Here is a 72,089-nt window from a genome sequence, read left to right on the forward strand (position 1 = left end):
AATAGGAACAAGAGAGGGATGACTGCTTTCACCACTCTTATTCAATATAGTACTGGAAGTCCTAACCACAGCAATCAGACAAGAAGAAGAAATAAAAGGCATCCAAATTGGAAAGAAAGAAGTAAAGCTGTCATTATTTGCTGATGACATGATATTATACATAGAAAACCCTAAAGATTCCATAAAAAAACTACTTGATTTAATAAATAAATTTGGCAATGTAGCAGGATACAAAATTAACACCCAGGAATTTATGGCATTTTTATATACCAACTAGAGGCTCAGCACACGAAATTGTGTGTGGGTAGGGTCCCTAGGCCTAGCCTATGATCAGGGTCATCTTCCGCCTGCTGGCCAGTCCCCAGTCCCACCCTGCTGCCACTCACTCCAGTCCCCCATGGTTCCCCATTTGCCATCCTACAATCGGAGCTTGCAGGTTAGGGGGGAGGGACTGAGAGATGGTCAATGCACCTCATAGTGACTGGTTGAGTGGTTGTCCTGGTCATTAGGCCATTATGGTCACTGTATTTTTATTATATAGGATAATGAACTCCGAGAAACAGATGCTGAAAAACAATCCCATTTACCATTGCAACAATAACAAAAACTTAAGATACCTAGGAAAAGAGGAGGAGAAAATGGCGGAGGCTTAGACGGACGTGTTGGTGCTTCGTCCCGGACCAGATAGGGGCGAGCAGCTGAAACGGGTAACAATCAGCCAGATCAAGCTGGGGAGGTTCAGCTGAGAGACAGTCTGCAGCCAGGAAAGACAGAAAACTCCTAAAAAATGCGGATGGTTAGAGATTGAGGCTGAAACCTCCCTCTGGGCGCCAGCGCAGCGGCGAGACCGCGCCATCTCAGGCAGCGTTTACCAGCATCCAGAGATCGGCTACTAACCCGGAGGCAACGATTCGCAAACAGCGCGACTGCAAGAGCCAAGGGGAGACCTGCACCCCTCCACGGAAAGGTTAGACTTACCTCAAAGGTGCGGTTCGCAGTTCAGGTTGGAGCGAGGAACGCGCACGCGGCCGCAGGGGGAAATCTGTGTCCGCCAAAATCCGCGCTCTCCAAAATCCGTGCCTATAGAGGCCAGCGTGTCTCGCAAGGGGGGAGGGCTCCCGCAGGGCTGCTGCCAGAAGGTAACACTATAAATGAGCCCATAGTTGGACTGGACAAAAGGGCTGCCTCAGAGTTTCCCTGATAGCCGGCTACTTGTTGTTGCCAGGGGCTTGAGCGCGCGCAGACACTCCGCGCGGTTCTGGAGGGTGGAACCCTGCGAGTTCGAACAGCTTCCCAGGCTCTAGTTTACATACTTCCTCTTACTTCTGTGAGTTTGATTGTTGAGCCCAGTGCATGTGAGTGCCCAGTTGGGGTCACTAGCAGAGCTTGTAGGGGAAGATTGATTTTGGGGAGCCTGGGAAACAGAGCTGGGAGTGGCGCCGGGGGAACCACCTCTGGGCGGAGCTGGTTCAGGTACAATAGAGAACTGGTTGAAGAGAACGTATAGCCTCGGAGGTCAACCCAGACACACTGCCACCCAGAGGCAGAGCCACGAACTGACTCCTCTATAAATACAGATAAGGCATTAAGGACTGTGGCTTGCAACAAGGAGGAACAGTGTATCAGAGGGAGAGTCAACATTCTCCTGAATTCCGGGCATGCCAATAAGAAGAGTAGAAGATCTGAAGCACCTGCATTAATGCACATTTTTATTTTTATTTTTTTAAATTACTTTTTCTCCTTTTAACTAAGAAAACATTTTTCTTTTTTTTTTCTTTTTTTCTTTTTTTTTTCTTTTTTCTTTTTCTCCATCACCCGATTTTGCCCTTTCAGCTACTACATTTTTATTTTTAACTAGTATTATTACCGCTACCATTTTACCAGTTTTTAAAGCATCATCTTATCTTGTCTTTATTTTATTTTGGGACTAATGTTCTCCATTCTATTTTCATCGTTCCTTTAGCAACATTTTTCTCTACCTCAATTTGCCTCTGTGCTAAACAATCTTCCCCACTTTTTCCCTTTTGCTGTCCTGTTTCTCTTACCCTACTCCAGCTTTAGATCTTCCCTATTCTTTTTACCCTCTGTCAAAATTTAACCCTGCTTAAATATCCTATGTCCAATCCCCTGTTCTAAATCCTTATACACCTTTCCCTTATCTTCCTTCACTATCCATTTTTTTTCTCTCTCTTCTTCTTCTTTTCTCTCTCTATTGTTTTATCGTTGTTTGCCTGATTGACGAGTATATTGTTTTTCTTTTTTTTTTTTTTCTTTTTTTGATCGTTTGTGAGGTTAGACTGCTTATTCTTTTTATTTTCCTGCCCCTCCCTCTCCCCCCCGCCCCCCCCGGTTATTTCTGCGCTTCTCTGTCCCCTTGCGTCGCTTGATATTATTGGTTGTTTGTAGTTTGTATTCATCTCCAGGATTCTGTTGCTGCAATTTGTTGTTATTAGTGGCGGACCTATAGGAGTTTTCTCCTCACATAAATAGTCTCTCCCCCTTTTACACTTCACTCTCTTTTCTCTCTTACTTTTTTTCTTCTTCTTTTTTTTTCTTTTTTTTCTTTTTTTTTCTTTTTTTCCTCCTCTTTTTCCCCTCCCTTTTCCAATCTCATTTTTGCACTCCTTTTTTTTCTTTCTTTCTTTTTTCTCTTCTACCTTTTTCTCTTCTTTCCCCCTTATCTCCCAACTCTCTTAGCTCGGGTGGCCACCTTTATTTGGGGTTAGTAATATCGTAAATACAATACTGTTCAGTGCCTGGTACGTTGTGCCTTGTTGTGTTGTATTTTGTGCCTCTAAATCAACGCAACAGATTCAAGCAACAGCGGCCTCCTGATCACCACACGCTCTGCCTGGGGAACAGTTGCTGCGTCTGAAGCCTCCCTCCACCAGCCAGAAGAGCCACCACAACTGTGAACAGCACCCATCAGAGGCCCTGCTATCAACAGAGGAGCCACTGCTACCACAACCGCCCAAGGAGCAACCACAGACCGAGGAGCCACTGCCACCCAGGGAGCAGCCACTGCCACCCAGGGTCCAACCACTGAACGATTCAACAACTAGTAATGTCAGTGAGATCAAACATGGGTAGACAAAGAAACCCCCAAAGGAAAGAAAAGGAGGACTCGCCAGAAAAGCAGCTAAGTGAGACAGAGATATGCAACATGACGGAAAAAGAATTCAGAATAAGGTTCCTAGAGTACATGCACCGGATGTTCAAGAAGCAAGAAGAAACAGATGAAAAACTCAACTACGTATGCAAGAAGCTAGAAGAAACAGATGAAAAAATCAACAACTTAAGTAAGTCCCAAGAAGAAATGAAGAGCGACTTAGCTGCAATAAAAAACACCATTGAAAGTATCAACAGTAGACTGGGAGAAGCGGAGGACCGAATCAGTGAATTAGAAGACAAGGAAGCAAAACACACTCAAACTGTACTGCAAATGGAGAAAAAAATTAAAAGACAGGAGGAGAGCCTAAGGGAACTTTGGGACAACATGAAACGAAGCAACATACGAATAATAGGGGTGCCAGAACAACAGAAAGATGAACATGGATTAGAAAACCTATTCGAAGAAATAATATCAGAAAACTTCCCTGAGGTGGGGAAGAAAAAAGTCACACAAGCCCAGAGAGTCCCAAACAAGGTGAACCCGAAAAGACCCACACCAAGACACATCATAATTACCATGGCAAATGTTCAGGATAAAGAGAGAATCTTACAGGCTGCAAGAGAGAGACGGAAAGTAACATACAAGGGATCTCCCATTAGATTATCAAATGATTTCTCAACAGAAACACATCAGGCCAGAAAAGAATGGACGGAAATCTACAAAGTGATGCAAAGCAAAGGACTGAATCCAAGAATACTCTATCCAGCAAGGCTATCATTCAAAATTGAAGGGGAAATAAGAAGCTTCACAGACAAAAAAGGGCTAAGGGAGTTTATCACCACCAAGCCAGCCATGCAAGAAATGCTAAAGGGACTGGTGTAAAAAGAAGAAATATCAAGCTCAGAAAGAAAACAGCCACTCACACACACACAAAAAGAAATGGCTACAAACAAGTACCTTTCAATAATAACTTTAAATGTAAATGGACTAAATGCTCCAACCAAAAGACATCGAGTGGCTGAATGGATAAAAAAACATGACCCATACATCTGCTGTCTACAAGAGACCCACCTCATTGGAAAGGACTCACACAGACTGAAAGTGAAGGGATGGAAAAATATCTTTCACGCAAATGGAAAGGAAAAGAAAGCTGGGGTAGCAATACTTATATCTGACAAAATACATCTCAAAGTGAAGGCCATAACCAGAGATAAGGAAGGCCACTTCATAATACTAAAGGGATCAATACAACAAGAAGATATAACCCTGGTAAACATATATGCACCCAATGCAGGAGCACCCACATACATAAGAAAACTTCTGGAAGATATCAGGGGAGATATCGACAATAACACAATCATAGTAGGGGACTTTAATACACCATTGACATCACTGGATAAATCCGCTAGACAAACAATCAGCAAAGAAACAGCAATCCTAAATGACTCACTAGATCAGATGGACTTAATTGACATCTTCAGAACACTACACCCCACAGCTGCGGAATATACATTCCTCTCAGGTGCTCATGGGACATATTCAAAAATAGACCACATATTGGGTCACAAGCAAAGTCTCCACAAATTCAAGAAGATTGAGATCATAAAAAGCATCTTCTCAGACCACGATGGCATAATGTTAGAAATAAACTACAATAAAAACAACCCAAAATACTCAAACACTTGGAAGCTGAATAGCATGTTATTAAATATTGATTGGGTTACCGATGACATCAAAGAAGAAATTAAAAACATCCTGGACACTAATGACAATGAAAACACAACAATCCAAAACCTCTGGGACACAATGAAAGCAGTCCTGAGAGGGAAGTTTATAGCTCTACAGGCCTATCTCAAAAAACAAGAAAAAATGGTAGTTAATCATCTAACTCTACAACTCAAAGAATTAGAAAGAGAGCAACAAGAAAACCCCAGAGTGAGCAGAAGGAAGGAGATAATAAAGATTAGAGCAGAAATCAATGACATAGAGACCAAAAAAACAATACAGAAAATCAATGAAACCAAGAGCTGGTTCTTTGAAAGGATAAACAAGATTGACAAACCCCTCGCCAGGCTCACCAAGAAGCAAAGAGAAAGGTCCCAAATAAACCAAATCAGAAATGATAGAGGCGAAATAACAACAGACCCCACAGAAATACAAATGATTGTTAAACAATACTACGGGCAACTCTACTCCAACAAACTAGACAACCTGGAGGAAATGGACAAATTCCTAGAAAAATACAACATTCCAAAACTCAATCAGGAAGAATCTAAAAACCTCAATAGGCCAATAACTATGGAAGAAATTGAAGCAGTCATCAGAAAGCTTCCAGCAAACAAAAGCCCAGGGCCAGACGGCTTCACAGGGGAGTTCTACCAAACATTCAAGGAAGAACTAAAACCTACCCTCCTCAGACTACTACAAAAAATTCAAGAGGAAGGAACACTTCCAAGCTCATTCTATGAAGCCAGCATCACCCTAATACCAAAACCAGGTAAAGACATCACAATGAAAGAGAATTACAGGCCAATATCCCTCATGAACATAGATGCCAAAATCCTCAACAAAATCTTAGCAAATCGGATCCAGCAGTACATCAGAAGGATCATACACCATGACCAAGTAGGATTTATCCCAGAGATGCAAGGATGGTACAACATCCGTAAATCAATAAATGTGATACATCACATAAACAAATTGAAAGAAAAAAACCACATGGTCATATCAATTGATGCAGAAAAAGCATTCGACAAAATCCAACACCCATTTTTGATAAAAACTCTCAGAAAGGTGGGAATAGAAGGATCATACCTCAACATAATAAAAGCCATATATGACAGGCCCACAGCCAACATCATACTCAATGGACAAAAACTAACACCATTTCCACTAAGAACAGGAACAAGACAGGGATGCCCACTCTCACCACTCCTGTTCAACATAGTACTGGAAGTATTAGCCATTGCAATTAGGCAAGAAGAAGAAATAAAAGGCATCCAAATTGGAAAAGAGGAAGTAAAACTGTCCTTATTTGCAGATGACATGATATTATACATACAAAACCCTAGAGACTCCATCAAAAAGCTACTAGACTTAATACATGAATTTGGCAATGTAGCAGGATACAAAATTAACCCCAAGAAATCTGAGGCATTTCTATACACCAATAGTGAACTTTCAGAAAGAGAGATTAGAAAAACAATCCCATTTACCATCGCACCAAAAAAATTAAGATACCTAGGAATAAACTTAACTAAAGAGGTTAAAGACCTCTACTCAGAAAACTACAGGACGTTGAAAAAAGAGATAGAGGAAGACATAAAGAGATGGAAGAACATACCATGTTCTTGGATTGGTAGAATCAACATCATTAAAATGTCCATACTACCCAAAGCAATCTATAAATTCAACGCACTTCCCATTAAAATACCAATGGCCTTCTTCAAAGATCTAGAACGAACTCTCCAAAAATTCATCTGGAATAAAAAAAGACCCCGAATAGCTGCAGCGATCCTGAGAAAGAACAAAGTAGGTGGGATATCAATGCCAGATATCAAGCTGTATTACAAAGCCACTGTTCTCAAAACTGCCTGGTACTGGCACAAGAACAGACATATAGATCAGTGGAATAGAATAGAGAGTCCAGAAATTAGCCCGAACCAATATGCTCAATTAATTTTTGACAAAGGAGGCAAGAACATACAATGGAGCCAAGATAGTCTCTTCAATAAATGGTGTTGGGAAAATTGGACAGATATATGCAAGAAAATGAAACTAGACCACCAACTTACACCATACACAAGAATAAACTCAAAATGGATAAAGGACTTAAATGTACGACAGGAAACCATAAAAATTCTAGAAGAATACAAAGGCAACAAAATCTCAGACTTATGCCAAAACAATTTCTTCACTGATACAGCTCCTAGGGCAGTTGAAACTAAAGAGAAACTGAACAAATGGGACTACATCAAAATAAAAAGCTTCTGCACAGCAAAAGAAACCATCAACAAAACAACAAGAAAACCCACCTCTTGGGAAAACATATTTGCCAACGTCATATCTGATAAGGGCTTAATCTCCAAAATTTATAGGGAACTCATACAACTTAACAAAAAGAAGATAAACAATCCAATCAAAAAATGGGCAAAGGATCTAAATAGACACCTTTCAAAAGAGGACATTCAGAAAGCCAAGAGACATATGAAAACATGCTCAAAGTCACTAATCATCCGAGAGATGCGAATCAAAACAACAATGAGGTACCATCTCACACCTGTCAGAATGGCCACCATCAACAAATCAACAAACGACAAGTGCTGGAGAGGATGTGGAGAAAAAGGAACACTTGTGCACTGCTGGTGGGAATGCAGACTGGTGCAGCCACTATGGAAGGCAGTATGGAGGTTCCTCAAAAAATTGGAAATGGAACTCCCATTTGACCCTGTGATCCCACTACTAGGAATATATCCCAAGAAACCAGAAACACCAATCAGAAAGGATATATGCACCCAGATGTTCATAGCAGCACAATTCACCATAGCTAAGATCTGGAAACAGCCTAAGTGCCCATCAGTAGATGAATGGATTAGAAAACTGTGGTACATCTACACGATGGAATACTATGCTGCTGTTAAAAAGAAGGAACTCCTACCATTTGCAACATCATGGATGGAACTGGAGAGCATTATGCTAAGTGAAACAAGCCAGTCAATGAAGGAAAAGTACCACATGATCTCACTCATTCATGGATAATAAAGACCATTACAAACTTTTGAACAATGATGGATACAGAGGCAGAGCTGCCTCAAACTGATTGTCAAACTGCAGTGGGAAGGCCAGAGAGAGTTGGGGGGCAGGAGGGAGGGGAGTAAGAGTTCAACCGAAGGACTTGTATGCATGCATATAAGCATAACTAATGGACATAAGACACTGGGGGGTAAGGGAGGGTAGGGGTTTGTCAAGGGCGGGGGGGAAAAAAGGACACTTATGTAATACCCTTTGTAATACTTTAAGCGAAAAATAAATAAAAAAAAAAATAAATAAATTAATTAATAAATAAAAAAAAAAAAAAAAAAAAAGATACCTAGGAAAAACTTAACTAAGGAGGTAAAAGGCCTGGACTCAGAAAACTACAGGATGTTGAAAAAAGAGATAGAGGAAAACATAAACAGATGGAAGAAGATATCATGTTCATGGATTGGTAGAATCAACATCATTAAAATGTCCATACTACCAAAAGCAATCTATAGATTCAATGCAATCACCATTAAAATACCAATGGCATATTTCACAGACCTAGAATAAACTCTCTAAAACTTTATATGGAATAAAAAAAGACCCTGAATATCTACAGCAACACTGAGAGAAAAGAACAAAGTTGGAGGGATCAAAATACCAGATATCATGCTATATTACAAAGCCACTGTTCTCAACACATCCTGGTACTGGAGCAAGAACAGATATATAGATCAATGGAACAGAACAGAGAACCCAGAAATTGACCCAAACCATTATGCCCAATTAATATTTGACAAAGGAGGCAAGAGTCAAGACAGTCTCTTCAATAAATGGTGTTGGGAAAATTGGACAGATACATGCAAAAAAATGAAACTAGACCAACAACTTATACCATACACAAAAATAAACTCAAAATGGATAAAAGAATTTAATGTATGATAGGAAGCCATAAAAATCTTAGAAGAATCCATAAGCAGCAAAACGTCAGACATTTGCCATAGCAATATCTTTACTGATAGAGTTCCTAGGACAATAGAAACTAAGGAGAAAATAAACAAAAGGGACTACATCAAAATAAAAAGCTTCTGGACAGTAAAAGAAACAATCAGCAAAACAACAAGAAAGCCCACTGCATGGGAGAACATATTTGCTAATGTGACATCTGATATGGGTCTAATCTCCCAAATTAATAAGGAACTCATACAACTTAACAAAAGGAAGTTAAACAATCCAATAAAAAAATGGGCAAAGGACCTGAATAGATACTTCTCAAAAGCAGACATATAGAATGCCAAGAGGCATATGAAAAAATGCTCAGTCACTAATCATCCGAGAGATGCAAATCAAAACAAAAATGAGGTACTACCACACACCTGTCAGAATAGCTATTATCAACAAATCAACAAACTACAAGTTCTGGTGAGGATGTGGAGAAAAGGGAACCCTCATACACTCCTGATGGGAATGCAGATTGGTGCAGCCACTGTGGAAAACAGTATGGAGTTTCCTCAAAAAATTAAAAGTGGAACTCCCATTTGACCCAGTAATACCATTTCTAAGAATGTATCCCAAGAAACCAGAAACACCAATCAGAAAGGATCTATGCACCCCTATGTTCATAGCAGCACAATTTACAATAGCTAAGATTTGGAAACAGCCTAAGTGCCTATCAGCAGATGAGTGTATTAAAAAACAGTGGTACATCTACCCAATGGAATACTATCCTAATATATAAAAAGCCAGGGGTTGTAATGACCAAAACAACCAGATGGATGAGTGAACAGCAGGCTAGGGAGCTAAGGGAGTGGGACGAATGGTCACCATGAGGGGACCCCCCGCCTGGATCTGGGGCATGGCCAGCCTTCAAACCACGGGCAGCCCTTAGCCCAGGCCGGCCAGTGCCCCAGAGGGGACCCCCGCCACAATCGAGGGCATGGCCTGCCTTTAAACCATCAGCAGCCGCTAGCCCGGGGAGGCCTCCTAGCCGAGGACACCTGAGTCTGTTCTGGACCTAAAACCGCGCTCTTCCTGTGAGCGACTCGGAAGCCTCCAGTGTCTAACTGCCAGTCTCTGGGAGGTGGGAGTGCGTCCACTGTCCACCACAAAGCAGGACCATCAAACTGTTCACAGTCTCAGTGCAGGCATGGTTTGTGGCTGACGGGGTGGAGGCCAGACCAAAACAAACCAGCAGAAACACCCTGCCCACCTTGGCGGGTGCAGCTGCAGTCCATGCGGGCCTGGGCAGTGTAGAAACGCTACCTTCTCCCAGGTCCTGAGCTGGCACCACCGCCACCTTGCTCACCCTCAAGCCCCCTGAGTCCTGACAGTGAAGTGTGTAGGGCATCCTGCAGGAGTTGTGCCGTTCTGGGTGCTTTTGCCCAAAGACACCCTTTGGGATGAATTCAGAGCCACATATCACTTCCCATGAGACTAGAAGAACCATGTAAAAGGAATTCAACAAAAGCTTCCCACATCTCTGTTCATTCTTTTGAATCCATAAAACGACCATAAAAAAAGCATTCGGGCCACCTAAGAGAGAATGCACTTCCTGGCCAGAGCATGCAGGATTCTTTTGCCCAACAGGTTAAAGGAAGCAGAGAGCTGGCACAGTGGCAATGGCCCTGGTGCCTATGAGGAGACCGCGGGAATGGGGTTGCAGAAATTCCATAAGCCTCTTGCCACCTTCTCCTTCGCAAACCACACCATCCAGATCCAACAGGACTGGAGGCAACTGGGAGTCGCAGCCATGGTTTGGGATGTGGTAGCAAATCCTGGAGGGCCTCTGAAAACATCTGCAATTGATTATAAGACTGGTCTTTATTTAAAAAGAAATAGAAGAACAGCTTTGTTGAGATATAATTCATATACTGTACATGTCACCTAAAGTGTACAATGAACTGGTTTTTTAAAGTAAATTAAGATTGGTACCACCATCACCATGCTCAATTTTTAAATACTTTCACGACCCCATCCCCTTCAAAAAAAACTTCTACCCATTAGAATCACTTTCCTGATCATCTTCCCCAAAAATAGATTGCATTTTAAGGGTGGGTAAAGGAAAGTTGAGGGAAGTTAAAATATTGCACAAAAGATATTGTAAAATGACAAAGCCCAAAGTGAAGATCATGTGTTTTCTTTTTTCAAAAATATTTTTTTATTAATTTCAGAGAGAAAGGGAGGAGAGAGAGATAGAAACATCAATGATAAGAATCACTGATCAGCTGCCTCCTGCAGGCCCCCTACTGGGGATCAAGCCCGCAACCCAGGCATGTGCTCCTGACAAGAATCAAACCTGGGACCCTTCAGTCCACAGGCCGATGCTCTCTCCATTAAGCTAAACCGGCCAGAGCCATGTGTTTTCTTTAAGTTCTGCCTGGTTGTAATGGTCCCCAAATCTATACTAATAAAAGGGTAATATGCTAATTAGAGTGGAAGTCTTCCAGACGTCCTTCCAGAAAAAGCCGTAGCGGCTGTGAGTGCCGAGGCTCAGGCAGCCATGGACAGGTGCAAAGGGCTGAGGCTGAAGCCAGCGTGGCAGCAGCAGTGGGGTAATGAGGGCGGTGCCTTTCCCTGATGCGCCAGGTCGCCTTCTGCAGAGGGAGGCCAGACTGGGGGCTGAGGCAGAGGCAGTTAGGGGTGATCAAGCTGGCAGGGGGGGCAAGTTAAGGTTGATCAGGCCGGCAGGGGGGCAAGGTAGGGATGGTCAGGCCAGCAGGTAGAGGGGTTAGGGGTGATCAGACAGGCAGGCAGAGGGGTTAAGGGTAATCAGGTAGGCAGGCAGGCAAGTGGTTAGGAGCCAGCAGTCCTGGATTGCGAGAGGGATGGGGTCCCAGACTGGAGAGGGTGCAAGCTGGGCTGAGGAACGCCCCCCCCCCCACTCCGTGCACGAATTTCATGCACTGGGCCTCTAGTGTTGCTATAAAAATGAAATAACTCCTACCATTTGCAGCAACATGGATGGACCTGGAGAGCATTTTGCTAAGCGAAATAAGCCAGTCGGAGAAAGATATATCACATGATCTACTCATTTGTGGAATATAATGAACAATATAAACTGATGAACAAAAATTGATCCAGAGACATAGAAACTGAATAGATCATCAAACCTCTGAGGGAAGGCAGGAGTGGGTGGGAGGGTGGGGTAAGAGATCAACCAAAGGACTTGTATGCTTGTATATAAGCATAACCAATGGACACAGACAGTAGGGGCATGAGGGCCTGTGCTAGGGGGCGGGAGTGGGTGGGAGTGGACGGGGAGAGGTCAATGGGGGGAAAAAGGAGACATATGTGTAATACTTTCAACAACAATAAAGAATTAAAGAAAATTAAGGAGAAAACTGTGAGTCAACAAAGAATGAGGAAAATATTTTTTAAAAAATATATTTTATTGATTTTTTTTACAGAGTGGAAGGGAGAGGGATAGAGAGTTAGAAACATCGACGAGAGAGAAACATCAACAAGCTGCCTCCTGCACACCCCCCACCGGGGATGTGCCCACAACCAAGGTACATGCCCTTGACTGGAATCGAACCCGGGACCCCTGAGTCCGCAGGCCAACGCTCTATCCACTGAGCCAAACCGGTTCTGGCGCGGAAAATATTTTGACATAGAAATGGCATATGAAAAAGACTAGATATGAAAGCAGAGGGAAAATACCGGTTCACATTTCTGGAGTCTTAAGTGTAGTGGGATGGGGAAATAGTTACAGATGATGAACTATGAGCTTCAGTTTTTTTGGAGGAAATGTGGTGAAGAGTTTGTGTTCTTCCCATGTATAATTTTTCATATCATGAAAGATGTAATACCTCAAATACTTAAATACAGCTTTCCATATTCCTTTTGAAAACTGTTCATTTTTAGTGACATTTTGTGTTGGCATTTCAGTATATGTGTCTACATCTGGCAAAGTTTTTGTAATATCAAAATATTTAATTTCCTCAAAATAGTAATTATCTACTGTTGCTATCTTTCCTTTAACTTTATGTATTTTTTTGAGGAAAGGGTATAACAGTTAAAAGTTTTGGTTCCTAGCAATTTGATATTGACACAAATCTTATAATTTTTAAGCTTTAGTACTTCAGATGTTTTCCCATAATTATGAGATTTATATCCCCTTTTATGAAAAAAACATTTATTTGAGTGCAAGTTAACCATTTTGCTTTATTTAACATAGAACTGGTTTTGTTTTCCCTGAGGGTATAGGCCCTATACTCCTATACTATAGGGGAATAAGTTTTTGCTGGTTGGTTGACCCTTCTCTGTTTTTAGTGCTTAAAACAGTAGCTGTTTCAAAGAAAGTACCCAATACATATTTGTTAAGTGAATCACTGAATAAATCATTTGAAAGTTTGGATTGGATGAAACAATGGCCACTATTATGTACTCTCTTGCTGGAAAAAGCAAATCTCTACTAGCCTATGTATTTCTCTTTTTATATTTCTAATTTGGAGATATACTTCTGTTTTATTTTATTTTATTTTGGTATTCCTAATTTGGAGGCAAAATCAAGATTTAAATTTAAAGAAAATAAACTGATAAAAAAACAGATCCAGAGACATAGAAACATGCAACAGACTGCCCTGTATGGGGATGGTGGTGCAGGATGAGATTAAACAAATAACTTATATGCATATATGCATAGACCATGGACAAACAATAGTGTGGAGGAGGCTTGGGGACCCTGGGGAGCGGGAGGAAGCGGGGTGAAAGGGGTCAACAGTGTGTGTGTGGGAAGGGGACATCTGTAATAATTTCAACAATAAAGATAAAGAAGCTATTAGTATGCCTGTGTATAGAAGGATCTTAAAGGAGTTTGTGAGGAAGATGTCACTAGATCAGGATGAATAAGTGTTTTGAATAAGTGAACATGAGTAAGTGCATTATATAGGTGTTTATTTGGCTTCACATTCTCTTATTTTTTAGAAAATATCACAATTCTTTTGACTGAGTTATTGAAGGCTTGTTTTACTTGCTTGTTTCTCAAGGTGTAAATGAAAGGGTTGAGCAGTGGAGCGATGAAAGTAGTGAGTACTGTCACACCCTTGTTAATAGCCACTGACTCCTTTGCTGAAGGTTTGATATAGATGAAGATGCAGCTGCCATAGCTGATGGAGACCACAATCATGTGGGAAGAACAGGTGGAAAAGGCCTTTTTCCTTTGCTGAACAGAAGGGAATCTCAAAATTGTCTTGATGATATAAATGTAGGACAGTACTACACACATGAGTGTCATTAGAAGGGTCAGCACAGCACAAATCATGACAGTCTGTTCCATGAACCAAGTATTTGAACAGGAAATTTTCAGGAGGGGAGCTGCGTCACAGATAAAATGATCAATGACATTAGAATCACAGAATTCCAGATTTAGGCCTAGACTCAGTGGGGGGATTATAATGAATAGACCAGCCACCCAACAACAGAAGACAAGTCTTCTGCAGACTGTGCTGCTCATGATGGTCACATAATGCAGGGGCCTGCAGATGGCCACGTAGCGGTCATAGGACATGGCCGCCAGGAGGAAAAATTCAGTTACACCGAAGAGGTCGGTAAAAAACACTTGGCCGGCACAGGCATTGTAGGTAATGAGCTTATCACCTGTGGCTATGCTATACAAGTATCTGGGAATGCAAGCGGATGTGAACGAGATCTCCAAGAAGGAGAAATTTTGTAGGAAATAGTACATGGCTGTTTTAAGATGCGAATCCAGTAGGATGAGGGAGATGATAATCAGGTTCCCAGTAATGCTCAGCATGTAGGTGAGAAAGAAAAAGACAAAAATCAGAACCTGCAGCTGAAGGTCACTTGTCAGGCCCAGCAGAATGAATGTTGTTACAGTACGGTTTCCCATTGCTGATTCTTGACTTCAGTTATATCTGCATGTAGCATTGAGACATCTTATTATAGATTATTTAAAAAGTATGAAACCTATCATATTCAGGTCTTAAAAGTTCATTATTTAAAAATATGTACAGTTTAAATGCTGCTTCATAAAGGGCTACTTTTCATGCCTATGGGTCTGTCCTTATATAGGAGCAAAATGTCTTGACACTTTTAAAAAAATTGTTTTATTGCCTAAAGTATTACAAAGAGTATTACATATGTCTCCTTTTTCTTTTCTCCCCTTGACCTTCCCCTAGCCTCCCATACCCCCCAGTGTCTTGTGTCCATTAGTTATGCTTATATGCATGCATACAAGTCCTTTAGTTGATCTCTTACCCACCCCCTCAACCCTCCCCGGCCTTCCTGCTGTAGTTTGACAGTCTGTTCGATGTTGCTCTGCCTCTGTATCTATTTTTGTTCATCAGTTTATAATGGTCTTAATTATCCATAAATGAGTGAGATCATGTGGTATTTACTTTCATTGACTGGCTTATTTCACTTAGCATAATGCTCTCCAGTTCCATTCATGCTGTTGCAAATGGTAAGAATTCCTTCTTTTTTACAGCAGCATAGTATTCCATCGTGTTGATGTAGCACAGTTTTCTAATCCATTCATCTGCTGATGGGCACTTAGGCTGTTTCTGACACTTTGTTTTAAAAATATTAATATATGTCAAATAACCTTCGTTCTCCATGCAGTTTTTGTAGTCACTTGAAGTCTCTGTTCCATTTCTATGATTAAAGAAATTTGTCTTCTATTTTTGTTTATGGCATACTTGTGTGTTTCTCTCCTGAACACCTCTAAACTCTACCATGACTACTCATACACATATACACACACATTTTTTTCAGCTCTTCTCCAGACTGCTTCCTTCTATATTTTCTCTGTCCCTAAGTAATCCCTTATAATTCACAATGGTGCAGGATACAAACTATGTTAATGCACAATATATTTATACTTATGCACAGTATGCATTTATACTTTTATGAAGTGCTCTGATAAACTTCAAAGATATTACAGAAAATGGTGTATTTCTCTGACCCTTTTATCTGTTAGTGTTTTCTTCATATCTTTTCACTTCTTACCATACTGATATTTTCCTCAATTCCTATGTTTTGAAATATTGTCTTTCATGTGATTATTACTAAATCAGTATTTTTATTTTTTAATAGTCCTTCCTGATTTTCAGATGCAACCTGACATATCTATTTGAACATACATATGGACTTCAAATCCATTGTCGCAAATAAAACCGATGATCTTCTCTATCCCTCTTCCTCCTCTTCCTCTTAATATTTCCTAACAATAAAAATAATAGACTATTATTTATCAAGCCCATTTTATGTGACAAGTATTTTAGTAAACATTTCTCACAGAACATATGTTCTGTCTTCAGCTCACCTGAATAACTTCTATTCTTCCATTGGTTTTCAACTTCCTCTTAAATCCTCTGGAAAGTTTCCTGCAGGTCTGATAGCTCTTAGCTGTAATCCTTGTCACTGGGTTCCCATGGAAAACAATGCTTGCTACTATTTTAACAATAAGAAGAAATACTAATTTGTGGGGATCATTAAATGTGTCTTTTTCAGATACAACGAACATAGCCTCAGATATGTTGTCAACTGTCCAATAAGTGTTTCTAAATGAATTTCCCTATGTATGTTCTCCAGACACTTAGGAAGCTATTTTCCTTTCTGTTTGGACTTATAATTCAAAGCATTTTGATATTAACTTTGGGGCACATAATGCAATACACAGATGATGTATCAGAGAATTATACACTCAAAACCTATATAATTTTATTAACCAATGTCACTCCAATACAGGTTATTTTAAAAAGAGCTCATTTTGTCCTGAAATGGCTAAGGAACTTGAGGCTAGCTATGTAACCAGAATGTTCACTTTTTAAATCTTAAAAATGTGGAATTTTGATTAAATAATTATTGGATTTCAAATTTTTTTCTATGTGAGAATCTGTTGCTGAATGTTTCCTTTTGCTTTAGAAGAGGATCAACTTTCCTGCTTTTGTTTATCACCTTCAGCGGATGAAGAGAAACTGTTCTCTGCTCTTCCAGCAAAATTCTGTTGATGCAATTTTTGCATTGAGAGCACCTATGTGGAAGACAATAAATCCAGAGGACACGGTCTGTTTTGATTCTGAGTTTGTGTTAATAACTTTTTCACAGATTGTTTTAAGGCAATGACAATTACATTAGTAGGACTGAAATATTTTTATTTTAAAATAAGTCTCCAGGTTAGAATTTCGCTACAACAGTGAATTATGAAAAGTTTCCCTGGAGATCCCAATTTATTTGTCTGTAGACTCACTTTATTGTGAATACTAATGTGTTGCTCTACCGATGTGAGACAGTGTCAGTTCTGATGATCTAGTAGAGAATATAGTTAAGGCCTCAGGGATACAGTACCAACACAAGGAAGAAGAACTAAACTAGGCTAATGGTTTTCCTGACGGAACACACTAAGGGAACTGAAGATACGTTCAATGACTGACTGTATTAGACCAAATTGAGATAGGAGAAAGATTTCTGCTGGCCATCTACTATCTTTCTTCAACCCTCTTTCTAATCCCTCAGGCATCATTTTACTGAGTAATCTTTCAGCCCTGTCATTCTTTTGGGAGTCAAAGGATTATGCCTATACAATTAGATGAATATACACTGAGTGGCCAGGTTATTATGACCACCCTATCAGTACAATGAAGTGAATTAGTTATGCAGATAATAATAATAATAAAACCTCCAGAGTATTTGCTTAAGAAGTTTTCAATATTCAGTATTTTTGGAAGTGTCAATGAAATACTGATGGGGTGGTCATAATAATCTGGCCACTCAGTGTAAATCTTATTTTTAAATGTGAGGTTGATGATATAGATAATATATTTCTGGATAGATATCAAATTTTAATCCTTTTATATATTTTTGTGCATAAAAATCTCCAAGTAAATGGCAAAGAAACTGCATTCTAAAACAATAAAAACATGTATGCTTCACCAATATAGAAATTATCATTTACATTTCCAATTTTAAAACAAAAGGTGAGTTATGTTTTCCCAAGCATGATGAAACTCATGATAAAAAACACAAAAAACTAAATATAATTATAATGATAAAATTTTATCTCACTTACTATTATGATTGTCAATCATAATTTCTGTTGGTTGTTGAAGCTCATGAAATCTTAAAACTCATAAATTGAAAATGGTAGCTGGGATGAAAATTTTCATATGAACTTCTGGTCACTTTTGCTTACAAATCCACCGTTACAGTCACAGAAGTTCTAAGACGCGTAGACCTCTCGGAAGAATCCATCTTTAACCAGTTACATGGATATCCTTCTTGTATTATTTTAAACCTCCTAAAAATATAAAAAATATCAGATAATAATAACAATCAGAAATGAGGATTGTTTAATGTCAGAAATCTTCTCCAGTTTTAGGGAAGTTGTTATTATGGGCTATTATGGGCTCAGGGCTGTGAGCACACATTTACTATATCTAGTTTGGCATTGTCTTTATTTCATAAATTCAACTAAATGAATAAACAAAGAGTCCCTGGTGACCCTGGAACAAAGCCACTAATGAATCCTCTGAGGAATAAAATAAGGGTAAAAAAGTATGTTAACTATGGCTTCTTCAGCGACAGTGTCCTTGGAGAGTGGAGGCTGCAGCAGCAAATAAAGGCCAATAGGACAACCGAAGACCCTGGTTATAAAATGCAACTTCAGCTCCTTTTTGCTATTACCTAACATAAGCTGAGACATACCGTATGGAAGTATCATAAAGACATCACACTTATCATTTACTGGTTTGTTATATGAATAACATCGCACTTGGGAAGTTTTACTAAAATAAGAAAAAGGACATATGTGTAAAATATAACCCACAGTGCTTAATTATATTATCAAACATTCAGACTTTTCTCTTCAGATATATCAATATATCTATAGATACTATTTAAAAATAACAACATAATTTGTATAACTGCCTATATATATCAATATTCTCAAACTTCTAGACATGTCACCATATTTATGTTCAATATCTTGATGTTCTATCAGACTAAAATTTAATCTACTATATATCCATGTTATTAAAAAATTTGCATGCTCTTATGGTGAATTAATTTATGACAAAGGAGCCAAAATATACAATACGGAAGCATAATCTCTTCAATAAATGGTCTTGGGTAAACCGGATTGCCACAGGCAGAAGAATGTAACATGAATAAATACAAAATGCCTGATATATATAGTGAAATATTATTTAGCCTTCAGAAAGAAAGAAATCCTGACATTTGTGACAACAAAGATGGAATTATGCTGCAAGATAAGTCAGAAAAAGATAAATACTGCATATCGCTTTTATTTTTTGAATATCAAGCTTTTAATTTTATTTTTTCTTCACAGTTTATTTCCTCTATGCCCTCTTCTACCTTTTCCCCTCCCCCCATAACCACCACATTGTTATCCATGTCCATGAGTTCTCTTCCCCCCCCCCTCCCGCCCCCAATTCACACCTCACTACTCCCAGAGCTATCTGACTGCTCTCTATTTATATGTGGAATATAAAGAAAAAGTAAAAGTCAAAAACAGATAGTAGAAAATTGGTTTCCAGGAACGAGGGAGTGGGAGAAACAGGGAGGGGTTGGTAAAATAATACAAACCTTCAGATATAAGTAAGTTCTGAGAATCTAATATATAATATGGTGACTATAGTTGATACACTGTTTTATAAAATTAAAATAAGGATAGACAGTCTCTTCAATAAATGGTGTTGGGAAAACTGGATTGACACAGGCACAAAATGCAACATGTGAATATTCAGCCCTCAGAAAGAATGAAATCCTGCCATTTGTGACAAAAAAGATGGAACTTGTGGGCATTATGCTAAGTAAGATAAGTAAGACACAGAGAGATAAATACCCCATATTACTTTTATTTTTATAATATCAAGCTTTTAATTTAATTAATTTAATATTTCCATCACCAATAATTCCACTGTACCCTCTTTTAGCTTCACATCCCCTGACAATCACCACACTTTTTTCTAATCTTCTCTGCCTCTTTCCTCCCCACAGCTGTCTGCCTGCTCCCTATTTATGTTATGTAGAATATAAATAAAAAGTAAAAGTAAAAAACAGGTAGTAGAAAAAATTAGTTTCCAGGAACAAGGGATTGGAAGAAATACGGAGGGGTTGGTAAAGTATTACAATCCTTCAGCTGCAAGATAAAATAATCTAATTATAACGTGGTGACTATAGTTGATAACACTTTATTGTAAAATTAAAATTTGCTAAGACAGTAGATAGTAACATTCTCTATATAGTAATGGATGTATTAATTAAGAAGATGGAAAGCGTCCTTTCACAATGTACACATATAGCAAATCATTATGATGTACACTTTAAATATTTCATAATTTTGATTTTCAATTATACCTCAGTAAAACTGAAAAGAATAATTTAAAATGAAAAAGAAATGCTCCTGAAATGTGTTACCATGGATTAACTAATGACTAAACAAAGTCTTCTTTATGTCCAGTTTTTTTGGAGAAGGTCATTGAGAGGATGGGACTGTCAATTGATGGTGAGCTGGTCCCTGGGCAAATGGAGGCTCCTCCCCTGCTCCCCTGTCCTTGGAATGAGCCTCCTGACCATCATTTAAAGGACACAGATTTGAGAGAGCAATGTGTTGTTGAGGCCATCTGGATGGCACATGTGACTGAACCCAGCTAAGGCCTCTATATAAACTTTTAAGGTTTTAGTGGGCAGGTGTGTATATCTCCTCTTGTGGCCCCCCAAGACAAGCCTTGTATGTATATTCTGTTGCTCATAAACCTTCTACTTACTAATCTGAAGTGGTCTTAGGTTTCTCTTTTCCCTCCATGTATGGGGTCTGTTTCAGATTTCATAGTGGAAGCTCTTGAGGTTGCAAACAATATTTTACTATTAAAAATTCATACATTTTTGATATTAATCTCTTGTCAGAGCTGTAGCTTGCAAATACCTTCTCCCATTTGGTCAGTTGTCTGTTTGTTTTGTTGGTGGTGTCTTTTGCTGTGCATAAGCTTTTTAACTGGATGTAGTCCCATTCATTTATTTTTGCCCTTACTTCCCTTGCCTTTGGGGTCAAATCCATGAAATCCTAAGACTAAGGTCCATAATTTTAGTACCTATGTTTTCTCCTATGTAAGTTATTGATTGTTTTAGGTCTTATATTTAGGTCTTTGATCCATTTGGAGTTAATTTTTATACAAGGGAATAAACAGTTTTCTGGTTTCATTCTTTTGCATGTGGTTTTCTAAATTTCCCAGCACCAATTATGAAAGAAGCTTTCTTTCCTCCATTGTATGTTTTTTGCTCCTTTGCTGAAAATTATATGCCTATGTACATGTGGGTTTATTTCTGGGCTCTCAATTCTGTTCTGTTGATTTGTGTGTGTGTTGTTCTGCCAAACTATGCTGTTTTGATTATTGTTGCTTTGCAGTATAATTTGAAGTGAGGTAGTGTGATACTTCCAGCTCTGTTCTTTTTTTTCTTAGGGTTTCTTTGACCATTTGAAGTCTTTGGTGGTTCCTTACAAATCTGATGATTTTTTTATAACACAATCCAATTAAAAAATGGGTAGAGGTCCTGAACAGACACTTTGCCCAAGAAGACATACAAATGTCTAACAGATATATGAAAAGAGGCTTAACTTCACTAGCTAATTGGGAAGTGCAAATCAAAACTACAATGAAATAGCACCTCATATCTCTTAGAATAGCTATTATCAACAAGACAAACAATAACAAGTTTTGGAGAAGTTTTGGACATAAAGGAACCCTCACTCACTGCTGTTGGGAATGTAAACTGGTACAGCTACTATGGAAAACAGTTTAGTGGTTCCTCCAAACTCATAAACATAGACAACAGTATGGTGGTTACCAGAGGGGAAAGGTGGTGGGAGGAGGAAAAAGTGGGTAAACGGAGTCAAATATATGGTGACAGAAGAAAACCAGACTTCAGGGGTAGGCATACAATGCAATATACAGATGATGTATTATAGAATTGTACACTTGAAACTTATGCATTGCTGTTAACCATTGTCTCCTGAATCAATTTAATTGAAAAGAAAACAGTTTGGTAATTCCTCAAAAAATTTAGAATAGCCAGGTCAGTGTGACTCAGTGGTTGAGTGTCAATTTATGAACCAGGAAGCCACAGTTTGATTCCAGTCAAGGCACATACCTGGATAGGGGGCATGCAGGAGGCAGCCAATCAATGATTCTCTCATCATTGATGTTTCTATCTCTCTCTCCCTCTCTCTTCCTCTCTGAAATCAATATAAAAATATATTAAAAATTATTAAGAATAGAGTTACCATATGATTTAGCAACCTCTCTTCTGGGCATCTACCAGAAAGATTTGAAAGCATTTACTTGCAAAGATATATGCATCTCTATGTTCATTGCAGCATTATTCACAGTGGCCCAGACATGGGAACTACCAGTTTCCTTGGATAGATGATTGGATAAAGAAGATGTGGTACATATATACAATAGAATACTGCTCAGCTATAAGAAAATATGAGGCACTATTGCCACTTGCAACCACATAGATGGACCTTGAGAATATCATGCTAAACAAAATAAAGTCAGACAAAATCTAGTATCATATGATCTCACTCATATGTGGGATATAAAAATGAAAGCAACAAATGAACAAACAAGACAAACAAAAACTCATAGACAAAGACAACAATATTGTGGTTTCCTATTGGTGAAACAAATTACCACAAATTTAGTGGCTTAAAACAACACAAATGTGTTCTCTTATGTAGGTTCCAAGTATACAATTCTAATAGGGGCTAAGTGGTCATTACATGGTGATGGAAGAAGATTTGAATTTGGGTGGTGGGCACACAATGCAATATACAGATGGTGTATCAGAATTGTATACTGAAAACTGTATAATTTTATTAATGTCAACCCTGTACATTTAATTAAACGAATCTAGCTGAAGTCAATCTGGATGTGTTTACATAACTGTTTGGAATAAATACTTCTATTTATTTCTTGATATTTTGTAGATTTTTTATTGCTGAAACAAATTACCACAAACTTAGTGGCTTAAAACAACACAGATGTGTTCTCTTATAGTTCTGGAAGTCAGAAGTCTAAAACCAAGTTATGCACAGGGTGCATTTTTCCTGGAGGCTTTAGGAGAAAAACTGGTGTGTGTGTGTGTGTGTGTGTGTGTGTGTGTGTTTTGTTGCTTTTTTCAGCTTCTAGAGGCTGCATGCATTCTTTGGCTCCTAGCCCCTTACTTGTATTATTCCAACCTTTTGTTTTCATTGTCACATCTCCTACTACTGGTTTGATATTTCTGCTTCCTTGAGATTTCATTGGACACTCTTGGATAATCCAGGATAATCTAATTTCCCCCCTCATTTTAAGATACATAACTTTATGACATCTATGAAGTCCCTTTTGCCATGTAAGATAATATTCACAGGTTCAGTAATTAGGACATCTTTGGGGTTGTGGTTATTCAGCATACTGCCTGTGAGTAGAATTATTTGAGAGACAGAGTCAAGTTGTACAGCTACTGGTAGGTAGAGGTTGTTCTAGTCCTGGTGCTGGTTGAGCAGGAGGGAACAATTCACAGAGTATAGAATAGTTTGTATCCTATCTCTAAATATTTTGTCTGATCAAATTTTTATTTTCAATAGAGACTAAATGAAACTTCTCAATTGGCCAATATATTTCCTAGAGTTACCAAAAAAGGTAATTTATTCAATATAATGATATACATATTATAGTAGTTGTTTCAAATAAACATGAGTTTTGAGAAATCATGTCAGGACTTATTCAGTGTCTCATCAGGTAGATTTAATGAGCTTCATTTGGGAGGGAGAAGAATAGGACATGGCATTGACCTGATACCAAGCTTATCCTTAGAAAAAGGCCTTTATCCTCCACCCCCCTTTTTTGAGTGGCTGAGTTCCCTATGCCATGGTGTTGCTTCCTCCTTTGTTCATAGTGTGTTAGTATTGCTTCTTCTATTCATTGTACATTTGGGAAGCTTTCAGGTATTTCATTGCTCAAGTGAGAGTGATTAATGTAAATTCAATCATCTGATAATTTAACTTCTAAATAATTAATCCTACTAAAATAGAACAGATAGTGCAATTGTGGGATGGGTTGCAATCACAAAGGTTATAATGCAGGAATTTCTGCAAAGAATTATATGAAAAGCTGGAGAAATCATTTATAATAAAACCCAGATATGTGAAAATCAAAATTAATGGTCTTGACCGAATGAAAGCTTATATAATTTGGTAGAAAGAGTTAGAATGTGCCAAAGACCTCCCTCAGAACCTACATCATATTGACCAAAGGAAACTAATTCATTGAATGACCTTGATGCGCTATTAGAATAGAGCATATAAATAAGAGTTGATTGAAGGAAGGACTGTGGCTAAAGGTGGCCGGATATTTAATATGAATTTCTGCATCTGTTACAAGTACTTGGTCATGGCTAGTGCCATTTTTAATATCATTGCCCTGATTTCACTGGCCTTCGTGGGGACATTCATAATTATTACATTCATGAATTCAGTTTTATATACCAATTAGAGACAATTTCACTTCTAACTACCTTCTTAGAGAGAGTGTACATACGCTTTTGACTTTAAGCCTTTGTTGAAATCTTTCTGCTCCTCATTGTTCTATATTAAAGTATGTTTCTTTTTGTAAAGATTATCCTATATAATAAAGGCTAATATGCAAATTGACCCCTCAATCAGGAGCTCGTCCAGGAGTTCTACTGGGAGTTCAACCAGGGGGCAGGGCTTGCTGGCCAACTACCTGTGGCCTCTCACCCCAACTGGCCCTGCCCCAACCACCCCTCACCCCCTGATTGGGGTGGACCTGCTGGACTCCACCCATGCACAAATTTGTGCACCGGGCCTTTAGTATTAATATAAATTATTTTCAAATATAAATATTTTCAATTCTTATACATTTTGGATGCTTATATTAAAATGGCCTGCTGTATTTAAATAATTATTTTCTCTTAAAATTACAGAAAAAATTTTCCCATTTCATAAATTAATACACTTACTTGGCATAGGTAATTTTTTAAGGTGTCCTTTGAGGACATTCTAATGTTAAAACGTGCATCACACTATAACAAACACAGGTCTAGAGTCATGTACAAATGAATTTGCTCCATGATATTACTTCTTACTAGCAATAACTTTGCTGAGCTTTGATTTACCTATCTTTGAAGTGAAGATAAAATAAATTTTAAGTTAATTATTACACATAATAAAAAGTAATAGGTTTGTAGTGATTTTTTGTGTTAGCTGCTGCAATCTTATCATCATGAAATAAAGCTGAAATCTTTAACAGCATTAATACTCAAGATTTAAATATCTCATCTTTAATATTGAACCCATTTTCCCCAAACCATTCTCTGGTTATTGTTTAAAGTAAGAAATAGAGTAACTTAGAATGGTGCCTGAAATAAAAAATGCACTCAAAGGTTGAAGTTGGAATAAATGCTGGCACAATGACTAAATCCAAAATATTAAGGTGAATTCCTTGTTTCTGTTGGCTTTGTATTGTTTGTTGTCTTATTAAGGCTTGGTTACATGTGAAGTTATTCTTTTGTTTCTTGGAAATGCATTATGTTTTCTTATTGAGAAATGTAATCCAATAAAGCTTCCTTGTGAGGAAGGAAAGGATTAAAAGTGTAAAGATACAGCTATAAAAACTTGATTCTTCCACATTAGCAAGTGCCTTTATTTTTTAAAGAACAATGTAATTCTTTTGATGAAGTCACTGACAGCTTGTTTTACTTGCTTGTTTCTCAAGGTGTAAATGAAGGGGTTCAGCATAGGAGCGATGGAAGCCGTGAGAACTGCCACGCCCTTATTAATTACCACTGATTCCTTTGATGAAGGTTTAACATAGATGAAAATACAGCTTCCATAGGTAATGGAAATGACAATCATGTGGGAAGAACAGGTAGAAAATGCCTTTTTTCTTTGCTGGGCAGAAGGGAATTGTAAAATAGTCTTGATGATGCACATATAGGATAGAATTATACATACCAGGGTCACGATAAAGGTCAACACAGCACACACTATGATCACCTGCTCGATGAGCCATGTTTCTGAGCACGAGATCTTTAGGAGGGGGAATACATCACAGACAAAATGATCAATAACATTAGAGTCACAGAATTCCAGATTTAGACCCAGGCTAAGTGGTGGGATCATGATCAACAAGCCAGCTGTCCAGCACCAAAGGATGAGTCTTCTACAGACTCTATTGTTCATGATGGTCACATAATGCAGGGGTTTGCAGATGGCTACATATCGGTCATAGGACATGGTGGCAAGAAGAAAAAATTCTGTAGCACCAAAGAGGTCTGTAAAAAATATTTGAATGACACAACTGTCATACGTGATTGTCTTGTCACCTGCTGATAAGTTGTACAAATATTTGGGAATACAAGCAGATGTAAATGAGATTTCCAAGAAGGAAAAATTTTGTAGAAAAAAGTACATCGCAGTTTTAAGGTGAGAATCTATGAAGGTTAGGGAGATGATTGTCAGATTCCCAGTCACACTCAGCATGTAGGTGAGAAATAGAAAGATGAAAATCACAGTCTTCAGGTGTGGGTTGTCAGTCAGTCCCAGCAGGACAAAAGTTGTTACTGTGTGGTTTCTCATCATTGATTCCTGATTTCTATTCAATCTGCATTTATAATTCAGAGATACTTGGTATGAGGAGAGTGATGTTGACATCACATTGCAAGAATTAGTTGCTCAACAACCGATTCAAAACCATCTGACATGAACTTTAAAAACTTTTGGTTATAAATATTATCTCTATTATTATTAGGTTCCACAGTGTATGTTTTGATAATTTCAAGAAATATTTTTAAAAATCAGATTACTTTATGTATACCACATTTCAAAAAATCATGAATTATGAGTCCTTTTCCACTTTTTATTCCTAATTTATGTTTTATTTTTATCTGCACATTGGTTTGGAATTACTCATATAGTTATATTTTACTGCTAACCAAAGTTTAATCCTAAAGCCAAATCTTACACTTCAATGTTTTTCATTGTAGTTGAATATTGATAAAGTGCGAATATAATACAAATAGTTTGGGGCTTACTAAACAGGCTTTCCAACCCATTGCTTAATATTTTGTTTAACATTATTGTAATTTTTTAAAACTCATGTTTTAATCTCTAAACAACGTTTTCATCATTCATTTATTCTCATCTCTCCCTTTCTTTTAGACTTTCTTTTTAAGATTTATAGTCATTGTCTATGCGCAGAACATGGTATTCTGGTGAGAAATATATTGTTTAGAATGTTAAGAAATGTTGGGTGTGACATTCACAGGATTACATGACATCATCACCACTGTTTTTTTTTTAATCTTTCATCTGTTTATCTAAGATATATACATTCCAACATCTTGGTACCAATGTTACTAAGTACAAAAAAAGTCAGGTATAAATACTAGTCACATTCTCCACTTTAAAGGCTGTTTTAAGAAATTAAATTTATATGTGTCTGAAATTTAGAAAAGTGCTTAGTTCATAATAACTAATAAATATATTCTCACTATTTCCATGTCCTGGTTCTCAGTTATTTTCCTTTTGTTACTCACCAACCATTCATTTTTCACCGTATTGTAATCACACTTTTGCTGCCACCATTCTAATATGATTTTTGCTAAAGTTGATCAAATACCTATTTTTTTTTTGTATAAAATAGTTATAGGCTTCTAGGTGGAATGAGTACTTTTGACCACACTATTCATAACATTCTCTCATAATTTATCTTTTTTCTCTCTTCAGATGGTAAGAATGATGAATTTTCATTTCTTTATTGTTGACACTATTACAGATGTCTCCTATTCCCCCTTCCCCACCTTTTCCCACCTTCACTCAGCACCCCTACTCCTCCCTCAGGCCATAACCACACTGTTGTCTGTGTCCATGGGTTACGTTAAGCATATATGTTCTTTGGCTATAATTGATCTTAACATGCACCTTTTCCTCCTACTTTTAAATTTCTAATTTCTGGATATTTTTCTTCTTTTGTGCCTCTATTATGTTCATATTTTCAGTCTCTTCTTTTAGTTCCTTTAATTTCACAAGTACAGTTAGTGGTTAGCCTCTTGAATGCCTAATTGCTTGATCGCCAAAAATAATTGCTCTTCAGAATGTCAGGAATGTAGCCAAATATACCTCAAACATAAGAACGTCCACAGTTCCCTCCTGTTTCTTTCCTGGAGTTTCTTATAATTAATCTAGTAAATTTGGCTGTGCATCAGAGTAATCACTTTACATGGTTTGCCTATCTGGAGGAATTTTTTCTTCACTTATCTCTGTTCCCAAACCCCAGTTCCTCTTGAGTTGCAAATGCTTGGTCATTGTTTTTTTGTTTCTTTCTGGAGTTTAATGAAACTCTGAAATAGAAGTTGGGTGTCTTCCAGAGCAATCAATTCTTACTCCAATTTTAGTACTACCCTGCGATGTACATTGTTTTGAGATTTAACTGGTGCTTTTTAACTAGAACAGAACATATAAGTAACACAGTTCCATATATATTCAATGCCTAAAATAATTACTGGCAAAAATTTAAGTAAAATTTTCCACCTGAAACTATATTATTCATATTTCAGGTGAATTTACTTACTTAATTTGCTATAAGTTGAGTCTAACATTTAGACTTCTTTTTGAAGTTTTTTTTTTTCCTGGCTAGTTTAGTAATTCTTATGAAAAATCACTACTCAGATCAAATCCATTACCTTTATTCCTGAAAAAAGCGACAATTGTCGTCTCCTCCTTGCCTTTTCTGCCAATCAGAGGAATAGCTGTATATTCATTGACACTGCTTTTGCTTTCCTGATGCATCTCTCAGTAGTGTGTTAAAACCGGAAGTTGAGGACTTTGACATTCTAAATTTGTGGCTGTATGTTGTCTACAGTTTTTTTTCTCAACTAGCACAAACTAAATACTGTATCAGCTTTTAAAATATTTAAAAAATTGAGTCAAAAGAAAAAACTGCCTACAATTTGTGCTGGAGCCACTGATTGGTTGATTATGTGAAAAGTTTTGCTATATTATTTTATGATATTCCCTCCATATGGAGCAGGGAAAATGTCAACTTTGACCGTGTGTGTAAGCTCTGGAGTTAAGTCTCAGGAATGGAAGTCACTATCACAGAGAAGGGGCATGGATCTGCTCATGGTTTGCCTCAGCCCTAGGATGCTCCCGTGGGATGTCGCTCCACACCTGAAATTTACAACAGATCATCCTGAGAGGCACTGAAGGATCCTCCCTCCCTTTGCTTCTCTGAGGCAACTAATGCAGCCCAACGGACTTTGAATAATATTTAGTTATAATATCACTTTTTCTTCTAGTCACTAAAACTGTTCCCCCCCCCCCCCATGAGAACTCTGATATTGTAATGCAGATGCCGAGTAATGTTTTATTTAGATTATTATTGCCTGATTATTGTTTCTATTATAGTTAAAGAACTTAAGATTTTTTATTTCTAACGAGATGATGCAATGTGAGCCAATTTGTCAATCGATTTTTTTTCCTGTTGGGGGAGTACTGCTTCTTCATGTCCCTCAAGTTATATTACCTTTAGATGATGTTCTACTTGTTGTGGCATAAGAATGGTCACACCATTTATGGAATGTGATGAACAAAATAAACTGACGAACAAGATAGAAACAGAGGCATGGATACATGGAACAGACTGAGCTTTTGGAGGGAAGGGGGAAAGGGGGGACTGGATGAAAGAAGGTTAAGGGATTAGTCAAAGAACATATATGTATAACCTATAGGCACAGACTACAGTGTGGTGATGGCCAGAGGGAAGGCGGGGCAGGGCCTGGGTGGAGATGGGCAAAGGGGAGAAAATGAGGACATCTGTAATAGCGTCAACAATAAAAATAAAGTTAAAAACTGGTCACACCAATAAATAAAAATTATCCAAGAATATTCTTTCTAAAAATAACATTTCATTAATAGCCATATTAAAACTCACATCTTTCAGTTTTATACAGCAAGAGAAAATCCATGTCTTAGAGATAAATATGACCCAATCTCAACCAGAGAGAATGTAACTGAAAAGATAGAAAATAGCATATTTATACTTCTAGCAGTTAGTCATAGCCTCTTTTGATGAGAAGTTTAACTACCATTGTTATTCTTACAGATAGAAATTTGAAAATGAATGTAATGTTGAAAACTTGCATGAGAGTTTCAGCTCACTACTGACTGAATCCAGGCCCACAGTTACAGAAGGCTGGGATGACTTGCGTTCCCATCTTCAATCAGTTGCAAACATTTCTTCAAGACAGATGTGCTGCCATAAGCCCTGAAAATATTTTCTTTTAGTCTTGGTCAGTAAAGAGAAATGCCGGTACAGAGAAAGCTCCAGTCGTTTTGGAGAGTTTGAACTATCTTCTCTTGGAGAGCGGTCTTTCCAATTTCAAGCGTAATATTTGTTTATTTGCCAAATCTGCCACAAAGTTGTTTAACAAAAGGGCCCTTGGTGACCAAGTTCAAAAATCACTAATGAATCATTTGTGTAATAAACTTTGGGGAAAAGAGAAATCAAACAACACAGTCTTCAGAGACAGGTGAAAGCAACAGAATCATTTAAATGAGACTGGTAGGAAAACAATACGAATCTAATAAAAAATTAGTTCTGTTTTTTAAAATTAATCTTTGTCATGTACAGTAATTAAAAGGTCATAGATATTCATTTTTTCCTTTACTAATATTTATGAAATGAGTATATTCTTAAGACATGTGATAAAATAAGGAAAAATAGAAAAATGCTAGGCATAAGTACATGGAAAATAACTAAAAAAAAGATAACAAATGCTAATATTTTGGAGCATAACCTTCCATAAATTTCCTCCTGCAAATATGTCCATATATATGACATATCATATTTGCAAATGTGTGAACATTAATTAAAAACATATACAATTGAGATATATAGTTTGCCACATGCTATTTTATTTGTTTAGTTTTAATTAAATTGATTGGGGTGACATTAATAAGATTATGTAGATTTTGAGTGTATAATTCTTTGATACATTGTAAATTGCATTATACTTAGATATTTATGAATCTATTTTTAACTTAATAATTATTGCCATGTATCATTTTAATTCCATTTAATTTCAGTGTGCCCTATTAAGTGTAGCATCAGAGTTTAAGTCAAACTTTGAATATGTGCTCTTTACAATGTTTCAGAATTTTAAAATATGTAGTTATAGAGTTATCCACCACGTTAGTCCCTTCTTTTCTACTTTTCACAATTATAAAAAGATCTAAGAGAAAGATACTTGCACAATTCATATTTTTTTGGAATATTGTCAGAATAATCATTAGCAAAATTTCTTCAGTGAGTTGGATGACTAATAAAGTAATTAAGATATTCTTTCAAATTAAGAATATCAGAGTGCTTTTGGATATACATTTATATTATTAATTAGCATTTTTCCCTTTATAGAATATGAGGAATATTACCTCATTTTAATCAAGAACTGATCAAGATCAAGTTTGGGTTTCAGATATTATTTTGAGGTATAATTTACATAGAATAAAATGTACTCATTTTAATTGTACAGTTTGATGAATTTTGACAATTGTATATGTCTCCCAAACCAGAATCTCAATAAAGACAAATAATTCAATCTTTCCCCACCATTTTTTTATGTCCTTTCTTATCATTTACCTTATCTTCAGCACCAGGCAATTAGCCATCTACTTTCTGTAATTATAGGTTCAGTAATACAAAGTGTATTGGGTTTTTAGAGTTTTATATAGTTGAATTATACCATACGTATGTTTTTGAGCCTGGCATCATTTTTTAAAAATTTATTGGGATGACATTGGTTCATAAGATTATAAGTGTACAATTCTATGATACATCATCTGTATATTGCATTGTGTGCCCACCACCCAAAATCAGATTTTCTTCCTGTTTTATATCCTGATTATGAATGAAATCATATGATTCTTAACTTTCTCTGTCTGACATAGTTTTCTTAGCATGATATTCTCAAGATCCATCCATGTTGTGGCAAATGGCATATTTTTTCTCTGTGTGGCTGAATAATATTCCATTGTATCCTGTGTAACATTTACATGTTCAAAGGGCTTTTAGTTTTTGCATTTCTAATTTATTTATATTGAATTAGTGTTAACAAAATAAATTATAACATATCTGTTTTCCTTGGTAACAGAGGTTTGATATTCTATCATTGTGTAGATGGAAATCTATTTGAAAAGAAAAAAATGTATATAAGTGGGATTGTACCACCAATGTTTCTTTCCCTCCCTCCCTCCCTCCCTCCCTCCCTCCCTCCCTCCCTTCCTTCCTTCCTTCCTTCCTTCCTTCCTTCCTTCCTTCATTATTTTTAAAATTCTCACCCAAGGATATTTTTCCATTGATTTTTAGAGAGAGTGGAAGAGAGAGGGAAAGACAGAGAAACAGTGCTGTGAGAGAAATACATCGATTGGTTGCCTCTTACACATGCCCCAATGAGGGCCTAGGAAGGGAGGGGTCTGCAACCAAATTATGTGCCCTTAACTGAAATCAAACCCAAGACCCTACAGTCCACAGGCTGATGATCTATCAACTGAGCCAAACCGGCTAGGGCTTATTTATTTATTTATTTATTTAATACTTAATTTCTATTTTTATTTTTTTTACTAAGACAATTCAGTCTATCCAGCTATCTAATTTCTCTGCTTCTATAGAAACCTGAGCTCTTGACTATTGCTAGGAAAAAATTACAAAACCTCATGATTGGTGCCATAGTTAATACATATTTCCTAGTCACTCATTTATTCAAGACCCTGGGCCAGGTACTGGGAATTTAATACAAAGGATATCGAAATACACTTCCTGTTCTTGAAGTACATCACTTAGTGTTCAAAGGTCAAGTGCAGAGAGAAGATGAAGGTACTATTCAGATAGCAGATAATGTCATTCAAAAAAATCATCCAAGATTACTAGAAAACAGGGAGGTAAAAGACACAATATATTTAAAATAGCTAAGTTACATGAAGAACATCAAGAGATCCACTGAGATAATTTTCCATTTATCACTTGTATCTGTTAGGATTTGCTGGGTAAGAAACCACTCCCCAAACTTTAGTAGCTTAAAGCAACCCAATTTTGTGGTTGGCTGGGCAGTTCTTTTGGTGCTGGCTGCTTTAATTGGTGATTGATGGCATAGGATGGCTTCCCTTACATATCTGGAGCCTCACTTAACTCACATGTATTTGGGTGACATTGGTTAATAAGGTTATATAGGCTTCAAGTGTACATTTCTATGATACATCATCTATATATTGCATTGTGTGTTCACCACCCAAAGTCAAATCATGTTACATCACCATATACTTGGCCTTCTTACCCTTTACTACTTCCCCAGTCCCCTCCCCTCTGGTAACCACCAAACTGTTGCCTGTGTCTATGAGTTTCTGTTTTATATCCCACATATGAGGGAAATCATGTGGTTCTTAGCTTTTTCTGATTGACTTATTTTTCTTAGCATAATATTCTCAAGGTCCATCCATGTTATTGCAAATGGCAGTATTTAATCTTTCTCGTGGCTGAGTAGTATTCCATTGTATATATGTATGGCAACATCTTTTCCCAATCATCTATTGAAGGACACTTTGGTTGTTTTCAATGAATAATGCTTGATTTTTTTTCCTTTTGTCTTTCTGATTGTATCTCCTAGTTTCTGCTTCAGTTAACCTGCATTAAAATTTGCCTTGCTTTAATATTCTATGTGCTTAGTGACTACAAATAAATAAATAAATAAATGTTTTTACCATACCTAAATAATATACACATACACATATATACATGCTCATATTAAAATGTTCCAACCAAGAACATTGATTGCTATTTTTTGTTTTAATCACATTTTATACTTTTTGAATAGATATACTTTATTTGTACACTGTAATTTTTGTTAAACTTATTCTCTTGGTAATTAATTTTTAAAAAAATATATTTTTATTGATTTCAGAGAGGAAGGGAGAGGGAGAGATAGAAACATCGTTGATGAGTGAGAATCATTGATGGGCTGTCTCCTGCACACCCCCCACTGTGGATTGAGCCTGCATCCCGGGCATGTGCCCTTGACCAGAATTGAACCTGGGACCTTTCAGTTCTCAGGACGATGCTCTATCCACTGAGCCAAACTGGCTAGGGCAGTAATTAAGTTTTTTAAAAAATATATTTTATTGATTTTTTACAGAGAGGAAGGGAGAGGGATAGAGAGTTAGAAACATTGATGAGAGAGAAACATCAATCAGCTGCCTCTTGCACACCCCCTACTGGGGATGTGCCCGCAAACAAGGTACATGCCCTTGACCAGAATCAAACCTGGGACCCTTCAGTCCGCAGACCGACACTCTATCCATTGAGCCAAACCGGCTAGGGCAGTAATTAAGTTTTTATGACTGTGACTAAAATAATATTTGCTGTTGTTTATTGTTATTATAGTCCACTGATTTTAAAATACTTTTTAATTTTTTCAATTAGAACATCAAATTCCCTTATTAATTCAACTAATTTTCTATTAGAGTTTCTTGAATTTTCAAGATATGTAAATATGTCCTCTGGATAAAAAACAGATATGCCAAATTTCATCACTTTGAAGACAGCATGAATTGTAGGAAATACAATTAAGCTGTGTATCACTATTAAAAACAACAACAATTGCTGGTGAGGATGGGGAGAAAAGGAAACCCTTGTGCACTGCTGGTGGGAATGCTGATTGGTGTAGCCACTATGAAAAAAAGTATGGAGTTTCCTCAAAATTTAAAAATGGAACGTCCGTTTGACCCAGCCATCCCACTTCTGGGGATATGTCCTAAAAAGCCGGAAACACTAATCAGAAAGAATTTATGCACCCATATGTTCATAGCAGTGTTATTTACAATAGCTAAGATTTGGAAACAACTCAAATACCAATCAGTAGATGAATGGATAAAAAATCTTGGGACATTTACACAATGGGATACTAGGCAGCTGCAAAAAGAGGGATCTCTTACCCTTTGGAACAGCATGGACGGACCTGGAGACTATTATGTAAAGTGAAGTAAGCCAATCTGAGAAAGACAAATACCACATGATCTCACTTATTTATAGAATCTAATGAACAAAATGGACTGACCAGCAAAATAATACCTGAAGCATGGAGGCATGGAACAGACTGACATACCTTGATGTGGGGATGGGTAGATAAGAAGAGATAAACTAAGGATTTATGTACTTATACTAGCATGGTTTTCTAATTCAAACTGTCGTTGCATGGGCAGTTATTATGTCATTTCAAATGCTCTACTAATCCTGAGACTTTAAACCTAAACCTTTGTGATCCATAATGCAATCTCCTATCCCCATCCCCAGACTATAATCTTCTGAGCACCCACAAGTCATTTTAGTCATTATTGCTCTACTAAGAGTTGAATAATTCTGATATCTCCTATTTATGAGTTTGCAATGATTTTAGCTATTGATTCCAATGAATATTTATTAAATTTTATGCAGTATTTCTGTGTTCATGGTAGTAATATTTTCCTCTGTTTTCTCAATATTAGATGCGCTATAAATCTTTCACATGTATTTTAACTTGGGACTTTTCATCTGTTTTAGACATTATACACAAAATTACTCTTTTACATGTGTTTAGGTATCACTATTGTGTGCATTTTGAGTAGAACAACAAAGCATTTTACCCTATACTTTCCCAAGGAATGACTTTTATATATATTTAAATTGTATTTGGAAGTTAATTTATTTAAAAAATTTTAAATAAATTGACATAGAAAACTGTCAGATATTAGTTTGAAAAAATGAAGATACCAAAATGGCTTGAACAGGGCTCAATGGAAGTTTGGTTGAAGAAATGTTGAGAAAATTAATGTAACTCATGTATATATTGTTAAAAAACAAACAAGATTGTAAACTTCAAAAATACAATGTATCCTTGTTTCTGAGATGACTGAAAATATTATTTCCTTTTATTAGAAGAGAGCAAAACAATTCTTTTGATGGAATCCTTGAAGGCTTTCTTAACTTGATTGTTTCTCAGTGTATAAATAAATGGGTTTAACATAGGTGAAATAGAAGAAATGAGCAGTGAAACTACTTTATTAATGGTCACTTGCTCCTTTGCTGTAGGATTCATATAGATGAAAATGCATGTGCCATAGGTGATGGAAACCACAATCATGTGGGAAGAACAGGTGGAAAAGGCCTTTTTCCTTTGCTGAACAGAAGGGAATCTCAAAATTGTCTTGATAATGGAAGCATATGACAGAACAACACAAGTAAGAGTGATATTCAGGGTCAGGACAGCACAGATTATGACTGTCTGTTCGATGAGCCATGTGTCTGAGCATGAGATTTTCACTAAGGGAACTCCATCACAGAAAAAATGATCAAGCATGTTAGAGTCACAAAATTTTAGAGTTAAAGCCAGTCTAAGTGGTGGGACTATGATACATAAACCAGACACCCAGCAGCTAATGATAAGAGTCTGGCAGACCTTGGTGCTCATGATGGTCGTATAATGCAGGGGCTTGCAGATGGCCACATAGCGGTCATAGGACATGGCCGCCAGAAGGAAAAATTCTGTTACTCCACAGAGGTCAGTAAAAAACACTTGGATGAAACAATTGTTGTAGGTAATGACCTTGTCACCTGCTGCAATACTATACATGTACCTGGGAATACAGGCAGATGTGAATGTGATCTCCAAAAAGGAGAAATTTTTTAAGAAAAAGTACATAGGTGTTTTTAGGTGAGAATCCACAGACGTTAGTGTGATGATGGTCAGGTTTCCAGTTACACTAAGCATGTAGGTGAGGAATAGAAAGATAAAAATCAGAACCTGTAGCTGAGGGTCATCTGTCAGTCCCAGCAGAATGAATGTTGTCACTGTACCATTTCTCATCATGGACTTGTGACTTCTTCCAATCTGCGTGTGATATTCAGAGAAATTTTCCGATAGATTATAGCTTATTTTAACCGCTCTAAAATTTAACTCTTATGACCAACCTTAAGCACTGTGGCTTCCCCTATTCCCCATTACACACTCCGTCTTATTTTCCCCTTGAATATGTGCATTACCTTTACTGACTATGTGTGTTACCCTTGTTGCCCACACAAATGATGACTGTGTTCTCTTCCCTCCCTCATCTTCCAGTCAATGAATTATCTTCAGTGATACTGCACTAAGAAGGGCCTCAAATGTGCCTACCATGCAATCAATATGTCAAATATTGACATTTTCTGACATCAATTAATAAAATATGTTCTCCTTCTGTATATAGTTTATGAGAGTATCCCCTTGTTTATCTTGCCATATGAAAGTATCCACTTTATTGTTTAACTTATTGTGTTCTGTTCCTATTGATGTTATAGTGACCACTGAGTTCACAAAGCTTCTGATATAGAGAAAGATCACTTACTGAGGGTCATGGTTTACTCAAAAGTCAGAATCCTTTCAGGAAATTTAGTCAGTAAATTTCATATCAAATTGAAATGTTCAGGTTTTGAACATTATTCGATGCTGAAAATAAGTTTTCTTCATGATATTGCAATTTATTTTATAATAGAAGTCAATAAACAGACTGACCAGAACATGTAACTAACTGATTTCTGTTTATTCCATCTTCCAAACAAATGTCCAAAATGAACACAGGAATCTGTAATGAGACGCTGTGACTTCAGTCGTTTTGTTATTCCTTTTGGGGTGGGAAGAGGAATGCACAGGGCATGCTTGTATATTTCTATATAAAGATACTTCATTATTTTTAATTTGAGGTTGAATAGTCTATACAAAGTTACCCAGAACATTTCTCTAATTAAGCAAGATACAGTTTTATTTATGTATTTTATGAATAAAACCTACCAGACATTGACATTTTTTCACAGGAGGGAAATTCACTCTCAAAAATGAATTTCATAAACATATCTTAAACACATTAAGAGTACATAAACAATCACAGAAATCCATTTTCTTGTCAGAGGAAATTATAATCTAGATCCTAAAAGGGAATTCCAATCCAAGAGACAAACTATCATACTTACTTTTCTGTGTGTAAATCAAACTTCTGTTGGCTCTTTAAATATAGCAATATTAAGACTACAGTCATATTTTCGTAAAAATATGTATGTCTTCACATTCACTGGGATGTCTGGGAATACAGAGTTCCCTTTGTTTTCCATTTCCGACAAACTGGACAGACTTGCCTATGATGGGCTTAGTGCTACTATAAGCCTCCAAAGATTTTCCTACTATCTCCATCATTAGGAAAAAAATTACTCTAAAGGCTGAGAACTCTCTTCAATGGTGGAAGAGATAATAATTTAAATAATCAGGACAGAAAAAAATGCTTTTATGATGTCAAATGTAACTTTTTTTTTTTTAATTTGCAGAAAATGCCAGTAAGTGAAAACAACAAATGGTCCTTGGTGACCTACAATCAAGAATTGTTAATTCATTTCTGAGTAATGAAGTTTGGTAAATACATAAGGAAAACAGGCTTCGGTGGGACTGACTCCTTGGAGAAATTAGGGTGTTGCAGGAGCATTTGACACAGGTCACTTATTTTATTTTATTTTTAAAAAATATATCTTGTTGAAAGTATTACAGATGTCCCCTCTTTCCCCATTGATCCCCTTCACCTTGCTCTGTCCTCTCCCCAGTCCTTCACTGCACCATTGTCTGTGTCTATGGGTTATGCATATAAGTTATTTGGTTACTCACTTCCTGCCACCCTTCACCCACCCACCCTCCACTTCCCTCTGAGCTTCCTCTGTCTATTGCTTGTCTATGGATCTATTTTGTTCATCAGTTTATTTTATTCATTAGATTCCACGTATGAGTGAGATCATGTGATACTTGTCTTCCTCTGACTGGCTTATTTCACTTAGCATAATACTCTCCAGGTCCCTCCATGCTGTCTCAAAGGGTAAAAGTTCCTTCATTTTTACAACTGCATAGTATTTCATGGTGTAAATGTACCACAGTTTTTTTTTTTTTTATCTGCTCATCTACCAATGGGCACTTGGGCTGTTTCCAGATCTTAGCTAGTGTAAATAGTGCTTCTGTGAAATAGAGGTGCATATATCATTTCTGATCGGTGCTTCCAGATTCTTAGAATATATTCCTAGAGATGGGATCACTGAGTCATAAAGCAGGACAACTGTGTCATATAAATCACTTAGTTCATTTCCTAATTGATTCTTTTCTTTTCTTTTTCCCCCTTCTCTCTTTCTTTTCCTTCCTCCTTTCCTTTCCTTTCCTTTCCTTTCCTTTCCTTTCCTTTCCTTTCCTTTCCTTTCCTTTCCTTTCCTTTCCTTTCCTTTCCTTTCCTTTCCTTTCTTTCCTTTCCTTTTTCCTTTCTTTTCTTTTGTTTTCTTTTGTTCTTTTCTTCTTCTTCTTCTTCTTCTTCTTCTTCTTCTTCTTCTTCTTCTTCTTCTCTCTCTCTCTCTCTCTCTCTCTCTCTCTCTCTCTCTCTCAACAGAGAGAGGAAAGGAGAGGGATAGAGATATAGAAACATCGATGAGAGAGATATATGGATGGACTGCTCTGCTTCCTGCACTCCCCCTACTGGGGATCGATCCCTAAACCTGGGCATGTGCCTTGACTGGGAATGGAATCCTGAACTTCTGGTTTATAGGTTGAGGCTCAATCACCAAGTCACACAAGCCAGGCATATTTTCCATATGAACAACTATAAACTTTTGCCTCTCCCTGTAGAAGGCTAATGCTTACATATAGATCTTATCCTTCCAGATTTTTCTTTCTCCAAATACACTGACTGCATTATTCACAAATGCATAAAAATTTACGATATCTTATAATTGGAGACAAAACATAATTTTATAGTTTTCACAACGATATAAATGTACTAAGTGCCACTGAGTTTTACTTAAAAATGCTCAAAATAGTAAGTTCTGTGTTATGCATATTTCACTACAATAAGAAACATACACGTTTATGTATTTAAACATCTTATTTATCACATAATATAAATTTTATCTAAATTATCAGCTTATAATATGCACTTTTAATTATAATTCCTTATGTCTTTCTTAATCTACACCAGGGGTCCTCAAACTACGGCCCACGGGCCACATGCAAATACAAACATTATATTTATTTTCGTTTTGTTTTTTTACTTCAAAATAAGATATGTGCAGTGTGCATAGGAATTTGTTCATAGGTTTTTTTTAAACTATAGTCCGGCCCTCCAACGGTCTGAGGGACAGTGAATTGGCCCCCTGTTTAAAAAGTTTGAGGACCCCTGATCTACACTAATAAAAGAGAAACATGCAAATTGACAGTCCCTCCACTACGCCCACCAGCCAATCAGAGTGATATGCAAATTAACCCAACAAAGATGGTGGTTAATTAGCATACACAGGAGCAGAGTGAAGACTGAAGACAGTGTAGAAGGAAGCCAAGCACTGCAGAAGGGAGCAAAGTGGCAGAGAAGGGAACAGAGTCGAAGCAGTGGAGACGGGAGCAGAGCTGAGGCAGCAGAGAGGGGAGGGAGCAAAGTTGTGGAGAAGGGAGGGAGCGAGGCAGTGGAGTTGGGAGGGAGCGAGGCAGCGGAGACAGGAGGGAGCTAGGTGGCTGAGATGGGAGGGAGCGAGGCAGCGGAGAAGGGAGCTCTGCAGGCTTTGCTCCCTTCTCTGCTTTGCTTCGGCCTCATGAAGCCCTATTCTTGCAGGAATAAGCCCGAGGAAGCCCTATTCTTGCAGGAATCTTCCTGCAATGGGCCTTTAGTATATATATAAAATCTGTAGTTACATCACCTCTTAATTCCTTATACCTTTCCTTATACCCTTTACCCTTGAATAATGTTAGGGTTAGGGAGTCTGAAGCCCCTACCCCTCACAGTCAAATTCCACCTATAATTTTAGACTCTCCCAAAATTTAACTACAGTTATCCTCAGTATTCATAGGGGGTTGGTTTCAGAACCCCCATGGGTACTAAAATTTGTGGATGTTCAAGTCCCTTAAGGAAAGTAGATCAACACCTACAGTTGATCCTCATGCATTCAAGGACTCTTGGCCACAGACTGAAAATGATACAGACATTGTTTTGAGAAACAACAACAAACAAAAAACCAAAACCACATATAAGTGTACTCATGTTGGTCAAGGGTCAATTCTACTTTGACCCTTTCGTGCACAGGCCAACACTCTAAACACTGAGATACACTGGCCAGGCCTGGTCTATTTTATTATACATGTGCCATGTATTTTTTTTTTATCTAGAACTTTTTTGTTTTCATTTCTAAAAATGCAGTTTGAATCTTTATAATTATTTCATGCATAGTGGGCAGAATCTAAGAATGTCCTTGTATTAGGGATCTCCATATCATAAAGAATTGGAAATTGACTCATGTGATGATGCAACCTGGCAAGTCCAAAATCAGCAGACTGGAGACCCAGGGGCAATAGTAGTTTGAGGGCAAAGCCAGTTTGCTGAAGGACTAGAGCCAATTTTGAAGCTGAAATCCAAAGGACTAGAGCCAATTTTTTTATATCATTGTGAAAACTATAAAAGTATGTTTTGTCTCCAATTATAAGATATCATTGTAAATTTTTATGCATTTGTGAATAATGCAGTCAATACATTTGGAGAAAGAAAAATCTTGAAGCTGAAATCCAAATACTGCCATATCAAAGTATACGTATTTTTAAATTGTAAGTTTTCTGATTGCTTGTCAAAAACTTTAGCAGTTTAAATTTGCACATGTGTTGTAGAAAAGAACCCTTTTTGCCTGTGATCTACTTCAGCAACAGATTAGAGTTCATTTCAAAATTGTACGCAGTAGAATCAAGAAAAGCTGATGTTGCAGATGAAGTCTGAAGGTATCTTCTGTAGAATTCTGTTACTAGGGGTGGTTGGATTAAGGACACACTATGGAGGACAATATACTTTACTCATGTCCACCAATTTAAGTGTTAATCTCATACAAAATACCCTGAGGGAATCACCCAGAATAATGTTTGACCAACTATCTGGGCATCATTGACAAGTCAATATATAAAATTCATCATCTCAGACTCCCGTGATGCACACACTTTCTGCCAGTTATTCAATCATACAAGAATACAGATTTTATTGTAAAGGGACTTTGCATACATAATAAAGTCCCAAATAATTGGCTTTAAGATAAGGAAATGATCTGTGGTGGGCCTTACCTAATCAAACGAGACCTTCAGAAGGATGGAAGCTCTTACATTTGATAGAGATTTGAAGCCTTTGAGATGTGACATGAAACACTGCTGGTGGGAATGCAGACTGGTGCAGCCACTGTGGAAAACAGTTTGGAGTTTTCTCAAAAAAATATGAATGGAACTCCCATTTGACCCAGTAATCCCACTTCTAGGAATATATCCCAAGAAATGAAACACCAATCAGAAAGGATATATGCACCCCTATGTTCATAGTAGCACAATTTACAATAGCTAAGAGTTGCAAACAGCCCTAGTGCCCATCAGCAGATGAGTGGATTAAAAAACGGTGGTACATCTACACAATGGAATACTACGCTGCTGTAAAAAAGAAAGAACTCTTACCATTCGCCATAGCATAGATGGACATGGAAAGCATTATGCTAAGCAAATAAGTCAGTCAGAGAAAGATAAATATCACATGATCTCACTCACTTGTGGATTATAATGAACAACATAAATTGATGAATAAAAATAGATCCAGAGACATAGAATCATCCAAAGACCATCATACCTCAGAGGGAAGGTGGGGGGTGGGGTGAGAGGGGGGAGGGTGAAGGGGAGAGGGTAACAGGTAAACCAAAGGACCTGTATGCATGCATATAAGCATAGCCAATAGACACGGATAGTAGTGGGGTGAGGGCATGTGCTGGGTGGTGGGAGTGGCCGGAGAGAGATCAATGGGGGGAAAAAGGAGACATATGTAATACTTTAAACAATAAATAATTTAATTTAAAATTTTTTCTAGTTCTGGTTTTGAAGTTGGAGGGGGTTATGTGGCAACTTCTCAAAGTGGAAAGCAGCCCACGGCTGACAAGCAGCTAGGAAATGGGATCCTCCATCCAATGAGCAAGATCCTGAAAAAACCAGGCACAAACTTCTAGGTGTCCCCTCCCATTGGAGTCCCACAGGGATGAGCTTAATTCTTCCAGCAATAATGTGTGACTTTATGTGCAAAGTATTGCCAAGCAGGGAAGCTCACCTGAGCCTTTACAATGAGGGGTTTCATTGAGGTCAGTCATGTAGGCATGCAGGACCCACAGGACTGGCCTTAACTACTCGACTATTTAGTCTCCATTCCCCCACAGGTCAACCTGCTGTAGTATGGCCAGGACTTCAGGCATAAAAGGCCCCACTCTTATCAGGCAGGGTATTCCAAGAGTTCAGAGGTTATCTCCCAGTAGCTAAGCAAGGACCAGTCTTAAGATTGGCCTTTGTGTAGAAAGTGCAGGGCTTGCTTCGCCTGCTGAATTAACACTGTATTCCAGCACAATAAGATATCCCAGGCTCATCCTGTGCTTTCCTTGTTTCAACCCTTCCAGCAATGATTTTTCTAGGAAGATATATTTTTGTTTGTTTTGTTTTTCTTTTCTTTTTTTAGTATTTTTAAAATTTAGGTTCTCAAGCAAATATCATTAATTCTAAGCATGCTGTAAAACTTGATATTACTACATATGTAAGAATTAATAAATATGTTTACAGGTACAGTACTTTATTTTATACACATATCTATATATATGTGTGCACATATGTATATATACTCATAGTGAAGGGTTTTGGCAAGTTTTCCTGTACAAAAATTCCATTATATTAGACATATTTTGTCACTTTTTCTCTCTTCTCCCTCAAAAAAAAAAAATTAACAGGAATTACTCTAGAACAAAAGGTGTTACTCTAATAGATCTGTTTAATAACTTTATGACATTTGATTTATTGAGAGCTTTTTATTTTGCATTGAGTTTTTGGTAATCAGAAATGCTGTATTTCATATTGTGCCTTTTTATGCTGTATATCCTTTCAAATGGTACTTACATTTTTTGTGAGATAGAGTTGCAGGTATGGAATTGGCATGTCAAAATATACGTATTTTTAAATTGTAGGTTTTCTGATTGCTTGTCAAAAGGCTTTAGCAATTTAAATGTATACATGGGCTTTAGGAAAGTACCATTTTGCTTGTGATCTAATCCAGCAACAGATAAAAGTCCTTTCCAAAATTGACAGTATAATTGGTGTAAAGTTCTTCCACAATATAAATTTCTTGATGTGAGACTGATTGTTAGAACAGTTGACAATCCTGTTTTTTTTACTAAGTGGGAATTAATGTTCTGCAAATGGACCATGTCAATTTTTCCTTATTTAGCTCTTTCATTTGTCTTGTTCATTTATGAGAGCTATTTGTATACTGTAGAAATCATTCTGTTGTCTGTCAGCATTATACATTTAATTTCCACATTATTATTTGGCATAAAATTTTCAGTGGTATCGTTTGCCAGTCAAAATGGTTAACACATATGTAATCAAATAGGTGCCTTTTCTTTTATCACTTTCTGCCTTTAAATTCTTAAGTACAAGCTGCTGACTCCTTTACATTATTGTGGCCTTATATAGTTTCTAATAAGGTTTTACTTGTTTATTTTTATACTTAAAACTGAAAATATTTAGAATGTAACTTTTTAGCTTTGTGAACCAAAAGTAAAATGTTTGCATTTGAGATTTTTGTGTGTGACTGAAACACTTATGAAATAAAACATGTTTTTCCTACTGAACTGAAATTTTCCCACTTTTGTATAAAAGGAACATAAATATTTATATAAAAACTAGAGGCCTGGTGCACAAAAATTTGTGCACTCAGGGGAGTCCCTCAGCCGGCCTGTGCCCTCTCGCAGTCTAGGACCCCTCGGGGGATATCCACCTGCTGGCTTAGGCCCGTTCCCAGGGGGATCAGGCCTAAGCTGGCAGTCAGATATTCCTCTAGCAGCCCGGGAGCCCTTGGGGGATGTCCACTTGCCAGCAGGGATCAGGCCTAAGCTGCATTCGGACATCCTTAGCACTGCTGAGGAGGCAAGAGAGGCTCCCGCCACCACTGCTGTGCTGGCAGCCATCAGCTGGCTTGTGGCTGAGTAGAGCTCCCCCTGTGGGAGCACACTGACCACCAGGGGGCAGCTCCTGCATTGAGCGTCTGACTCCTGGTGGTCAGTGTATGTCATAGTGACCAGTCATTCCCAGTTGTTCTGCTGTTAAGGTCAATTTGCATATTGCCCTTTTATTATATAGGATAGAGGCCTGGTGCACAGGTGGGGGCCGGCTGTTTTGCTCTGAAGGGTGTCCCGGATCAGGGTGGGGGTCCCTCTGAGGTGCCTGGCCAGCCTGGGTGAGGGGCTGATTGCTGTTTTCAGGCTGACCAAGCCCCCTAGCAGGGGGTGAGGTCAGCCTGGGTGAGGGGCTGAGGGCTGTTTTCAGGCTGGCCACACCCCTTCAGTGTGGGGGTCCTCACTGGGGTGCCTGGCCAGCCTGGGTGAGGGGATTATGGCTGTTTTCAGGCTGGCCATGCCCTCCAGTGACCCAAGCTTCCAGCCTCTACTTTTTTTCTTTCTTTCTTTTTTTCTGGGATTTATTTATATTCTATAATTGAAACTTTGTAGCCTTTAGCGGAGCCCAGGGCCAACCAGGGCAGGTGGGAAGCTTGGCTTCCTCCATCGCCGGGGACAACCCAAGCCTCCTTCTCGCTCCAGCTCGGTGGCCTCCACCATCTTAGTTGGGTTAATTTGCATACTCGGTCCTAATTGGCTTGTGGGCGTGGCTTGAGCATAGTGGAGGAATGGTTAATTTGCATGTTTCTGTTTTATTATATAGGATAAAGGCAATTTGTATACTTTCATAATCTTATCTGTTCTATTGCATCATTTTATTTTCTCTTCTGAGGTTTCTATTCATCAATATTTCTTTTCATTTATATATTGTTGTACCTTTATGAGATTTAATTATTAACTACCTTAGAGATACCAAGTTAGAGATTAAGTTAATTTCATACTAACTTAGAGATCATTTGTGCAATTAGAAAAATTTAAAAGCTGATTCTAATTGAAGTGTTAAATTTATATGTCATGTGCACAACTTGATATTTTATGGTATAATATATTGACTCCATAATAGAATTTATTCCTTGGCATTCATGTTGATAGCTTTGATTTGTAGGGGCTTATTGCTAGTACAAATATTGTCAACTGACTTGTTTGTATGTATCCTTTATTCATCCAAATTTCTAAGTATTCTTATTAAGTCCATTACTTTCCTACTAGATTTTATTGTTTTCTAGGTACATTATAATGTTATTAGGAAGAAAATGCCTTATTTCATTGAGTCTATTTGAATGCATGTTATTATATTGTGGAAAATGTTACTGATAAAAATATGCACAATATTAAGATGCCAGTCATTAAGACACATCTATCTTTCATAAATGTAAGAACTTGAAAAATATGGCATTCAACATGGCTAAACAGAGTAGATTTATAACTTCATTGTGATAATAATCTGAACTATTTTGTTATTTATCTTGTGGAATTTTTAAGATGGCAATGGAATGTTGAATACCAATGATAAAAGTGAGCACTCTTACTTAGTTCTTTATTTCAGTTAAGATGAGTACAGGTGTTTTACTGTTTGACGTAATAATGTCAATTGTTTTTCTCTAGATATTTTAATCTTATTTTAGTAGTTTATCACATTATAATTTTACTTAAAAAAATTTTAAAATGCAAATACTGTTTTTTATCCAGTGATAGTTTGATCTATGAATCTGAACCTATATACAATGTTTTTAAAAAAATTTGTTGTGACAATAAAATCAGACTATATTTTACATATGTATAAATATATATATATTTATATAATTCTGTTTGGTCTACCTATTATCTATCGATGTATCTATCTATCATCTATCTATCTATCAACTATCTATCTTGTATCTTTACCCTTGTGTAATTGAAATAAATATTAATCAATAATAGTATAATTTCGGATATTTTCTTGAATTCTATTTGAAATAGTCTACCTGTATTCATCAGTGAATTGTTTAATAGTTTGGTATATAATGTTTTAATCAGATTTTGTCAAATTCCAAAAACATTCATTAGGGAGAGTTTTTTTATTGCTTAGATCAAGGGTTCTCAAACTACAGCCCGTGGGCCACATGAAAATACAAATATTGTATTTGTTCCCGTTTTGTTTTTTTTACTTCAAAATAAGATATGTGCAGTGTGCATAGGAATTTGTTCATAGTTTTTTTTTAAACTATAGTCCGGCCCTCCAACGGTCTGAGGGACAGTGAATTGGCCCCCTGTTTAAAAAGTTTGAGGACCCCTGGCTTAGATAATTGAAATTATAATGACATTATCTATTGCTTTACCTTGTGAATTGTAACGTATCTGGTCCTTTGCCTCTTTCTTGGTAATTCTTATTTGTCTTTCCAAAATGTTATCTACACCAATAAAAGAGAAAGATGCAAATTAACCATCACTCTGTCACTCCACCACTCCACTTCACCCACAAGCCATGCCCACCAGCCAATCAGGACCGAGTATGAAAATTAACCCAACTAAGATGGCGGTGGCCATGGAGCTGGAGCAAGCAGGATACTTGAGTGGCCCCTGGCAATGGAGGAAGCCAAACTTCCTGCCTATCCTGGTTGGTCCTGGGCTCCGCTCAAGGCTACAAATTTTCAATTATAGAAGACAAATAAATCCCAGATACCTGCTTTCATCTGGCCCTGGCTTCAGCAACCCAGGCTTCCAGCTGGACCTGGCCTCCACTCAAGGCTACTAAATTTCAATTATAGAAGATAAATAAATCCCGGAAAAAAAAGGAAAAAAGGAGAGGCTGGGAGCTAGTGTCACCAGGAGGCATGGCCAGCTTGAAAATGGCCATCAGCTTCTTACCCAGGCTGACCAGGCAACCCAGTGGTGACCCCCACCCTGAAGGGGGTTTGGCCAGCCTGCAAACAGCCCTCAGCCCTTCACCCAGGCTGACCACACCCCCATGGGGTGAGGGTCCCTGCTGGGGGGCTTGGCCAGCCTGAAGACAGCCATCAGCCTCTCACCCAGGCTGGCCAGGCACGTCAGCGGGACCCCCACCCTGATCCGGGACACCCTTCAGGGCAAAACAGCCGGCCCCCACCTGTGCACCAGGCCTCTATCCTATATAATAAAAGGGCAATATGCAAATTGACCCTAACAGCAGAACAACTGGGAATGACTGGTCACTATGACATACACTGACCACCAGGAGTCAGATGCTCAATGCAGGAGCTGCTCCCTGGTGGTCAGTGTGCTCCCACAGGGGGAGCTCTGCTCAGCCACAAGCCAGGCTGATGGCTGCTAGCACAGCAGTGGTGGCGGGAGCCTCTCTTGCCTCCTCAGCAGTGCTAAGGATGTCCGAATGCAGCTTAGGCCTGATCCCCACTGGCAAGTGGATATCTCCCGAGGGCTCCCGGCTGCCAGAGGGATGTTGACTGCCAGCTTAGGCTCGATCCCCCAGGGAACGGGCCTAAGCCAGCAGGTGGCTATCCCCCAAGGGGTCCCAGACTGCGAGAGAGCACAGGCCGGGCTGAGGAACACCCCCACCCCTGAGTGCACAAATTTTTGTGCACCGGGCCTCTAGTATATTATATTTTCTACATCTTGAATTAATTTTTAAAATTTTGTTTTGCTAAAACCTTGTTAATTAGCTCTGGTATTCACATTTTTGTTTTTGTTGTGGTATTCCAAAAGAAATCTATAAAGTTATTCTAATATGTACTGCAGTAGTATTTATAGTCTCTATCTGATTTATAAACTTAAATATATTGCCCTTTTAGTGTTGTATTCCTTCATGTGTCTGAGAAAGTTATTAATTTTCTTGATTTTTTAAAAATCAACTTTTGGATATATTTACCTTTTCAGATATATTAAAGTTTCTATCCTAGTAAAATTTATATCCTACGTAGTACTTTGAATTAATTTGATGGCATTTAAATATTAAGAAAGAGCAGGATTTGCTTTATTTTTTGTTTCATTAACTTTAAAATATAATGGATATATTTATGGATGAATTATTCTTTGACTTCTGAGTACAGTTTTGTATGCTTTATATAAATTGTTATGAAGTGTATCTCATTGCATATGTGTCTCTTAACTTTCAAAGAATTACATTTAGACTCACTATTTAATTGTTTATATATAATATTAGTAAATTAAAGAAATGGAATTTGGGCTATCAAAGGTCTCTTTTAGATAGGCAAAGGAACGTAATGATTGTCCCATCCTCTGTCCATAGCTCATAGCTTAAGAAGAGACAGAAAATTTTCTTTGAGGAAATTATTGATTTTTCACTATAGTGGGCAATTTTTCCCCCTAAATCATATTTTAAGACCTGACTTTATCTTATTCTGTTAGTTTCCTGTGCTTTCACCACTTGGATTCTGATACTTCATCTCTCATTTTCATATGGAAATTTAACCCAATTCCCGGTAATCCATAATTCAACAACTGGCTTCTCCTCTCCTCCTCTCCATCCTCTATTCTTTACTTTCCTGGAAATCCATGGGTCATAGTTGGAATTTTTCATCTTCATAACTGCTAAATCTGTATCTCTGATACCTTTTGGTCACCCACATTTTAAACTTCACTTTCAGCTATAAAGTAAAAAGAATATTTGTGAATCTTGATCTAGCACGTTTTTTAAAAAATGTATTTCCTAAGAATATTAGAAATGCCATTATCTTTTCTCTCAATTGTTCCTTGTAATGCCAGCATTCATCCTATTCAGTATTTTATTATAAAATGTTAGTTCTTAGTTGAAATTTTGTAGCATTTTAATGTGAGCACAGTATTGAGTGGCATTATGCTACCAGTTTATTGAAGAATAAAGAATGATTTTTTTTTATAGTACTAGAGGCCTGATGCACGAAATTCATGCATTGGGGGGTGGGGGTCTCCCTCGCCCAGCCTGCACCCTCTCCAATCTGGGACCCCTCGAGGGTTGTCTGACTGCTTGATTAGGCTGATCCCTGTGGGATTGGGCCTATACCAGCAGTCGGACATCCCTCTCACAATCCAGGACTGCTTGCCCCTAACCGCTTCTGCCTGCCAGCCTGATCACCCCCTAACCCCTTCCCTGCTGACCTCATTAACACTTAACTGCTCTCCTGCCAGCCCGATCAAGCCCAACTGCCCTTCCCTGCCAGCCTTGTCTTCCCCAACTGCCCTCCCCTGCTGGCCTGGTTGCCGCCACCTGCCCTCCCCTGCTGGTCTTTCTCGCCCCCAACAGCCTTCACTGCCAGCCTGATCTCATCCCCAACTTCCCTCCTCTGCTAGCCAGTTGGTTCTGCTTGGTCAGTTTCTATGCCAGTCAGCGTCCAAAGCTCTGCCTCCTAGGCAGCCATTGGCTCCTCAGAGTTCACCTAGATTTGGTTCTGATTGGTCAGTTTCTATGCCAGTCAGCGTCTAAAGCTCCACCTCTTAGAGCCATTGGCTCCTCACATTTCCTCCGGATTTGGTTCTGATTGGTCGATTCCTATGCTAATCAGCGTCAAATCTTCCCCTCCTAGGCAGCCATTGGCTCCTCACAGTTGACCCAGATTTGGTTCTGACTGGTTGTTTTTTATGCCGGTCAGCATCTCTGGGCCTATCAATGGGGCCTGATCAGAAAGGCGGGGCTGATAAGCAGCCCTGGTGGAGGTCTGGAGAAAAATTGAGGCTCGTTGCTGGAGAGAAAGAGAGAGGCAAGTGCTGATCAACAGCTGCCACAGAGGTTATGGATCAGACCCTGCTTCTCTCTTCAGGCCTCTCTCCGGGCCTGATTCGAGGCCCTGTCAGCAGTCAGTGCTGGGTCACCAGGCCTTCAGCTGCAGCAGTCAGTGCTGGGTTGCCGTGGCTGCAGGACTGACTTCTGGTTGGTCGAGCTTCCGGTCATGATGGACCCAGGGTTTTTATATATTAGGATAACTAGAGGCCTGGTGCATGAAATTTGTGCACTGGGGGTGTGTGTCCATCACCCAGCCTGCACCGTCTCCAATCTGGGACCCCTTGGAGGATGTCTGACTGCCGGATTAGGCCCTGTGGGATCGGGACTGCTGGCTCCCAACCACTTGCATGCCTGCCTGCCTGATTGCCCCTAACTGCATCTGCCTGCCAGCCTGACCACAACCTAACCACTCCCCTGCTAGCATGATCGATGCCTAACTGCTTCCTTGCTGGCCCGATTGCCCCCAACTCCCTCCCTTGCCCGCCTGGTCACCCTTAACTGCCCTCCCCTACCAGGCCGGTCACCCCCAACAGCCTTCCCCTGCAGGCCTGGTCCCTACCATCTGCACTCTGCTGCTGGCCTGGTCACTCCTAACTGCTTTTTTTTGAAAGCCTGGTTGCCTCTAACTTCCCTCCCCTGCAGGCCTGGTCCCCCACAACTGCCCTCCCTCCCCTGCTGGCCTGGTCATCCCTAACTGCCCTCCCCTGCCATCCATCTTGTGATGACATGGGTGTGGCCATCTTGTAACCACATAGGGGCAGCCATATTGTGCGAGGGCATGATGGTCAATTTGCATATTACCTCTTTATTATATAGGAGATTGACTTATATGAAGTTATGTTTATCTACCAATGAATTTATGAGAAGTATACTTTCATTTTTTTACTGAGATAAATCTCCTACAAGAAGCTGGTTAAAAACTAAAGGAAAGAAATGAATAAGGTACAATGTAAGCAAATCTAAAGAGGACTGACAAATGAAACGTAACAGAAATATAGATTATTAAAAGGTAAACAAATTATGAACTTCAATGGACAGGTTTATTTTTTTATTTTAAATTTATGAGTGCTAGTTTATTTTGCTTCCTTAAGAATGATACAATTATTTTTATGGAGTTGTTGAAGGTTTTCTTCGCTTGCTTATTTCTCAGTGTATAAATAAATGGATTTAACAGAGGTGAAATAGAAGAAATGAGCAGTGAAACTACTTTATTAATGGTCACTTGGTCCTTTGCTGTAGGATTCATATAGATGAACATGCATGTACCACAGGTGATGGAAACCACAATCATGTGGGAAGAACAGGCCTTTTCCTTTGCTGAACAGAAGGGAATATCAATTGTCTTGATAATGGAAGGATATGACAGAATGACACAAGTAAGAGTCATTATCAGGGTTAGTGCAACACAGATTATCACTGTCTGTTCAATGTTTCTGAGCATGAGAGTTCCACTAAGGGAACTGCATCACAGGCAAAATGATCAATCACGTTAGAGTCACAAAATTTTAGAGTTACTAGTAAACCCAGGCTAAGTGGTGGGATCATGATACATAAAGCAGTCATCCAACAACTGAGGGTAAGAATCTGGCAGACCCTGCTGCTCATGACAGTCACATAATGCAGGGGCTTGCAGATGGCCACATAGCAGTCATAGGACATGGCAGCAGAAGAAAATATTCTGTTGCTTCACAGAGGTCAGTAAAAAGCACTTGAATGGCACAAGCAATTTAGGTAATGACCTTGTCACCTGTTGCTATGTTATACAAGTATCTGGGAATACACGCAGTTGTCAAATTTTCTTCTAGTTTTATATCCCACGTATGAATGAAATCATATGATTCTTAAATTTCTCTGTCGGACATATTTCGCTTAGTATGATGCTCTCAAGATCCATTCATGTTTTTGCAAATGGCATATTATTTCTCCTTATGGATGAATAATATTTCATTGTGTACACTGTAACGTTTACATGTTCAAATGGGTTTTCTTTTTGGCATTTTTATATTGAATTAACAAAATAAACTATAACATATATTTTTTCCTTGGTAGAAGATGTTTGATTTTGTAGATGGAAGTCTGTTTGAAAAGAAAATAATGTGTATATATATACATGTACATATATATATGCATACATATATCTATATATGTATGTATATATCCAAACTGTAACATGTTAGTGGGATTGTACCAGCAATGTTTCTTTTTCTTTTTCTTTTTAAAAATTAAATCTATTCAGATGACATTGGTTAATAAGGTTATATAGGTTTCAAGTGTACATTTCTGTGACACATCATCTGTATATTGCATTGTGTGTCCACCACCCCAAATCAAATCATGTTCTATCACCATATATTTGGACTTCTTTACCCTTTACTAATTCCCCACCCCTCTTCCCTCTGGTAACTACCAAACTGTTGTTTGTGTCTATGAGTTTCTGTTTTATATCCCATATATGAGAAAGATAATATGATTCTTAGATTTTTCTGATTGAGTTATTTCACTTAGCATAATATTCTCAAGGTCCATCCATGTTATTGTAAATGGCAGTATTTAATCTTTTCTTATGGGTGAGTAGTATTCTGTTTCATATATATACTAGAGGCCTGGTGCACAAAAATTTGTGCACTCGGGGGGGTGGGGGGGAAGGTGGGGTCCCTCAGCCCGGCCTGTGCCCTCTCGCCGTCTGGGACCCCTCAGGAGATAATGACCTGCTGGCTTAGGCCCACTCCCGGGTGGCAGAGGGCAGGCCCAATCCCTAGGTGCAGACCCTGGTCAGGCTCAGAGCAGGGCTGATTGGGGAGTTGGGGCACCGCCCCCTGTCATGCACAGAGCAGGGCGGATTGGGAGGTTGTGATGCCACCCTCAGTCATGCTCAGGATGGGGCCGATTGGGGGGTTGGGGCACCACCCCCTGTCACACTCAAGGCAGGGTCGATGGGGAGGTTGCGTTGCCACCCCCTGTCATGCACAGAGCAGGGCCAATCAGGGGGTTGGGTGCTGCCCCCTGTCATGCACAGAGCAGGGCCGATCAGGAGGTTGAGGAGCTCCCCCCTGTCATGCACAGAGTAGGGCCGATAGGGGAGTTAGGGCACCGCCCCCTGTCATACACAGAGCAGGGAAGATCAAGGGGTTGGGGCACCGCCACTGTCACACTCAGGGCAGGGCCGATGGGGAGGTTATGGCTCTACCCCATCACACACAGAGCAGGGCCCGTGGGGGGGGGGGGTTGGGGCACTGCCCTCTATCACCCACAGAGCAGGGCTGATCAGGGGGTTGGGGCGCAGCCACTGTCACACTCAGGGCAGGGCTGATGGAGAGGTTATGGCTCTACCCTGTCACACACAGAGCAGGGCCTGTGGGGGCGGGGGGGTTGGGGCGCCGCACCCTGTCACACACAGAGCAGGGCCGATCGGGGGGTTAGGATGCCACACCCTGTCACACACAGAGCCACAGGGCGATCAGGGGATTGGGGAGCTCCCCCCTATCAGGCACAGAGCAGGGCTGATCAGGGGGTTGAGGCGCCTTCCCCTGTCACGAACAGAGCAGGGTGGATAGAGAGGTTGTGGCCCCATCCCCTGTCACACACATAGCCACAGGGCCATCAGGGGGTTTGGGCGCTGCCCCCTGTCATGCTGATCCTGGTGCTGGGAGGCATATTACCCTTTTACTATAGAGGATAGAGGCCTGGGGGCCGGCTGGTTTGCCCTGAAGGGTGTCCTGGATCAGGGTGGGGGTCCCCACTGGGGTGCCTGGCCAGCCTGGATGAGGGGATGATGGCTGTTTGCAGCTGGTCACACACCCTTCAGGGTGGGGGTCCCCACTGGGGTGCCTGGCCAGTCTGGGTGAGGGGCTGAGGGCTGCTTTCAGGCTGGCGGTTGTTGACTGAAGCTCCCAACCGCTCCTTTTTTTTCCTCTTTTTTAAAATTTTATTCTGGGCCAGCTTTAGCTCTGGCTCTAGCTCTGAGGCTTCTGCTGCTGAAAACAGGTATCTGGTTTGTTTGCGTTCTATAATCGAAACAATATATAACTCCAGCTCTGAGATCCCGGCTGGCTGAAAGCTGGTTTCTGGGCTTTTGTTTAGCTTCTATATTTGTTAGAATGTTTCAAACTGCCAGCTCAGAGGCCGGCAAGTCAGGCGGGGAACGTTGGAGTCTGCAGTCACTGGAGCAAGCAAGCTTCATGTTCGCTTCCAGCTGCCTGGCTGCCGGCCGCCATCTTGGCTGACAGTTAATTTGCATAAGGATATGCTGATTAGCCAATGGGAAGGGTAGCGGTTGTACGCTAATTACCATGTTTCTCTTTTATTAGTGTAGACTAGAGGCCCAGTGCACAAAATTCGTGGGAGGGGGGAAGTCCCTCATTCCGGTCTGCACTCTCTCCAATCTGGGACCACTGGCTCCTAACTGCTCGCCTGCCTGCCTGCCTGCCTGATTGCCCCTAACCCCTCTGCCTGCCTGCCTGATTGCCCCTAACCACCTCTGTCTGCCTACCTGATCGTTCCTAACTGCTCCCCTGCTGGTCTGATTACCCCTAAATGCCATTGCCTTGCCCCGCACCTAGGACCCAGGATTTCCTCCTGCAGGCACCTGGGACCTGAGCTTTCTTCCTTCTGGCCAGCTGCAGGAACCTAGGACCCTGGCCGTTTCACCCGGGCTGGCCACAGACGCAGAGGACTGTGGGTGGGCAGCTTTGCTCAGGCCACAGCCTCTGGTGCCTGGGACCCTGGGGCAGGTGGCTTGTCCCTCTCCTGGGCCACAGCTCCAGCTGCTGGCACCCAGGACTGTGGGGCATGTGTCTTGTCTCTATCCCGGGCTGGGCTGCAGGTGCTGCAGTTTGGCTGGTCCCCATTCCTCCCTCACGAGCTCATTTGTGCCTGGCTGATCCCCATTCCTCTCTCCCCAGTTTTTAATGTCTTAGCCCTTAGCGTGTGAAGACCATCTGCATATTAGCTCTTTATTATATAGGATGTACCACAACATGTTTTCCAATCATCTATTGAAAGACACTTTGGTTGTTTCCATGTGTTGGCCACTGTGAATCATGCTTGATTTTTTCCCCCTTTGTCTTTCTGACTGTATCTCTTAGTTCGTGCTTCACATAACCTGCATCAAAATTTGTCTTCCTTTAATATCCTTTGTGCTAAGTGACTACATGCAAATAAATAAATAAATAAATGTTTCTATCCTATGTAAATAATATATACATACACACATATACATGCTCATATTAAAATTTTCCAACCAAGAATATTGATTGCCTTTAAAAAAATCATATTTCATATTCTTTGAATAGATATTATACTTTGTTTATATGTACACTATACTTTTAGTTAAATTTATTCTCTTGGTATTTAAGTTTTTATGACTGTGTCACTAAAATAATTTTCTGATTGATTTCTTATTGCTTATTGTTATTACAGTCTGCTTATTATAAATATTTTTTATTTTTTCAATTAGAACAACAAATTCCCTTATTAGTTCCACTAGTTTTCTATTAGAGTTTTTTTTAGTTTTTAGGATATGTAAATAAGTCATCATGATAAAAAACAGATATGCCAAATTCCATCAATTTTAAGACATCATCAATTATAAGAAATACAATTAAGCTGTGTAGCGCTATTAAAAACAACAATGACAAGTGCTGGCGAGGATGTGAAGAAAAGGGAACACTAATTCACTGCTGGTGGGAATGCAGATGTTGCAGTCACTGTGGAAAACAGGATGGATTTCCTAAAAAAATTAATAATGAAACTCCCATTTGACCCAGCATTCCCACTTTTGGGAATATATCCTAAAAACACCAATCAGAAAGAATATATACACCCCTGTGTACATAGCAGAATTATTTATAATAGCTCAGATCTGGAAACTGCCCAAGAACCCATGAGTAGATGAAAGGTTAAAAAATCAGTGAGACATTTACACAATGGAATACTATGCAGCTGTAAAAAAGTGATCTCTTATCCTTTGGGATAGCATGGATGGACCTGTAGACTATTATGCTAAGTGAAATAAGCCAACCTGAGAAAGACAAATATCACATGGTCTCACTTATTTGTGGAATCTAATGAAAAAAATGAATTAATCAACACAATGAGACCTGAAACATGGAGATATGGAACAGACTGACATACATCAATGTGGGGATGGAAAGAGATAAACCAAAGAACTTATATACTTAGATGCTTAACTCATGGACGCAGGCAATAGGGTGGTGAAGACCTGGGGCGGGGGTAGGTAGGGCTGGGAGGAGAGGGTAAGGGGGAGAGGTATGGGAGATATCTGTAATGCTATCAGCAATAAGAAATATATACATTAAAAAATAAATCACAAAATAAAAAACAAAAGTCTTGCTTTATGTAGATAATCCAAACAATGGAAAAAAAAAAGACAATGCTGCCAAATTGAACTATACCAATAGTAGATGCCAATGTATGACAAATCTCCATGTCAGAAAAGCAAAATATAAATAAAATAAGACTTTAAAATCAATAAAATACAATAGTTTTATTCATTCTCTCCTATATGTATCCTGATGATTTTTCAATAAAATATGCAATATTTTTATCTTTTACTACTCATATTTATTGGGCTTTATCTGTGCTATAGGACTTTTCAAAGAACTGGCTTTTGAATTGCTTTAACTTATATAATTACTTTCATTTTCTACCCATAATAAGTTACATTTTCCATGTATATGTTCATTTTTCATCTTTTCCAATTTATAAGAATAAATTCCACTCTTTTATTTAGTTTACATTTTTATAATTAGTGAATAGAGTTAGAATAACAGAATTCCTTTTGACTATGGCTTTTCAGTGCTCCAAATACGCGATGACATCTGCATTTCATTGCTTTCCATATAGCAATTAGTTAATTTTATGTAAACACCTTAATTTTCAAGAAATTATATTTGTGTAAAATTTTCAGTTATTTAAATATATTTTAGATTATTATAACAGATTTTGGACTATAAAAGCTTAGTTTGTGTTAGATGTAGGCACAGTTACTAAATACACCGGGGAATGTTCTTTCCTTGGCTCACAGCTCTATCAGTAGCAGAGAATACTTTTAATAAAAAAATGTGATCTTCTGTGAAAATGAGCATAGTTTCTAATTCAAACTTTCATTGCATGTGCAACTATTATGTTATTTCAAGTGCTCTACTAATGCTGAGACTTTATATATATATATATATATATATATATATTTTTTTTTTTTTTTAATTTTTATTAATTTTTTACAGAGAGGAAGGGAGAGGGATAAAGAGTTAGAAACATTGGTGATGGATCAGCTGCCTCATGCACACCTCTCTATGGGAATGTGCCCACAACCAAGGTACATACCCTTGACCGGAATCAAACCTGGCACCCTTCAGTCCACAGGTCAATGCTCTATCCACTGAGCCAAACCAGTTAGGGCTAATCACGAGACTTTAAATGTAAACCTTTGTGATCCATAATGCCATCTCCTATTCCCATCCCCAGTCTATAATCTTCTGAGTTCCCAGAAGTCATTTTATACATTATTGCTCTACCAATTATGATATCTCCTATTTACAACTTTGCAATGATTTCAGCTATAAATTCAAATAAACATTTACTACATTTTAACCAGTATTTCTGTGTTCATGGTAGTAATATTTTCCGGTGTTTTCCCAATATTAGAAGTGCTATAATTCTTTCACATGTACTTTAACTTGTGATTATTCATTTTTTAGACATTATACACACAATTACTCTTTTACATGTGTTTAGATATCACTATTGTATGCATTTTGAGTAGAGCAACAAAGCATTTTATCTTACATTTTCCTGAAGAATTACTTTTATATATCTTAAAATAGTATTCTGAAGTTAATCGCTTTTCAAAAATATTTTTAAATAAATTGACATGATATTGGTTTGAAAAAATGAGTGTATAAAATGGCTTGAGTCAGGCTCACTGAAAGTTTGATTGAAGAAACGTTGAGAAAATTAATGCAACTCATGTATATATTGTTAAAAATATACGAGATTATAAACTTCGAAAATACAATGAATCCTTGTTTTTGAGATGTCTAAAAATATTATTTCCTTTTATTAGAAGAGAGCAAAACAATTCTTTTGATGGAATCCTTGAAGGCTTTCTTAACTTGATTGTTTCTCAGTGTATAAATAAATGGGTTTAACATAGGTGAAATAGAAGAAATGAGCAGTGAAACTACTTTATTAATGGTCACTTGTTCCTTTGCTGTAGGGTTCATATAGATGAAAATGCATGTGCCATAGGTGATGGAAACCACAATCATGTGGGAAGAACAGGTGGAAAAGGCCTTTTTCCTTTGCTGAACAGAAGGGAATCTCAAAATTGTCTTGATAATGGAAGCATATGACAGAACAACACAAGTAAGAGTGATATTCAGGGTCAGGACAGCACAGATTATGACTGTCTGTTCGATGAGCCATGTGTCTGAGCATGAGATTTTCACTAAGGGAAATGCATCACAGGTAAAATGATCAATCATGTTAGAGTCACAAAATTTTAGAGTTAAACCCAGTCCAAGTGGTGGGATTATGATACATAAACCAGACACCCAGCAGCTAATGATAAGAGTCTGGCAGACCTTGGTGCTCATGATGGTCGTATAATGCAGGGGCTTGCAGATGGCCACATAGCGGTCATAGGACATGGCCGCCAGAAGGAAAAATTCTGTTACTCCACAGAGGTCAGTAAAAAACACTTGGATGAAACAATCGTTGTAGGTAATGACCTTGTCACCTGCTGCAATACTATACATGTACCTGGGAATACAGGCAGATGTGAATGTGATCTCCAAAAAGGAGAAATTTTTTAAGAAAAAGTACATAGGTGTTTTTAGGTGAGAATCCACAGAGGTTAGTGTGATGATGGTCAGGTTTCCAGTTACACTAAGCATGTAGGTGAGGAATAGAAAGATAAAAATCAGAACCTGTAGCTGAGGGTCATCTGTCAGTCCCAGCAGAATGAATGTTGTCACTGTACCATTTCTCATCATGGACTTGTGACTTCTTCCAATCTGCGTGTGATATTCAGAGAAATTTTCCGATAGATTATAGCTTATTTTAACCGCTCTAAAACTTAACTCTTATGACCAACCTTAAGCACTGTGGCTTCCCCTATTCCCCGTTACACACTCCATCTTATTTTCCCCTTGAATATGTGCATTACCTTTACTGACTATGTGTGTTACCCTTGTTGCCCACACAAATGATGACTGTGTTCTCTTCCCTCCCTCATCTTCCAGTCAATGAGTTATATTTATTGACACTACACTAAGTAGGAACTCAAATGTTCCTAACATACAATCAATTATGTCAAATATTGACATTTTTCTGACATAAAGTAATAAAAATATGTTCCCATTGTGTATTTAGTTTACTTGTTTTATGAGAATGTCTACTTTATTGTTTAACTCATTGTGTTCTGTTCCTATGGATATCGGGGCAGAATTATAATGACCATCCAGTTCACAAAGCTTCTAATTTAAAGAAAAATCACTAACTGAGGATCATGGGTTACTCAATAATCAGAATCCTTTTTTAAAAAAAGAATCCTTTTAGGAAATTTAGTCACTCATTCAACAACTATCAAGTATTTATATCAGATTGAGATGTAGAAATGATACATATGGCTTTTTAAAAAATTTTTGCAGCTCACCTACCTTCCATCTTTTCTCCTACACTCTCACATATGTGTGTCTGTGAAATCTGACTTGTCCTTCAGACTTTAAACATTATTCAATGCTGAAAATATATGTTTTGTTCATGATATTACAATTTATTTTATAATAGAAGCCAATAAACAGACTGACCAGAGCATGTAACTTATTGATTTATGTTTATTTTATCTTCCAAACAAATGCTCAAAAGGGACACAGGAATCTGAATGGGATGCTGTGACTTCAGTCATTTTGTTATTCTTTTTGGGGTGGGAAGAGGAATGCACAGGACATGCTTGTATATTTATGTATAAAGAGACTTCATTATTTTTAATTTGAGATTGAATAGTCTATACAAAGTTACCCTGAATATTTCTCACATTACGCAATGGAAGACACATAAGACACAGGTTTGTTCATGTGTCTTATGCATAAACCTCCCAGACAATGACATTTATTCACATGCAGGAAATTCATTCTAAAAAAGAATTTAATAAATATATTTGAAATACATTAAGAGTATATAAACTCCCACTCTCACAGAAATCCATTTTCTTGGCAGAGGAAATTATAATCTAGATCTTAAGATCAAAGAGACAAACTATCATACTTACTCTTCTGTCAGTAAATCAGGACTTCTGTTGGCTATTTAAACATAGCAATATTGAGACTACAGTCTCCATCATTGAAAAAAAAATTACTCTAAAGGCTGAGAACTCTCTCCAGTGGTGGAAGCGATAATAATTTAAATAATCAGGGCAGAGAGAAATGCTTTTATGATGTCAAATGTGACTTTTCCTTTTAATTTGCAGAAAAAGTCATTAAGTGAAAACAGCAAATGAACCTTGGTGACCTACAATCAAGAATTGTTAATTAGTTTTCTGAGAAATGAAGTTTGGCAAATAAACAATGAAAAAGGCTTCAGTGGGACTGTCTCCTTGGAGATATGAAGATGTTGCAGGAGCATTTGACACAGGTCATTTATTTTATTTTAAAAAATGCATCTTTGTTGTTGAAAGTATTACAGATGTCCCCCCCCCCCCCCATTAACCACCTCCACCTTGCTCCTGTCTCCTCCCCAGTCCTTCACTGCACTTGTTGGAGACCGGGTGTAAGCTGACATGGTCCTTGCACCTGAAGGGGCTAGCAAGGCTGGGACCCTTACCCACACAGTTTTCCCAGACTTGTTTGGATGGCGGTTATCAGTAGAATGAGAGCAACCTTTGTAGAATGAGAACAGCCTTTCATGGCTTACCAAGAAGTCTGTAACTATTTACTGAGATTTGCTGTACCGAGAATTTGTCCTTCTGCTCTGTCCCTCCCTTAGAGATTAAGAGGAACAAAGAATACATTCCTCTTGACAGACCTCCTATTCAGTGTCTTGTGTATAAAAAGCATTATGTAGTTAATAAACTTGCTGCAGTTCCTCGATTGAGCTGCAGTCCTCCTGATCCAGCTCTCCTGTCTTTCTTTCTTTTCTCAATTCCCACCTCCCTACCTCAGCCTGGCTCAACCTGTCAGGCTGGCCCTGACATGCACTATTGTCTGTGTCAATGGGTTATGCATACATGCATGTAAATTCTTTACTTACTCAGATCCTGCCTCTCTTTACCCTCCACTCTCCACTTCCCTCTGAGATTCATTGGTCTGTTTCATGCCTCCATGTGTCTGGATCTATTTTGTTCCTCAGTGTATTTTGTTCATTAGATTTCACATATAAGTGAGATCATGTGATACTTGTCTTTCTCTGACTGGCTTATTTCGGTTAGCATGATACTCGCCAGGTCCCTCCATGCTGTCTCAAAGGGTAAGAGATCTTTCTTTCTTTCTTTCTTTTTTTTTTTACTGCTGCATAGTATTTCATGGTATAAATGTCCCACAGCTTTTTTATCTGCTCATCTACTGATGAGCACTTGGGCTGTTTCCAGATCTTAACTATTGTAAATAGTGTTGCTATGAAAAAATGGCAAGACAACTGTGTCATTTAAATTAGATAGTTCATTTCTTAACTGATTTTTTTTTTGAGAGAGGAAAGGAGAGGGATAAAGAGATAGAAACATTGATACAAGGTAAACATGAATGGACTACCCCTGCATCCCCCATGCTGGGGATTGAGCCCAAAACCTGAGCATGTGCCTTGACTGGGAATTGGACCGTGGATTCCTGGTTCATAGGTCCATGCTCAATCACTGAGTAACACCAGCCAGGCTTATTTTCCATATGAACAACTGTACACATACTTTTGCCCGTCCCTGTATGAGGCTAATGCTTACATATAGATCTTATTTTTTCAGATTTTTCTTTCTCCAAATACAGGGACTGCATTATTCACAAATGTATAAAAATTTGCAACCATATCTTATAACTGGAGACCAAGCATATTTTTATAGTTGCACAACAATATAAATGTACTAAGTGCCACCGAATCTTACTTAAAAATGGTCAAAATAGTAGATTCTGTGTTATGCATATTTTACTGCAATAAGAAACATACACGTTTATGTACTTAAACATCTTATTTATTACATAATATAAATTTTACCTAAGTTGTCAGCTTATGATATGTACTTTTAATAACAATCCTTTATGCCTTTCTTAATATGTATAAAAACTATAGTTATATCACCTCTCTCATTCCTTTTACACATGTGCGATTGGCGCCAGTGAGGGCTTTATATATATAGATAAACTTGCTTAATTAGATCTGCTTTCTGATTTAGCTAAACTTTTTCCAGCCCAGTGAAGCACCCCAACTTCTCTTTCAGGTAATTGTCAGCAACACAGCAGTAAATATCAACACGAAGCAGATTATTATTGTAGAGAAAAAAGGGTAAAATATTTAACTGCAGCAGTGTTTGGCTATATTCTAGGCAGTTAGAAAACTTGAAGTCATTTTCAAGGCACACCATTTCTTACTTCTGTTCAGTCAGGTCAAGTTTTTAAACTTTCTAAATCTCTGTTTTCCCACTAATGAAAAGGAAATAGGATTCCACTGAGTCTCCTATCTACTTACTCCAGGACTTCTATGAGGATCAAATGAGATGAGGCAGGGGAAAACACTTCACAGACATCTGCTTAAAGTGTGAAATATTTGCACCTGGCTATAAAGCAAGTCGTGTTCCTGGGCTGAAGAAACTGCAAGGAGGCTAGTTGTCACTAGGGAGAGGAATCTGGGCGTTGCTACGTGATGTCATTACCCGACGCCCACAGTGACTGTTTTCGGGCTGGGCTGGGCTGTGGGCAGCATTTTACGCCATGGAGTCTCAGCAGCGTTGCTGTGATTTGGTGGGCTGTCGCTCTTGGTGGTGGCAGGGCCTGTGCCCCACTTGGGGGAAACCCAGTGTTGCTTTGTCGGCACCAGGTCCATGGTGCCGTTTCTTTGTAAATGGCCAGTAAGCGTCACGGCAGCTCCTGTGTTGAGCATCTGTCTCCTGGTGATCAGTGCTTGCATAGCGACTGGTCAAATGGTCAGAAGGACACTTAGCATATTAGCCATATATATAATTATTTTCATCAAATAAAAAATTATGTATTCTTCCACTTTAATAATTTTTTAACAATATATATATATATATTTTATTGACTTCAGAGAGGAAGGGAGAGGGAGAGAGAGATAGAAGCATCAATGATGAGAGAGAATCATTGATCAGCTGCCCCCTGCACACTGTCTATTAGGGATCGAGCCCACAACATGGGCATGTGCCCTTGACTGGAATCAAACCCAGGGCACTTCAGTCCACAGGCTGATGCTCTATCCACTGACCCAGACAAGCTAGGGCCATTTTTATAAGTTTTAAAGAAGATTCTCTATTATAGTTTTACTAAAAATATTTTTGTACTCTAGTTAACATATTTTAGGAGAGAACTTATTTTTCAGAAATACAATACCTGAAATGAGGAATTTACTGGATGATATTTTTTTAAAATGTAGTTTAGCTTTATTGAAGACATATCACAGTAGACAAACAAGTAGACAAACACATGCTTTATAAAATATACATTCTCCTGTGTGAGAAAATATAAATAGATACGAGGAAAGGGCCACACTGAACAACTTGGCTTACAACTCTCCTCAGGGACATCTAGTACCAGGGCTGCTCAGACTGACATCCTCTGATGGGGGTGGGGGAAACACAGGGGGAGCATAGTGGGAATATAGAAATAGTCTATGGATCAAGAGGCCACTTCCAGTAGCTAAGGAAAATTCTAAGAGCAGTTGACCACATGATGACCAATTTCTCTTTCAAGACAGTTACAGCTGATAACTATACTCCTTACTCCTGTTTTTCACCTTCACCCCACCCGTTGGTGAAGATTACTAGGACTGATAAACAATATAAACTTGAGGGGACAGGCCCAAATATTACTCTTAACACACACACACACACACACACACACTCACACACACACACACACACACACTCACACTCACACACACACACCCTTTAGTACCCATAAAACCTTCAGATGACTCATGGGCTTTCAGGTGTTGTTTTGATAAGAGCAGCTTATAATAGATCTCTCAATTCAGAACTTGTTATTTTTGCAACAAACAAGGCAGTGTCCAAAACAGAAAGAAAATGAAAGCTGACTGATGTTGGTGTAGCTTGTACTCCCAAAAAAAGGTTAGAAGAGCAGGAGGGGGAAACATCTGCCAAACTGAACTGGAAAGAGACCATGTACAAAATATAGAGTTGAGCAAACTTCAGAGAAACACCATCCGCAGGATGTAAAGTTCCAGTAAGGTGATAAACTTGTCTGTGTATTCTAAAACAGTATGGCCCATATCCTGATGGCGATGCAATATTTGCTCCCATGGAAGCAAAAGCAAAAGAACTATTCATGGAACGAATATTTTCCATGAAATTTTTCCTGTCAGAATCTTCATTTGTCATAATCTTTTTAAATACGCCGGGTAATCTGGAAAATGTATATCATTTGGACAGACTTTCTCTTTGCTACAACATCAAGTAAATTTCCCATCGGATGGTTTTTCATCTGAGAAATTTAGTGATAGGCAAAATTCACATTGAACAGTCATTCCACCACAACTATGTTCGAGGATTGCATCCTCATGTACTCCATTTTCTCCGAGAAGGCAGTTCCTACCGGTATTGGTAGTACTTGTTGATGACTGTTCTCTAGACATATTCTGTAGTCGCCACCGCCTTCTTTTAACTTCAAAGGCACGCTGGTCTTTAGACATTTTCTGTCGATAACACCGGTGTTTTTCGGCATCAGAGCGATATTTTTCCAGTAGCTGGTGTTCAGATACATCCTGTCGCAGGCACCAGCCTTCTTTCAAGATCAGACACACGCTGCTCTGCAAACACTTTCTGTCGATAACGCCCACATTTTTTGGCTGCAGAGCTACGTTGTATCAACAGTTGTTCTTTAGACATAGTCCCACCTCTCTACTGTCGAGGTCTGAGATGCAGGTGAATGAGAGTCCTGGCTATCAGGCCGCTGAGAGCTGTCTGACCAATGGCTGATTCTGGCTGATTCTGTGGGTGTGGGACTTCCTCCTCCCTGTTGTCAGTTTCCACAGCTGTGATGAGGAAGCTGGGGTGACAGAGGGAGCCTCGTCCTCCAAGCCACCCTCTCTCTTGCTCTGCTCTATGTTCAGCAGTCTCCTGCTCTGCCAAGTCCTCCAAACCTCCTGCTCTCCGCCGGCAAGGTGCCTCCCCGACCCGCGAAAGTCCCGGGAGCCCTTGGGCATGGCTGGCGTGCCTCCCAGGGCTGGCGAAGGTCCCTGGAGCCCACCTGCATATGCAAATTAACCGCCATCTTTGTTGGATAATTTGCATAGTTACTCGGATTGCCTAGTGGGCGTGGCTGCTGGGCGTGGCTTGAACATAGCGGAAGGATGGTTAATTTGCATGTTTCTCTCTTATTATATAAGATATTTTGTCTTTGAGCCATATTTATTTCTTGCCTAGATAAAAAAGAGACCAACTTTGACAAACTAATTGATAGTAAACTGTAAGGGCTCCATTTCTATCTCTCTTGCAGAGATGATTCTTGTTAAATTTACAAGTGAGTAGGGGAAGAAACTATTGGAACATCAACAAATATGTCATTTTATTGAGGAAAGTGTATGCCTATGTTTGTATACACACCTATATACCCACACCTATAATATATGTGTTTCCCTCTTTAGATATATATTTTCAGATATGAATAACAGTTTGACAAAGGATGCTTCTGGATGTTAAAAAACCATGCTACATTGAGATACCGTTAGTTTTAATAATCCATAAGCAGGTGTCAATTAATTTTTTTTAATTTTTATTTTATTGTTTAAAGTATTACACATAGTAGTACATATATCTCCTTTTTTCCCCCCATTGACCTTCTCCGAGCCTCCCCTAACCCCTGTCGCATGCCCTCATCCCACCCCCACAGTGTCTTGTGTCCATTGGTTGTGCTTATATGCATGCATACAAGTCCTTCAGTTGATCTCTTTCCCCCCCTCCGCAACACTTCCCAGCCTTCCTGATGTAATTTGACAGTCTGTTCGTTGCTTTACTGCCTCTACATCTATCTTTTTGTTCATCAGGTTATAATATTCTTTATTTTCCATAAATGAGTGAGATCATGTGGTGTTTTTCTTTCATTGCCTGGCTTATTTCACTTAGCATAATGCTCTCCAGTTCCATCCATGCTGCTGCAAATGATAAGAATTCCTTCTTTTTTATAGCAGCGTAGTATTCCATTGTGTAGATATACCATAGTTTTCTAATCCTCTCATCTGTGGATGGGCATTTAGGCTGTTTCCAAATCTTAGCTGTGGTAAATTTTGCTGCTATGAACATAGGGGTGCATATACCCTTTCTAACTGCTCTTACTGATTTCTTGAGATATATTCCTAGAAGTGGGATCACTGGGTCAAATGGGAGTTCCATTTTTAGTTTTTTGAGGGAACTCCATACTGTTTTACACAGTGGCTGCACCAGTCTGCATTCTCACCAGCAGTGCATGAGGGTTCCTTTTTCTCCGCATCCTTGCCAGCACTTGTCGTTTGTTGATTTGTTGATGATTGCCATTCTGACAGGTGTGAGATGGTACCGCATTGTCGTTTTGATTTGCATCTCTTGGATGATTAGTGACTTTGAGCATATTTTCATATGTCTCTTGGCATTCTTATGTCTTCTTTCGAAAAGTATCTATTTAGGTCCATTGCCCATTTTATATTGGATCATTTATCTTCCTTTTATTAAGTTGTCTGAGTTCCCTGTAAAAGTTGGAGATTAAACCTTTATTGGTGATAACATTTACAAATAAGTTCTCCCATACAGTGAGCTTTCTTGTTGTTTTGTTGATGGTTTTGTTTGCTGTTGAAAAGCTTTTTATTTTGATGTAGTCCTATTTGTTTATTTTCTCTTTAGTTTCCATAGCCCTAGGACTGGTATCAGTGAAGAAATTGCTTTGGCATATGTCTGAGATTTTGCTGCCTGTGGATTCCTCTAGTATTTTTATGGTTTCCCATCTTATGTTTAAGTCCTTTATCCATTTTGAGTTTATTTTTGTGTATGGTGTAAGTTGGTGGTCTAGTTTCATTTATTTACATGTATCTGTCCAATTTTCCCAACACCATTTATTGAAGAGACTGTCTTGTCTCCTTTGTTGAATATTAATTGAGCATAGTGGTTTGGGTCGATATCTGGGTTCTCTATTCTATTCCATTGATCTATATGTCTGTTCTTGTGCCAGTTCGAGGCAGTTTTGAGAACAGTGGCTTTGTAATGCAGCTTGATATCTGGTATTGAGATCCCACCTACTTTGTTCTTCTTTCTCAGGATTGCTGCAGGGTCTTTTTTTATTCCAGATGAATTTTTGGAAAGTTCTAGGTCTGTGAAATATGCCATTGGTATTTTAATGGGGAGTGCATTGAATCTATAGATTTCCTTGGGTAGTATGGACAGCTTGATGATGTTGATTCTACCAATCCAAGAACACGGTGTGTTCTTCCATCTGTTTATGTCTTACTCTATCTCCTTTTTCAGTGTCCTGTAGTTTTCCGCGTATAGGTCTTTTACCTCCTTAGTCAAGTTTATTCCTAGGTATCTTAATTTTTTTGGTGCGATGGTAAATGGGATTGCTTTTTAAGTCTCTATTTCTGTAAGTTCATTATTGGTGTATAGAAATGCCATCGATTTCTTGGCATTAATTTTGTATTCTGCTACATTGCCGAATTCATTCATTAAGTCTAATAGTTTTTTGATGGAGTCTTTAGGGTTTTTTATGTACAGTATCATGTCATCTGCGAATAAGGACAGTTTTACTTCTTCTTTTCCAATTTGGATGCCTTTTATTTCTTCTTCTTGTCTGATCGCAATGGCTAGTACTTCCAGTACTAGTCGAACAGGAGTGGTGAGAGTGGGCATCCTTGTCTTGTTCCTGTTCTTAGGGGAAATGGTTTTAGTTTTTGCCCATTGAGTATGATGTTGGCTGTGGGTTTGTCATATATGGCTTTTATTATGTTGAGGTATGATCCTTCTATTCCCACCTTGCTTAGAGTTTTTATCAAGAAAGGGTGTTGGATTTTGTCAAATGCTTTTTCTGCATCAATTGATATGACTATGTGATTTTTATCTCTCAACTTGTTATGTGATGTATCACGTTTATTGATTTGTGGATATTGTACCATCCTTGCATCCCTGGTATAAATTCTACTTGGTCATGGTGTATGATCTTTCTGATGTAGTGCTGTATCCGATTTGCTAGAATTTTGTTGAGAATTTTGGCATCTATGTTCATGAGGGATATTTGCTTGTAATTCTCTTTCTCTCTCTCTCTCTCTCTCTTAAAAATATATTTTATTGTTTTTTTACAGAGAGGAAGGGAGAGAGACAGAGAGTTTGAAACATCGATGAGAGAGAAACATTGATCAGCTGCCTCCTGCACACCTCCCACTGAGAATGTGCCCGCAACCAATGTACATGCCCTTGACCAGAATCGAACCCGGTACCCCTCAGTCTGCAGGCTGACGCTCTATCCACTGAGCCAAACCGGTCAGGGCTGGCATGTAATTCTCTTTCATTGTGTTGTCTTTATTTGGTTTTGGTATTAGGTTGATGCTGGCTTCTAAGAATGTACTTGGAAGCGTTCCTCTCTATTGATTTTTTTGGAATAGTCTGAGGAGGATAGGTTTTAGTTCTTCCTTGAATGTTTGGTAAAGTTCCCCCATGAAGCAATCTGGCCCCGGGCTTTTGTTTGCTGGGAACTTTTTGACGACTGCTTCAATTTCTTCCATAGTTATTGGCCTATTGAGACTTTTAGAATCTTCCTGTATGGGTTTTGTAAGGTTGTATTTTGCTAGGAATATGTCCATTTCCTCCAGGTTGTCTAGTTTGTTTGAATAGAGTTGTCCATAGTATTTTTTTAACAATCCTTTGTATTTCTGTGGGGTCTGTTGTTATTTCTCCTTTTCATTTCTGATTTTGTTTATTTGGGTCCTCTCTCTTTGCTTCTTGGTGAGCCTGGCTAGAGGTTCATCAATATTGTTTATCCTTTCAAAGAACCAGCTCTTGGTTTTGTTGATCTTTTGTATTTTTTTTTTTTTTGGTCTTTATATCGTTTATCTCCGCTCTGATCTTTATTATTTCCTTTCTTCTGATTACACTGGGCTTTTCTTGTTGCTCTCTTTTAACTCTTTGAGTTGTAGGGTTAGGTAATTTATTACCATTGTTTCTTGTTTTTTGCAGTAGGCTTGTAGAAGTATGAATTTCCCTCTCAAGACTGCTTTCACTGTGTCCCATAGATTTTGGATTATTGTGTTTCAATTGTCGTTTGTTGCCATGATGTTTTTTATTTCTTCTTTGATCTCTCTGGTAACCTAGTCATTGTTTAATAGCATGTTATTTAGTCTCCATGTGTTTGATTTTTTTTGTTGTAGTTGATTTCCAGTTGTATGCTATTGTGATCTGAGAAGATGCTTGATATGATTTCTATCTTTTTGAATTTGAAGAAATTTTGCCTGTGCCCCAATTTGTGGTCTATCTTTGAAAATGATCCATGTGCACTTGAGAAGAATGTATATTCTGTAGCTTTGGGGTGAAATATTCTGAAAATGTCAATTAATTCCATCTGATCTAGTGAGTCATTTAGGATTGATGTTTCTTTGCTGATTTTTTGTTTAGAGAATTTGTCCAATGGTGATAGTGGGGTGTTAAAGTCCCCTACTATGATTGCATTGCTCTCAATCTCTCCCTTGATCCCCTCTGGAAGTTTTCTTATGTATTTGGGTGCTCCTATATTGGGTGCATATATGTTTACCAGAGTTATTTCTTCTTGTTGGATTGCTCCCTTTAGTATTATGAAGTGGCCTTCCTTATCTCTTTTTATGTCCCTCACTTTGAGAGGTAATTTGTCAGAATAAGTATTGCTACCCCAGCTTTTTTTCATTTCCATTAACCTGAAAAACCTTTTTCCATCCCTTCACCATCAGTCTGTGTGCATCTTTTTTTCTGAGGTGCGTTTACTGTAGAAAGCAGATATATGGGTCATGTTTTCTTATCCACTCAGTTACCCTATGTCTTTTGATTGGGACATTTAATCCATTTATATTTAAAGTTAGTATTGATAGGTACTTGTTTGTCGCCATTTTTATTCTTTACACTTGTGTTCCTTCTTCGTTTCCTGTTTCTTCTTTTTACAGCAGACCCTTTAGCATTTCTTGCATTGCTGGTTTGGTGGTAATAAACCTCTGTAGTCCTTTTTTGTCTGAAGCTCCTGATTTCACCCTCAATTTTGATTGATAGCCTTGCTGGGTACAGTATTCTTGGATTCAGACTCTTCCTTTGCATGATTTTGTATATTTCATTCCATTCCCTTCTGGCCTGATGAGTTTCTGTTGAGAAATAAGTCGAGAGTCTGATGAGTGGTCCTTTGTAGGTAACTTTCCGTCTCTCTCTGGGCACTTTTAAGCTTCTTTGTCGTTGGTGTTTGCCAATTTAATTATAATGTGCCTTGGCGTCTGTCTTTTGTTGTTAATTTTGTTTGGGACTCTGTGAGCTTCTTGGATTTGGATAGTGAAGAAAGAGAAGAGAGAGGTGTGTATGGACTTAGAGCAGGGGATTGGAAATTAGATATATAAGCAGGGTGAAATTTTAACAGGGGGTGAAAAGAAGGAATAGGAGAAATCTAAAGCAGGAATAGTGTAAGAGAAACAGGATAACAAAAGGGGAAAAGTGAGGAAGAGAGTGTTGTCATAAAGGTAAAGTTGAGATAGAGTAAAATGATGCTAAAGAAAGATGAAAATAGAATGTAGAACACTAATCCCAAAATAAAATAAAGAGAAAATAAAATGACACTTTTAAAAAAAGGTAAAATAGTAGTGGTAATAATACTGATTAAAAATAAAAATGTAATAATTAAAAAGGTAAAATCAAGTGAGGAAAAAAGAATAAAAATTTAGTTTTTTAAGTAAAAGATGAAAGAAAAAGTCCAGTAGTGAAGGTCATTCACTTCCTCTACTGTTCTGTTTGGCACATCTGTTTCCTAGTCAGTCAGGACAGTATTGAAGTTCCCTGCGTTCCACTGCTCCTCAGTGTTTTAGGCCACGGTCCTGATTTTCAAGCAGGCGGTACTTCTTTGTTTCTTATGCTCCTTTATTTGTGTTTACACAAGAGTCAATTTGTGATTCAACCCCTGGGTGGCAGTGTTTGTGGATTGACCTCGGGGTCTATAGGTCTTCTCTAGCTAGTGTTTAGATTTTGTTTTCCCTGTGGCACTTACTACTGATTTGGGGG

At 38.5% G+C, this 72,089-nt stretch overlaps 4 protein-coding genes and 1 pseudogene across 4 annotated transcripts; all 5 read right to left on the reverse strand.

Moving 5' to 3' along the window:
- Nucleotides 1-13,766: 13,766 nt before the first annotated feature.
- LOC139005451 (olfactory receptor 6C2-like) lies at nucleotides 13,767-14,702 on the reverse strand. The gene has a single exon (XM_070407679.1). The coding sequence runs from the start codon at nucleotides 14,700-14,702 to the stop codon at nucleotides 13,767-13,769; it is 936 nt and encodes a 311-aa protein (XP_070263780.1).
- A 10,839-nt stretch (nucleotides 14,703-25,541) lies between these two features.
- LOC139005452 (olfactory receptor 6C2-like) lies at nucleotides 25,542-26,480 on the reverse strand. Its single transcript, XM_070407681.1, has one exon. The coding sequence runs from the start codon at nucleotides 26,478-26,480 to the stop codon at nucleotides 25,542-25,544; it is 939 nt and encodes a 312-aa protein (XP_070263782.1).
- A 9,365-nt stretch (nucleotides 26,481-35,845) lies between these two features.
- On the reverse strand, nucleotides 35,846-36,793 carry LOC139005453 (olfactory receptor 6C2-like). The gene has a single exon (XM_070407682.1). The coding sequence runs from the start codon at nucleotides 36,791-36,793 to the stop codon at nucleotides 35,846-35,848; it is 948 nt and encodes a 315-aa protein (XP_070263783.1).
- A 14,914-nt stretch (nucleotides 36,794-51,707) lies between these two features.
- LOC139006393 (olfactory receptor 6C2-like) lies at nucleotides 51,708-55,199 on the reverse strand (annotated as a pseudogene).
- Nucleotides 55,200-58,725: 3,526 nt separating this feature from the next.
- LOC139005454 (olfactory receptor 6C2-like) lies at nucleotides 58,726-59,673 on the reverse strand. Its single transcript, XM_070407683.1, has one exon. It carries the CDS (start codon nucleotides 59,671-59,673, stop codon nucleotides 58,726-58,728), a length of 948 nt encoding a protein of 315 aa, XP_070263784.1.
- Between the last annotated feature and the right edge of the window lie 12,416 nt (nucleotides 59,674-72,089).

Source organism: Myotis yumanensis, unplaced genomic scaffold (genome assembly GCF_028538775.1).
Source record: "Myotis yumanensis isolate MYYU_CA2020_CCGP unplaced genomic scaffold, mMyoYum1.0.hap1 SCAF_3, whole genome shotgun sequence".
NCBI classification, from domain to species: Eukaryota; Metazoa; Chordata; class Mammalia; order Chiroptera; family Vespertilionidae; genus Myotis; species Myotis yumanensis.

Excerpts from the sequence above, each read along its gene's own strand:
- LOC139005454 (XM_070407683.1), bottom strand. The coding sequence starts at position 59,673 with ATGATGAGAAATGGTACAGTGACAACATTCATTCTGCTGGGACTGACA.
- LOC139005453 (XM_070407682.1), bottom strand. The coding sequence starts at position 36,793 with ATGATGAGAAATGGTACAGTGACAACATTCATTCTGCTGGGACTGACA.
- LOC139005451 (XM_070407679.1), bottom strand. The coding sequence starts at position 14,702 with ATGGGAAACCGTACTGTAACAACATTCATTCTGCTGGGCCTGACAAGT.
- LOC139005452 (XM_070407681.1), bottom strand. The coding sequence starts at position 26,480 with ATGATGAGAAACCACACAGTAACAACTTTTGTCCTGCTGGGACTGACT.